The 72,089-nt window shown below is 37.5% G+C and overlaps 1 protein-coding gene across 1 annotated transcript; it reads right to left on the bottom strand.

Annotated features, from left to right (window-relative positions):
* Positions 1-6,709: 6,709 nt before the first annotated feature.
* Positions 6,710-25,163, bottom strand: rflna (refilin A). Its single transcript, XM_048209566.1, has 4 exons — positions 24,899-25,163; positions 23,725-24,060; positions 11,579-11,688; positions 6,710-10,112 (listed from the first exon to the last, which is right to left on the bottom strand). The coding sequence occupies exons 2-4, from the start codon at positions 23,938-23,940 to the stop codon at positions 9,770-9,772; spliced, it is 669 nt and encodes a 222-aa protein (XP_048065523.1). The 5' UTR covers positions 23,941-24,060; positions 24,899-25,163; the 3' UTR covers positions 6,710-9,769.
* Between the last annotated feature and the right edge of the window lie 46,926 nt (positions 25,164-72,089).

Here is a 72,089-nt window from a genome sequence, read left to right on the forward strand (position 1 = left end):
CACCCTTGCGCTGTCAACGTCTGCTGATGCACCTGATGCGGTTCAACATTAAAACGATAGCTACATGTCCCAGGCAAGTCACTAGTTGTGGCCGGTACACTGTCGCATAACCCCATAACAGGGCCAGTGGTTTCAGATACTGAAGAGGATGCGCAAGCTTATGTGGAAGCTGTGATTCAGACTCGGCCAATGTCAGAGCCCAAGTTAAACGTCATTCGTGATTCCAGATCCAATGACCCCATAATGAAAGTAATGTGCTTCATAAAAGAAGGCTGGCCACACCATGTGCCATCGGAGCTTACAGCTTACCATGCCGAACGATCTTCATTGTCCAGGGCTGATGGACCCCTTTTACATGGTAACCGGATTGTAGTTCCCACCGCACAATGAAGAGAGATCCTTGACCGATTGCATAAGGGTCACCAAGGACTAAACAAATGTAGAGAACGAGCCAAAATGTCAGTCTGGCTGATTTTCATGCAAAAGTATCTCAATGAGAAAAGAGCCCCTAGTGACCATTCCACTTGGGTGATTCCACGAAAACTACACTCAGATAATAGTACCCAGTTCAGCAGCATAGACTTTGTAGACTTTTGTAAGAACTGGGGCATCCAACACATTACAAGCAGTCCCCACTACCCACAGTCAAATGGGGCTGTTGAGCGGGCTGTTAAGACAGCAAGCATATCCTGCACCAGCCCGACCCTCAATTGGCTCTCGAGTAACAGAGCACTTGCTGCTACTGGAGCAAGCCCTGCTCAGCTAATGCTGGGATCTCAAATCTGCACTATACTGTCCGTCCTAGAAAAGAATCAGCTTTGAGCAAGTGGATGAAAAGGACAAATGAGCTAAAGCAGCTTACAAGCACTTCTTTGACAAAAGACATTAAGTCCGTATGCTTCCCCCACTTAAACCCAGGAGATTAGGTTCTCTTGGATGGGATAGAAATCTTGGTGCACATCAGGTACAGTGGTGAGGCACACAAGGGATCCATGATCCTATCTGGTTCAGACACAGAGTGGAGCTGTTCTCAGACGTAACAGGCATCACCTACAGAGGGTGGGGACCACAGGAACTGATTCTGTAAAGACTGACATTGACAGTTTCGCACAAATACCACTAACACTGAACACATAGGAGCATTTCACACCTGTCAGGAATGCTGAGCAAGTTTCACCAGACTCTGTTCCTGGTTCTAAAATGACCTCTAGTGGCAGGGTAATAAAACTGCCAGTTCATTACAGAGACTATGTAGGAGAGAGGACCAATAAAGGATATGTTCCACTACTAAAGACAGAATACAAGTCAAAGTTATAAGTAAAGAGTTGTTTATGGCATAATCTGGAGTATATCATTGTTTAGGAAACAGTATTCCTATTAATGTTTGTGCATTTCAGATTGTACTTATATTGTTGTGCCAAATTTTTGAAGTTGAACTAGCTTAAATGTCATTCTAATTTGATTTTCATGAGTTTAATGAGTTCCACTTCTCTGTTGCAATGGTTATGTTGATTAATGATTTATGTGGGGTTAAACTTGTTAAACAATAAACAGTCTTGTTTTCTGTCCCCTAATGCTGTTAAAAGAGAATCGCTTTGGGGGGAGATGTATCGGGATGTGTTTCATACTTTATTAAGGATTTGGGGGTGTATTATGTAATGAATGTGACTTGAGTATACGGGGAAGTTTAGACATATACAAGATGGTATTGCAGATGAGTGTTGAATGAGCTGTTTCTCTCAATAAATCCTCTAAAGAACACACACAACTGTTATTTTTACTTAGCACTATTGAAAACTGTTTGCGTTAAATACAGTTAAACAAATGTAAATTAATCGCAACAATTTAATAAAATCAACTTTTTACAGCCCTTGTTTTTATCTAAAAAGATAATTGATGCAAACAGAGAACAGGGTGTAAATGTAAAATATGTGGTGACAATATTGATGGGAGTGAGCTGATGTAGGTAAGTGAAAATATGCACTGGACTGAGAAAATAGTATTTATGGAGATAAATTGTAGACTGTCTCTCACAGGGCAAATGTGTGAATGTTTACGGGATATATTATGCAAACAACTTTCTAATCATGGTTATTCCTGTAGTTGTAAGCTTTCATTTGAGTAGTCTGTTCTCAGGGAAGCACAAAACACATTTTTCTGTTCCAGGTAGGCTACAGGTTTCCAGTGTATATGTATAGTCATTTTAAGATATTATAATACCTATTTCAGTTACAATGTTGCACAACAAGTGCATGTAAAAAGAATATTTTTGAGAAATAAAATATTTATTGATGGATGTGGATGATGGGTCTATAATGTTTTACCTTATTTTTACACAAACTGTTTTGCTGTATTTTAATTTTAAATGTAGTTATATTTACATATTTGTATATTTACAGTAGGCAGAATTGGTCGGAGAATAAGACATTGCATATGAGTATATTAGCGAGAGAAGGGCATTAAATATTGGCTTTAAACGCAGACCTAGAAAGCTACAGGAAGGTGAGTTTCGAGGGTTGGAACTAAACTCTGTAGGACAGTGCCCTCCAGGTCCCAATTTTAATGTATGTAGAAATTATTGTCACAGAGAAAAAAAAAAAAAAAAGAAAAAAAACCTGTCATTTTGATAATAAAATTATTGACTGCAGGGGAACTTTAAAGTAATGGAAATTTCTATAATGAATACAAATATTTTTCAAAAACAGGTTAGTTCACCCAAAAATGTTATTAATTACTCACCCTCATGTCCTTCCAAACCCATAAGACGTTTGTTAATTTTTAGAACACAAATGAAGATCTTTTTGATTAAATCTGAGAGCTTTCTGTCCTTCCATAGACAGACAACGCAATTCAAACTTTGATGCTTCAAAAAGTTCATAAAGAGATCATAGAAAAAAATCCATATGAATTGAGTGATTTAGTCTAAATTTTCTGAAGACTCGATCGCTTTTTATGATGAACAGATTTAATTTAGACTTTTACTCATGTGTAAACATAAGCAGAAGCTCAACCAAACCTGAATGACGCGCGAGAACAAACCTCTTACAAAACTTGTGCGTTACGCAGCACGTTTGAGCTTCCGGAAGTCCTACTGACCCAAAGGCCCTTTCGCACGGGACACAGAAGTCGTGACTCGTGAGTGTCTAGTTAATTTTCAATAGGAGACATGAGGAAAGATGCAAAGCGCAGGCGGTTTCGCGGGTGGCGCACTAGCGGTGCTCATGTATGGGGCTAAATTCCCGCCAACAGTATTACGGTCACGGAACAAAAAATAATAAGCATGAATCGAAAAATTAAAAGAGCATTTAAAAAAAACTAACAAGCATGAATCATAACTTTAAACACATTAAAAATTATATTTGCCAAATCTTAAACTTGTGTTTGTGTTCTTAAAAGTTGTTTTCCTTGCTTTTATTACTCTGTTCTTCCTGCTCTCTTACATTTTCTGCTCATATTTTACTCTTTTGTACGCTTGTGCTGTTTTTCCTCTTTGCTCTTCTTTCCACTTTCTGCTCTTGCTTTTTCAAATGTTGCAGTTTGTGTTTCATGTAAATTAGGGCGGGCTTAAGCGTCACCATTACTAGTTCTAGATTGACAGCTCCTCCTCTAGCCAATCAATCAAAGAGAGGGAGATGACATCACTTCAGTGCAACTCATGGCTACTGATGCTCACACTCATACCCATCACAGCTGGCAATTTCCAAGCTGGGGTAAAATTGTTATGTGGCAGGACACCATTATACTGTATATTTACCTGCAACCTGACCTGTCACCGGTATATACATCTACCTGGACAGTCTTTTATTGTTAAATTCACCATCCTAATGACAACCTGTCACAGCTGTGCCTGTCTGACGAGCCATCACTGTTATATTCAGCATTAATGCACATACCACTGGACCTGGCACCGCGAAACGCAACTTGAAAGTCCTTGTAAAGTTTCAAATTAAACGGTTATCTTCTCCTGTATGAGTGTGAGCATCAGTAGTCATGAGTCGCATTGAAGTGATGTCATCTCCCTCTCTTCGATTGATTGGCTGTCCATCTAGACATGCAGCCAGGAAGTGATGTCTAGCACTCATTGAAGTATAAGCGCGAGACATCATTGCCACTGTCAGAGCACGATCAGACCTCACTAAGTGAGTGCTGAACGCAGTTGGACATAGTGGTGTATTAGAGGTAAAAAATTATATAAATACTGTTCGGTTTCTTGCACAAACCGATCGTTTCGTGTCTTAGGACATCAATGTGCCGTCATGAGCCGTGGGGTTTAATTTGGGTGAACTATCCCTTTAAGTCACCAGTAAATTGTATGGCTCCTACAGTAAATGTTGTATTGCCTTATGTTTTTTTGACCACTTGTGGAATCCAACCATTCAACCATCTGAGGTTAGATTCATCTTACCAATTAAAATTTAGTCTGTGCATATTTATTTTAATTTTTAATTTTGTGATTTTAATTTCTGCTCTTCTAATAACCATAAATGTACTACAGCTGCCAAACAAAACCAGAGAGAAATGTATTCATATATTTTAAAACAATGTAATTAAATCTTGGGCACAAAACATTTAGCCAGTAAGAAAAGAAAACCTGTAGGTTACACACACACACACACACACACACACACACACACACACACACACACACACACACACATATATATATATATATATATATATATATATATATATATATATATAGGCCTATATATATATATATAGTAACAGCATGAGTTGTCAGAGTAACTGAGTTTGAACCAATTTATTCTGAAACAGAATTCGCTGACATTAAGTCTGACTAACTATTAATATTATAAAGCGACGAGAATATTTTTGGTGCAACAAAATAACGACTTATATAGTGATGACCGATTTCAAAACACTGCTTCAGGAAGCTTCGGAGCATAATGAATCAGCGTGTGGAATCAGCGATTCGGAGCGCCAAAGTCACGTGATTTCAGCAGTTTGGCGGTTTGACACGTAATCCGAATCATGATTCGACACGTTGATTCATAACGCTCCAAAGCTCCATGAAGCAATGTTTTGAAATCGGCCATGACTTTATAAAGTCGTTATTTTGTTGCACCAAAAATATTCTCGTCTCTTTATAATATTAATATTGAACCACTGTACTCACATGAACTGATTTAAATATGATTTTAGTACATTAATGGATCTTGAGAGAGGTAATGTCATTGCTGGCTATGCAAGCCACACTGAGCCATCGAATTTCAACTAAAATATCTTAATTTGTGTTCCGAAGATTAACGAAGCTCTTACGGGTGCGGAACGGCATGAGGGTGAGTAATAAATGACATTATTTTCATTTTTGGGTGAACTAACCCTTTAAATCTAATTACTATAGTAATCTAAATTCATTCAAAGCATGTGTGCTTGGCATACTAACTCGAGTAAAATGATTTTTAAAAAATGATTCAATCCATTGACCAATCATCCATAAGGTGAAAGATCATGGAAATTCATTGGTGAAAAAGTATGCTGTAATTCTGTCCACGTTTTAACCTGCTAGAAGCACCAGTATACCCAACATACAAACGTTTGGGCAATAAAAAAAGTTTTCTTTGCAATCTAATAATCACTCATATTTTGTATCCAGCAGGACAAGTGTTGACCACGAGGGGGCGCCGCTCACCAGTGTCATATGACCACAGGTTACAGTTTTTTGCTGCAGCTCTTAATTTATGACAAAGGACATTCAACACACAAGTAAAGATTTTTATGCTGCTGAAAGAATGAAAAGCAGCTAAAGAGGAATTATTGTCAACATTCCTCAGTGTAGGACAGCCACATCCCGGACACACTGTTAAACATCACATAGTAAAGCCTCATATTTGTTTAACTTTGGTTAAAGTTTCCTTGCATTATGATGAAGTTCAATGAAAAATAAGCAATAAAAGTAATTAAATTAATTGTGGCCCAGTGTACAAATGCATAAATTGTACTGCATTGGAAGGGAAATTAGCTGTAAGCCTTGTAAACACATCACATTTTGATTAGTTGACTGGAGCCTACTAGGAAGGTTGTGTGTTTATCTAACTTAGTTTAAGAACAGTCTGTACAGCAAATTCAAAGAATTGTTATCCAAACCCGACGCAATGCACTGTAATTGCTCTCCAAATCAAATAATTCTTGACATCTTTATAATGAATTTTTGTTTGAGATGAGTAAAACGTTTATAGATCACTAGAATGGAGAACTTTGTAAGGTTAGGAAAATAAAGCAGGCCACATAATCTTATGTTAAAGCAGACAGAAAAACATACAGGAGCAGAAACTGACACTAAATATAACTAATACACTTAGAAACAAGAATATATCACCACAGCTTTTGTGGCTATGTAAAATAATCTACATTTACTGTAAACTTGTTCAGTGTAAGGTACGTAGCTGTATCATGCACTTACCTTATATTTATGGCTGCTTTAATATGTTTTAGTTTCTATCGATCTAGCTTAAAGCAAATTTGAATGTATGGATTACAATGATGTACGCTCCAAAAAGACTCCATGCCTCTCTCACGGCTGGCAGTTTTATGGGAGAATCGTGGAAGGGTTTTTCATCTTAAGATGGAAAGTATTTGACCTTGTTGGAAACTGCTGTGTAAGTGATAATGGACATGGAAAACAGAGGCTCATTCTTACATACAGAGTTTATTGTGGTATCAAAAGAAGACAAACATACAGCTGCTGTAGGGTTTGGGTCTTTTATTTATTCAGTTTGGATATACATTTTTTTTTTTCTTAAATTATTTTCTCATCTGTTTGTCCAAAAGAAGACCATTAACTTGGGAATTTATACAAAAATATAAAGAGAATTATCGAGTGCCGTATGCCACATATACAACAGGAAAGTATTTTACAGAAACACAAATCATCGTGTTAGGAAATCAAAAGAAAATCCATCCTTTAGCGGAGATCATTTGAAACAAATGTAATCTTAAAAAATTTCATACATGTGAAAATATAAAACGTCTCCCTCGAATCTGCTTTCAACACATTGTTAAAATTCCTCTATTATCAACTTATCAAATATCCGTCTTGTGTGAACCACTCCAACACACAGGAAGTGATTTATCAGACATGTCTGCCTTCCTGTAATTTCATCTCTTATCAACCCCTGATGAGTTTTTTTTTGTTGTTGTTGGTTTGATTTGTATCTTCAAACTCAATGTCATGGAATATATGTGCACTAGTTTACACTTTGTTGAACTAAACTTTGTTCTTTTGGTTTGTACTGCCAAGCATTTCCTCTCAAAACACACCCATGTGTCATTACAGACCAAAACATACTTAGTCATTGTTTTTCGTTTTTTAAAATACAATATTTTCAGTCACCAGAGGATACCTGTTATATAAAATCTGATTAAAAAAAAAAAAAAAAAAAATGAACGAGGCAAAAGATCTAAAATTTACAACATCCGTTTCAGCTTGTACAGAATTGAAACTGGATAGTCCAAACATAAGACAGACATAAAGTATGAACGAGGTGCTCAGTTAAAATCTCCCTCTCATTGTATTGCTGCATTATATTTCATTTCACATCCAAAAGAACAACAGCCAAATGTTCTCTCTCTGCTCCAAGTGAAATGCATTCAATGGAGGTGACAGGAGCCCACTTTGATAATCTAGATTTTGGCTGAGACTAACTGGCACCAACAATGTCAGAAAATACTTGTTACCTTTGAAACCAAAAGTTATCTTACCATACAATCCGAAAGGCAGAAACTGTACAGTCTTCAGACCATGGTAATGTCAGGAGGTCAGTGAACTTTATATCTATTCAAAGTCTCACAAATCCAACATTTGGCATTTCAAATCAAAACATGCCGTACTCTCTCATCTAACACATGCTCAGTCCAGTTATTTCAAATACAACATTCCATTTACGCTCTTCTGTTTCCTGCCATTCTGGGTGCAGCCCTTTTTATTGCCACTGAATTATTAGCACATCAACCGGCTTCTTAAACTTTTGTGCAAGAAATTATTCCATGTTTTCTGAGGTACGAACAAATAAAAAAAACTGAATTTTACAGAATTTTTGGTCCAACCTTTCAAGTGCTCCTACTCGTTGATTTGCCCTTAGTCATACCAACACATTTACAGCCAACAAAAAAAAGAAAAAGAAAAAACTACTTTCCATAAGTGCAACTTAAATACAGTTTATATCTTCTCTGCCAGTTCTCTGATAGTCTACAGCTGAATGCTAGTTAACTTTCCGCTGACTTTCTCATACATATAGGCTATAATGTGCTTATAGTCTTTGCATTTAGCTTTAATTGTAGTCACACACGTGGTGAACTGTTTCCTGTTTGAGCATTTGTAAGAATCAGCAATACTGAGTAAGACGATAAACACTAACTCTGCGTGTTCTTTACATTTTTAGGGGAATATCTGCATCATTTTGGCCCAGTTTCACAGACAGGGCTTAGACTAAGCCAGGATTAGGCCTCAGTTCAGTTAGTAAATTTATAAACATGTCTTAGAAAAAAACATTACTGGTGTGCATCTTGAGACAAAACAATTACACTGACACATTGTAAGATATATCAGTTCAAGTTGCTTTCAGTTAAAACAGCTCAAACATGCATTGTAGTCTAGGACTAGCTTAAGCCTTGTCTGTGAAACAAGTAATTAAAATGGTAAAATAGAGAAAAGTCTTGCAGTTTTCTTGGTTCAATAAGGTTCTATATAGACCCTTGGGCTCTTGACTCAATTTTAAAGAACGATTTATGCCAAAAAGGTTCTATAGGCCTATAAGGAAAAGTGTCTTAAATAATTGCATAATACTTTCAAGTTTAATTTTTTTTAGCGATAAAGTATATTTACAAGCTTTTTAATTAAAACTTCCATAAAATCTATATATGAAGCGCTTGCAAGCGCTTACTGGCTGGCAGGCCATTAGATGGCGATGAAACACTTATAGACTGAACATGTAATGCGCATGTGCATGACGTCATGGTTTTCACAGATTCACGTTTTTGTTGTTTACATAGAGAGCGTTTTCAAAACACTTGCACTTTGAAACCCGTTTTCAAAAGTTTGTGTTTTCAGACCACCAAAACGCTGTTGTCGTGTAAATGAACGGCCAAAACGCATAAAAAGTTTTCCGTTTTTTGTTGAAAACGGCCCTAAGATTCAATATAGAACCTTTTCTTCTAAGAGTATAGCTTACAACCTTATCAAATTACTATAGCCGAAAATATAAAAATGTTAGTGAGGCATTAAAATGTAACCAAGCGAAATTCTAGTACCAGACAGATAATGACAGATAAAAGAGATTGTGATTTCATTTTTAACATTTTTAAATAACATTCTTTTGTGTTCCGTGTAAACCTGCTGATTTTTCAGTGGAATTCTGTGGGCACAGATTCCATGTGAGCTAATGAATCAGCGAACAACAGAAACTGTTTTGCCCCAAATGCTTTTCCCTCCACCTGACAGGTACAATTGGATATCGATCAGTTAATAATGATGTACATAAATACATCACTGACATGCGACACATGTAAAGACTGCACACACACAACTCAACCTCATCCCCACTATCAAGTACCAATGTCACCAGAAGCAAAACAACAAAATGGCCCTCACTGACTTCTCATTTCCTTTCTTTAGTCTCTTGCCATCCGTTTTGAATCAGGATTTTAGTAACCGAGTCCACGTACTTTCACTGTAGCTCTCTAACCAAAGGGATCGTTTTTTTTTTTTTTTTTTAATTTTGGGAACGATAATAAACCTCTCGTGTGTCTCTCAGAGGTCTTCTGTGTAAATGATGCATGGACTGGCATCCTCGGTGGACTCCAGCCTGACTGTGGACACAAACCACCGTCGCCCGGCTGCATTTCTGTTGCTGTTGTAGTTGAGCGTGGTGCGGTATGTATTCCGAGCGTGCTTGGGGAAAACGATGGCGGTGCTTTGGAAGTGTAGTGGCCTGTGCCTTGGCTCGAAGTGAACCTCTGATTTGTAGCTGCGCCACGTGCAGTTCTGGACGGCCACCACTGTCTCGCTGAAGGATGTGGCGGTCTGGACCTGGGCGCAGTACACCTGGTCACGAAAGTGTCTGTCTGAGGCGTACTTCACTGCAGAGTTGAACCTGACGAAGATCAACAGATATGAATTCAACAGTCAAACATTACTCAACTAAGATTCAGGACAATATGGGAGGGATTGCTCAAAGTCTGAGACCAGCTTAAAAATCATGGAGTACTGAGTAAGAAAATGATGAAATATTTCAGATTCTGCACTATTTCTAGTAGTCTGGCTATCACCAGACCAAGCTCAATTTAAAATTGAACATTGGTCTGGAGAGTCTGTATGGATTTTCTGCTGCACAAGAGGCGTGATCAACGAGCATTAGTCACGCAATTGGATAGTCCTTCAACCAATCAGATCAACGATCCAGGTGACGTACTTTGCAGAGCGATGCGAAAACTCCAGACAGGTTTACCAAGTCTCAATCAGCTCCCTAGTTCAGTAGTCAGGGCACTGATCAGGGAATCAGCCACATTCACTTGCATGATATACTGATTCACGACCTAGGGAACTAGGGAGCGGATTGAGACGCAGGGTTAGTTTGTAGCATTGATCCGCGGTTTGCAGAAGCAGCAATGGCATCGAGCGATTTTTGCAGGTTGTACAAAAAAAACATGAAAGTGAGTGATATTTACACCCAGTCGAGCGATTTGTTTGCTAACTAAAGAAGTCATTCAGCATCGTCGAGAGGTTAAAAGGCGACTCTGATACTGTTCTGGTTCAGTGTAAATGAACGCGGAATATAGCCGCCCTAAACTACGTCACTGTCATGACAACCAAAAAGAATTCCAGTCAGCTCAGGCGGCGCAAGATTCAAGAAGCAGGAGACGAAACATATAGAGCAAATAATAAAAAATGTTGTCTACCATCAAGGGGCATTGAAGTAAAAGAGTCCTGTACTCACATCGTGAAGCAAAAAAACAAAATAACAGCAGAGAATCATCGTGTGTCATTAATCGCTGTTTGTAATCTTCCTATGAAGAGACTGTCGGATCAACGCTCTGCTACATTTCTCTCAGATAAGGTAAATGCTTAACACAATCGGCGTCACTGTGATTGTGCATTGTTATTTTGGAGAGACGGGTAGATCAGATAGAATTTGAAAACTGCTTGCCGTCGCTTCTCTATCGTCATCGTGTTATACCCGCCAATAGTGAGCAAGGTGGATAAGCCAGTCTGTGATTGGTTCCGGCAAAAGTGTAACGGAAGCAATAGAAATGAATGCACGGGTTTCCAGACTGAGTTGCCGAGCGAAATCAAATCGCCGGCAGATCAGGCTGGGTTTACCCAGACTATATTTCTAGGTCACTAGTAAGTAAATTTTGTGACGTTGATCATGTGACTCTGTACAGTTGCTCAGATGTTCTTCTGTTGAAGCTGAAAAGCTCTTTCTCAAAAACCTGCTGCAGAACATGATCAGATTTGACACAAACCTGTGGAGTTTGTGCAGCTCAAGCGATGCTGTTAAAGCAACAGTGATACAAACTAAATAACTGGTAGGTAATGGTGGTATTTAACATCACTCACTTGATCTCTTTTTCTGGTTTGGGGTTGACCTCAATGCTCTCTCCATAGACCACAGGGTACATGCGTGACCTCGCATCTGGACCTTGAGAGTTCAGGAGCAAGTATGGCAGCTACACAGGAAAAAAACAAAACAACAGAAATTAACCATCTAGCTACCCCCCATTACAACCCATTACCCAAAATTCTGGTAAAATATTTGCACATTTTGCATTGAAATGCTTGATTCTGTTTGATCAATTTCAGCATGGACTGTATGATGACAGCTAAACTGTATAATTGACCGTTGGCCATGGCAACTGATTTCTTGAATATCTGTAGTAGTTTCATGTATATGGTACCATTCTTAGATAATTTTAATCTCAAATCAATTTATTCATTTGCATGGATGCGTCAGGATATTTATTAATATATCTCCGATTGTATTCATCAGAAAGAAGAAAGTCATATACACCTAGGATGGCTTAAGGGTGAGTGAAGTTTGGGGTAATTTTCATTTGAAAGTGATCCTTTAAGGCAGGGGTGGGGAACGTTGATCCTGGAGGGCCATTGTCCTGCAGAGTTTAGCTCCAACACTGAAAAAAACACTCACCTGCCTGTAACTTTAGTAATCCTGAAGACCTTGATTAGCTTCAGGTGTGTTTAATTAGGGTTGGAGCTAAACTCTGCAGGACAATGGCCCTCCAGGATCAACATTCCCCACCCCTGCGTTAAGGCTATTGAAGACACTCTACCATCAAATAGGCTGTATCAGAAATCGCATACTTCCCTGCTATATAGTAGGCAAAAAACAGTACGTGACCAAATAAGTTTCCAAATTCACAGTACTCACGGTATGTATGTGTGTGCATATGATGGACACTTTACTATCCCATGAGGCCACAGAAGAGGATTTGTGAATGGAGATGACGCGACACAACTGAGTAGGTCACATGATAATGACAACATGGCGAATGTAGTACATCCTGATTACATTCATACTACACACAACATACTTTTTTAATGGTCATGAAGTAATTACTTATTCAAAATAAGTACCTACTCAAGAGAGTCTGCCATAGTTTGTCCTCTGAATCAAAACACTGTTTAGCATTTAGAAATATCAGCTGTGCAACAATCCTAGAATACGTATTGTACTTTGCCTATTGTTGTTTTGGTGTGTTTGAATATGAATTGTTTGAGCAGTCAACACAGTTTGGTGAGGCTAGTTTGGTTCTGTCACAGATCTGTATGGCTTTCCAACATGCATGACTCCAGTAAACAATACAAATAGACTTTAATGAACAAGGAGAAAGAATACTCAGGAGAATCGTAGGAGAATAACATTATACATACACACTATAACCAAAGACAACCGACAAACACAACTGAAAGCACAGGGCTATATACAAGATTAGAAGAACAAAGGAAACCAAACTAGAAACAGGTACAACCAAAACGTATTATAGAAACAAACGAGGACATAATCAATAACCAAGGAAACAGAAACTAAACAGAGCAGGGAAACAGGAACTAAAGGAAACAAAACAGAATATCAAAATAAGAGACCAAAGAACAGAACATAAACCTGACAGGGGCTGCTTCTGAAATTGCATACTTTTAGCTCCAACCCTGAAAAAATATATATATATATATATATATATATATATATATATATATATATATATAACCTGCCTGTAGCCTTAGTAATCCTGAAGACATTGATTAGCTTGTTCAGGTGTGTTTGATTAGGGTTGGAGCTAAAGTCTGCAGGACAGCAGCACTCCAGGACTGACTTTTCCTATCCCTGTTCTATATGGTATGAATGTGTGTAGTATGAATGTAATCAGGACGTACCACACTCGCCATGCTGTCATTATCATGTGACCTACCAGCATCAGTTGCGTCACTTCACCACCATTCACAAATACTCTCCCGTGTCCTTGTGGGATTGTAAAGTGTCCATTGTATGCACGCTTCAGAATCTCGCCAGAAGTAGTAGGTCATCCAGGTACTTTTTGCCTAATCTTTTATGAGTACTGTGTCACATACTGTTTTTTGCCTACTATATAGTAGGGAAGTATATGATTTCAGATGCAGTCTGGGACCTTTCAGACAGTGTGTATTTTTTTGTTTTTAAATTTAATAGTCCAGCCACTTTATATTGTATATATTGTATAATATTTATTATGGGTGTAATGGTACACGTATTCGTACCAAACTGTTCATGGGGCAAGTTCCAAATGGAAGTGATCATCCCTATCAACTATGTGATCATCCCTGTTTAGAATGCACTTGGCAAAGGGAGCGGCGTAATTTCCTCATTATCTTCAGCTGGGATGTTCCCGTGACAATGCAGCGCCGGCATAAATAAATATACAATTTATATATTTTTAAAAAAAATGTATATATATATATATATATATATATATATATATATATATATATATATATATATATATATATATATTTTTATATGTTATATAGCATATTTTACAAAAAAATGTACAACTTTTTAAAATATAAAATGTATGTTTTTTATTTGCAACAGGCTAAAAAAAAAAAAAAAGAATTATGCCGTTAAAACAGCGACATCTGCTGATGGACACTGTGCTGCGTTGTCACGGGAACATCCCAGCTGAAGATAATGAGGAAATTACACCACTGCCTTTGCCAAATGCATTCCAAATGGCTACATACGGCACGCACGTGCCCTGCTCACATAGGGATGATCACTTCCATTTGGAATTTGCCTCGTGAACCGTTCGGTATGAATATGCGTACCGTTACACCCCCTAATATTGATTATATTTATTTATTTTATATTGAAAATTAAATTATACTTTTACAGAGTCTGAAGCATTTGAAGCAGTGCTATTTTAGTATTTTTAAAACTTTATATTACTTTTTTTTTTTTTAGTAATTTTGTTGTTTTTGTCATTTTAATTATTTTTTTTTATATTTCTGTTTATATTTTTTCATTTTTAGTTCAGTTTTAGTAATTTTATTAGGCCTACACTTCTAATAATGAAAATGTTTTGAAAAGTTTTAGTTTGTGTCGTGTGTGCATGTGTTTGTCTGCGTGCTGATATATATTTGGTGGTCAGACAAACGGCGACAATGCAGCAGTGTGTGTGGAGCCGTAGCGGCCTGTGCCTCCACCTGCTGCAGCCATCAATACACACACACACACACCAAGGTGCACGCTCAGCACCTTCCTCGGCAATCAGCACGTACGCGCTCTCCTTCTCACTCTCTGTCTCTGACACCTCATAAAACTGAATTCCTCAGCAGCGTATCATCAGCTGAACTATCATCTGACGTGACATGGGAAGCGTGGACTGAGCTCAAGCGGATCATTTTTTAACTTGCATGTCCAGTAAATCAAGGAAATGTTAACTTTTAAAGCATCACATATAAAAGATGACAATCTGATTTTGACTAGATGACAATCTGATAGATGACAATCTGAATTTGCCTCAACAGTGGATGTGATTGGATTACCGGACTAACCAGTAGACCAATTCCATTACACAGCATCTCAAATTTTGGTTTGATCATTCTGAAATGCCGGAGCCACAGACTGTCATAAAAATGATTTGGTTTTCCCTCCCAGAAGCGTCTCACATTATTGCATTCTCAAACACAATGCATCCGAATAACACAACAATGTTTATTGTGTTTCGTCTACGCGCTCTGGGACGCAAGTTATTTATACAGTATGATGTAGGAAAAAATAGCCACAGTGGTTTCCCCGATTGCAGCAACTTCCATTTTTATTACATATATTTTGTGCCAATTTCCCAAGATTTTGTTCTCTTTTGATGGAAAGAGCGCTTTATTGGCAAAAGTTTTATGTGGATTCCAATTCTGTGCATAAGTTAAATTTGCAACTACGGAAACAAAGCTAACGTGGCCAGAGACGCTTCTATGAAGCCATACCGGAAAAAAAAGTGAAGCATGTTCTTGATCTCATTCAGTCACAGTCTATTTATGATATTGTGATCCATTGCATTTTTAAATCTAAATTTGACAGAGGGTGGTCTGGTCAGTTTAAGCCAATAAAGTGAACACATAATGAGCACTAAAATTAAAAACTATCCTTTTTCTAGCATGCTGTTTATGAGAGGTTTCTGGCGTCATGCTGTTGTCTCATGGATGCAGGCCAGTGAGAGAGGGATTGCGCCCTTGAGTACATACGAGTACAAGAGAGAGCGTGTGTTAAATCCAGGACGGATACAGTGTCCACTGTGGCGTTACACAATGTGCCGCCACCCTACACACAGTCACATGAGAGACAGATCTCAGCAGGGACAGAGCAGTTAAAGGTCTGGTGGCGGGTGCAGTGGACGGCTCAACTATACAGTATCAGATCACTTCTCAAGGCTGAAGAGAGTTTGTCATTACAGTGGCATCAATGTTTAGACTGATTGCGTCAGGTGGTCTGACAATTTATCCAAGGTCATCTATAATACCTGTAGAAAGCCAAGGATTATACCTATTATATCATATCAAACCCTTTTATAAAGAACTAAAACTGTGACAATTTGTAAGTCAATTTGACGCTGTACAGAGCCCTCCAAAACAGAAAGTGGCAAAATATCTACTATAATATAATAAAAAACAATTGTAATTGATAGGTTGCTTGCAAAAAATGGCTACACAGCTCTGGCTATCAATGGAGAAAATATGCTTTTTTCCATAGATGTTGCAGTTACAGCATCTACCAGCAGGGGTGAACGGGACCATACCAACTAGTCAAAGCTTCACTTCACTTCACTCTCCTGTAGTTTGAGGGGCACAGGCTGGACACAGACACAGGGCTGTATTTAAATGTGCACTCATCCCTGTTGTTTTGTACTCTATAATGACATCAAGTGACGTGAACGAATTGAATGTTTATATTCACTGTTGCCACCTCACGCTGGAGCTGACTGATCGATCTCTTGCTTTGATTGCTTTCATTTGTTTTTAATTGTAAGTAGCGTTTTGGTTGCCTATGTCATGGCTCTATTTGTTTCGGTGATCCATACCCTGGATTTTGCTACTGATGTGTATTGTGTTGTATAAGTATATTGTTTTGTTTAGACACATTTATATTTTTGTAGTGCTAACTGAAAGCACTATTAACTGTATTTATCTTATTAGTAGTAATATCAGTAGTAGTAGTGGTAGTAACTCTCTATGAATAAAAAAGAGAACCATTAAATGGCCAATATTAAAATTCTGTACTATTTTGTATAATTAAATTAAAAATAAAGCAATACAAACTAAACACAGACATTTCAGATGCTACAAGTGTACTGTAGTAGGCATCAAAATAATGTACTGTAAGAAAAATAGATAATTTTGAGGTTTGCTAAATATTATATTTAACAGTGTTATTAAAGGTATTAGGGTTCACCCAAAAATGAAAATTACCCCATGATTTACTTGGGCTCAAGCCATCCAAGGTGTATATGACTTTCTTCTTTCAGACTAATACAATCAGACATATATTTAAAAATATCCTGGCTCTTGCAAGCTTTATAATGATAATGAATGGCGGCCTGATTTTGAAGGCAAAAAAGTGCATCCATCATTCGTAAATGTGCTCCACATGGCTCCAGGGGGTTAATAAAGGCCTTCTGAAGCGAAGCGATCGGTTTTTGTAAGAAAAATGCCATATTTAAAACGTTATAATCTAAAATAACTAGAGATGCATGGATACTGAATAAATGCCGATACCCGATTATTTAGAATGATATCAGCCGATACTGATAGTTTGGTTTTTCTTAAGGAAAAAAAAAATCTCTCACAAATAATGTTGCAAACAATACAGGGAACCCCTGAACTGGGGCATTACAGCAATCTGACACATCACATTTTGTTGTTTGAATTTCATGATAAAATGGACAGAATTTGAAAACTGAAACTTTAATTCTTATCAGAAGTAATAAAGCACAAATCATTTTGCGATTATTGGATGGGAGGCGCTACAAATAATATATAAAGAGCCTGCTTTATTGTCACTATTTCTAAACTCTTAATGCGTTAAAATTCAACACGAGTGATTTTCTTCACACACAGTATGTATGAGTTGCAGTCTGAACACTTTGTTCCGCACCCTTTTGATTGACAGGATATAATCGGGCCTGATGATCATTTTTAAACAAGTGATAATAATAGCTTTTATTGGCTGATACATCGGTGCATCTCTAAAAATAACTAGCTTCCGGTAGACGACCGTACACATACTGTGCAAGTTGACTTGCGCCACAAGAGTATGACGTGATGTATGGTGTATGCACTTTTGTGGATATACTTTGTTTTGCTTCAAAATCAGGCCCCCCATTCACTGCCATTATAAAGCTTGGAAGAGCCGTATATTTTTAAATATATCTCAGATTGTGTTTGTCTGAAAGAAAATAGTCATATACACCTAGGATGGCTTCAGGCAAGTAAATCATGGGATAATTTTCATTTTTGGGTGAACTATCCCTTTGTGTTAGATGATGGCAAGGGTAATCTAAATGTAAAAATAGAGGAAATGAGCATGTACAATTAAATTTATAGATATTAATAAATGAAAAAAATATCTAATATCATCAGATAATGGATGTTACTCATATCAGGCATCCCTACTGTGCTCTTTTAAAGCATTAGGCTGTTGCAGAGGTGCCACTGCACCCTTCACTTTAAAGGTGCCGTAGAACGTCTTTTTAAAAGATGTTATATCAGTCTAAGGTGTCCCCTGAATGTGTCTGTGAAGTTTCAGCTCAAAATACCCCATAGATTTTTTTTATTCATTTTTTAATTGCCTATTTTGGGACATCATAAATATGCGCAGATTCAGGCTGCGCGGCCCCTTTAAATCTCGTGCTCCCCTCCCCCGGAGCTCGCGCTTGCCTTAACCAGCATAAACAAAGTTCACACAGCTAATATAACCCTCAAAATGGATCTTTACAAAGTGTTCGTCATGCAGCATGTCTAATCGCGTAAGTATGGTATTTATTTGGATGTTTACATTTGATTCTGAATGAGTTTGATGGTGCTTCGTGGCTTAAGCTAACATTACACACTGTTGGAGAGATTTATAAAGAATGAAGTTGTGTTTATGAATTATACAGACTGCAAGTGTTTAAAAAATGAAAATAACGACAGTCTTTTTTCCGTAAATATAGTAATAAATGATGGTAACTTTAACCACATTTAACAGTACATTAGCAACATGCTAATTTACAAATATCACTAAAAATATCATGATATCATGGATCATGTCAGTTATTATTGCTCCATCTGCCATTTTTCACTGTTGTTCTTGCTTGCTTACCTAGTCTGATGATTCTGCTGTGCCTTAAACATGGGCTGGCGTATACAAATATTGGGGGCGTACATATTAATGATCCCGACTGTTACGTAACAGTCGGTGTTATGTTGAGATTCGCCTGTTCTTCGGAGGTCTTTTAAATAAATGAGATTTATATAAGAAGGAGGAAACAATGGAGTTTGAGACTAACTGTATGTCATTTCCATGTAATGAACTCTTGTCATTTAACTATGCCAAGATAAATTCAATTTTTAATTCTAGGGCACCTTTAAGCAAATAGAGGTCATCAGTTTCTTATGCAACTGACTGCAACATCTCCACTGTTAGGCCTGCCACACTAAAATAGATTGGAGAGTTTTTTTTAACATGTCATAAAAACACAACTCTTAAAATAGACCCACAACCACAAAATGAGAGGAAAAAAGGCCAATCCTCTGCATATAGCATACTGTATATACATGCTAGGATAGACACCCCCACAAGGCAAGGTTGCCATGAATGGAAAATGCAAAGTGCAGCAAACAATGATGGCTTTGTATGCCTTCGTTTTCTTTTCTACTCTGCGAGAGCATTTGGTCCTCATATAATGCATGTTGCCTGCAGGCTTGACCACATTTGTATACATTTAAGTAATAGGATTTTGGAAATGGCATATTCAGAAGAACTGCTACATGAGTGCTTTCCAAAGAGTCGAAGGCATACTGCAAAAAAGTATAAAAAATTCATGTTGCACAAAGTCATGCTGCTCTTTTCTATTTTACTGAGCAAGATGTTTTATTGGAGCGGTCTTCCAACAAGTGCAAGCACGTTTCTCGAAGAGGAGTGTCTGAGTGATCATTTATACTCTCCCAAATGCCTTTAGATGGTTGCTCTTAGCGGCGTGCCGGGGCAAAGCATTTATGCCGCACGACAGAGACAAATGCAGCTCAATCACATTAACAGTCATGAGGAGCATCAGTTCAGGCCTCTTGTGCTAGTATCTGTTTAATAAAAATTGTTGTTTTGTTAGTGCTTCAACACACAGTTGGCTTGTGATGAACTGAGCTGCATTTCCTCAGGGAAACCTTAATTTCCTGCCCTAGAAGACACATGCAGTATGAAGTGTTGGAAGAGGTTTTCTTTCTACGCTAATCTGAATCTTCTAGTTGTGTGTGGTTACTCTGAAATACTCAGATACTACCAGGAGGTTTTCATTAGGGTAAAGTAGCCTTAGTTCAGTATGAAAGGGCACTTACATTTGAATGGATGGTTGTGTCAAATGCGGACATTGTTAGTTTAGCGTGCTATGTAACCTTTCAGAGACAGAAATAAGACTCTGGGTTATACTGTAACATGAACATGTGCTGTCAAGTAATACTGTACCAGTATGATATATATATATATATATATATATATATATATATATATATATATATATATATATATATATATATATATATATATATATATATATATATATATATATATATATGTGTGTGTGTGTGTGTGTGTGTGTGTGTGTGTGTGTGTATGTGTGTGTTTATATGTATGTCTCGGAACTGCTTGTTTGTTTGCACATGTGTATGTGGTGTAAAAGGGTTGCTATGAGGAAGGAGGGACAGATAGAGTTCGGTTACATTCACCAAACACAAGGTCAACTTGTTTACAGAAACTCTCTCTCTCTCTCTCTCTCTCTCTGGCCGCTCCTTGTCATCCTCACTTCATTAGAGTGTCTCCAGAGGCATGAGCACCTGAACCCCTTTCTATTTCAGGATTCTGCTCTATTACTTCTCATTATTTGGACTTGGCCTCCACACTGTCAACCGCATCTGTTTGTGTTTATGACAAACTGCATGTGGTTTTTTCTATATTCTAACATGCTGTTTTAGATTGAATTCATTTAACCACTGGTTTCTCACATTCAAATTGTCCTGTGCATAAAGAATCAGCTTGAATACTGTCAGTATGAATGAGTAACTGAAGTTAAACCCCTTTACAGTTTGTAAATATCATCTGTATCCATAGTGACAATGACTATAGCAAATATCAAAAATGGCAACTTCCATAACAACAGAAAGTCACAACCGACATGACAATATTTAAAGTTGGCATGAAATGAAAATTCACCCCATCTAATTTCTAAATGTATGTTATTGATCTTATTTTGAATGATTAACCCATGCATACAGTATGTTAATTTAGTAACGCTTTACAATAAGGTTCCATTTGTTAACATTAGTTAACTACATCAGTTTACATGAACTAACAATGAGCAAAACATCTCAGTTAATGTTAATCTCAACATTTATTAATATATGATAACATCAAAAGTTGTACCTTAACATTAGTTAATGAACGTGAACTATCATGAACTAACAATGAACACTTGTATTTTTATTAATTAATGTTAAAAAAAGATTAATAAGTACTCTAATGGATGTATTGCTCATTGTTAGTTAATATTAGTTAATGCATTAACTAAACTTAAAGGATTAGTTCACTTTGGAATTAAAATTTCCTGATAATTTACTCACCCCCACATCATCCAAGATGTTCATGTCTTTCTTTCTTCAGTTGAAAAGAAATTAAGGTTTTTGAGAAAAACATTCCAGGATTTTTCTCCATATAATGGACTTCAACAGTTACCAACTGTTGAAGGTCCAAACTGCAGTTTCAATGCAGCTTCAAAGGGCTCTACGTGATCCCAGACGAGGAATAAGGGTCTTAACTAGCCAAACAATCGGTCATTTTCTAAAAAAATAAAAATTATATACTTTTCAACCACAAATGCTTGTCTTGCACTGCTACGTGATGCGTCACGCATTATGGAAATGTCACACATGACGCAGAAGTACCGCGGTAGGGCGAAAAACTTTTTCTCCTGTAACTTCAAAATTGTCCAACATCGTTGTTTTAACTTTTTTTGTAAAGGCCGTTTGACTTCGTCTTTGCACGTTTGCTTTGTAAACACTTGCTCGGTACTTCCACCTACATCACATGTGACCTTTCCAACATGATTACGTAATGTGTGGCGCATTGCAGAGCTAGTGCAAGATGAGCATTTGTGGTTAAAAAGTATATAATTTTTATTTTTTTTAGAAAATGACTGATTGTATGGCTAGATAAGACCCTTATTCCTCGGCTGGGATCATGTAGAGCCCTTTGAAGCTGCACTGAAACAGCAATTTGGACCTTCAACCCGCTGGTAGCTGTTGAGGTCCACTATATGGAGAAAAATCCTGGAATGTTTTCCTCAAAAACCTTAATTTCTTTTTGACTGAAGAAAGAAAGACATAAACATCTTGGATGACATGAGGGTGGGTAAATTATTGGGTAATTTGAATTCTGATGTGAACTAATCCTTTAACTAATGGAACCTTATTGTAAAGTGTTAACATTTAAGAGACTTCTCTGGTGACGTATGCCAGACTTCTTCAATCATTTAGTCCGCTTAAACCCTGCCGCTTTCTTAAAATCAACCTTAAGCTTGCATTTCAGATCTAACTCCATCCAATCAACAACCGATGCATAGAGCCAAGTCATTTTCTCTATTTCAATAAACTTTTTCACTTGGATGTACGTCACGATACGAAAGAAAATAACTGTCGCTACTTCCTTAACATTATGAGTGTGTCTGAAGTGCAAGTTCATCCATCAAAGCAGAAGAAAGTAGCTGGATCTAAAACTTTGGATGACACATGGCTCAAATCTCCAGAATCACAAATGAAAGCTATAAAGGTAAGATTGACTTTAAAGTCTGTTCAGTTAGTGCAGAAGTCACTTACGATTATAACTGAAGTGTGTGTGAACGTAAGTAACCATACTCAACAATGCACTCAATATTCTGCTGTGGTATAAATATAAATCAATGAAAAGTTCTTGCAACAGAAACATGGCCGATTATATGGCTTTTCACACTGCGCTTAACCCTGGGTTATCGTCATTGTAAATCTCACTTTTACCCCGGGTAAAGGAACGTTTCACACTTGTAATTTTAAAGCAGGGTTAGGACAGCTTTTGCGGTATTAACCCCGCATTGCTGTGCCAAACTTGTGCAGAGTGAAATGATGTGGCGTTAAATGTTACAGATAGATGCTTAGCAACAGACAGCCAATTATGTGCCACATATTCACATGCTTTGGGCAGTCACGGAAACACAGTGTTTTGTATGAGCAGTTGTTTCAGCTTTTGATGGAAAACGCATGAGACCATATCATTCTTACTGTTGGCTCGGTCCGGAGGGGGGGCAAAGGGATGTCCATGGGGCGCCCAGGGTTAACATTTCAAGTGTGAAAAGCCCTTATGTGTTTATCTATTTCATTACTTTATCCCCTTTTAAATCTGATCTGTCTGTGTGAAACTTGCATCCAACTCAACAATCCTCATGCATGTGTCTGATTACTGCACAACATGATTTACCCAAGTAGGGCATGTTCTTTCATCAACATGCTTTTCCTGGAAAACAAGTGCCCTATCCATACCCCGAAAATCAATAAACTGATTGGTTGATAGGGAAATTGTTCCACTGCCAGCAAAAGATGTTGGGTCTCCTAAAGGGATAGTTCACCCAAAAATAAAAATTCTGTCTTCATTTACTCGCCCTCAAATTGTTCCAAACCTGGATGAATTTCTTTCTTCTGCTGAACACAAAAGATATTTGGAAGAATGCCGGCACCCAAACAGTTGAAGGGCCCATTGACTTTTATAGTATTGTCAATGTTTGGTTACCATTATTCTTAAAAATATCTTGTTTTGAGTTCAGCAGAAGCAAGAAATTCATACAGGTTTGGAACAACTTGAGGATGAGTAAATGATGACAGAATTTTCATTTTTGGGTGAACTATATCTTTAAGCTCCAAGGCTTTATTATATGAATGCATACCAGTTTGCCTTCCCGGTTCTCCTTTCTGCAGTATCCCTGCAGCTCAGTCGGGGTTGAACAGCTGCCGGTGCGCGACTCAAGGATCCCTGGCGACAAAGAGTAGAAGGGCGGACTGGGGCTTGGAGGGAGTCCTGAATCCGGACTATCCAGCAGTCCCTCCCGGTTCTTTCCTTTCAAACTCTCATCCATAGCTTGCAAATGTAAATGCCCCACCATTTCTGGAAGAGCGCAATTTTTTAAACCAGCCGAATTCACTCCAGGAAAGACGGTACGAGAGGTTTAACCTAAAGTCCCATATCAGAACCACAGAGGGAGTCGTGGTGTTCCAATAGATGCCTAAAACAAAAGCATTACAATAAGCATTAATGAGAGAATGGGGCTAGTTGTCACAATTTTTAGTCCAGTGAATATTTCTCAGGGTATAAGGTTACACATACCTTAAATCCTTTGCATATACTGTATATGTGTGTGTGTGTAATATATATATATATATATATTAGCAGATTTTGTGATTAAACAATTTATTATAAGCTAAATTTAAACAGTAAATACAAAATGAAATACAAAATTCATTAAACAGAAAAAAATTAACTGTTTTGGCCCCAAAATGCTATTATTATATAAATAATATGTTTTATTATTTTATAATATTAATATAATCTATTTATCCCAATATAATGTGACAACTTGCCCCAAGATTTAATAATAATAATAAAAAAACACACAAAACTTGTTTAGTGAGATATAGCCCGTGTGTCAATGTCAACTTATCCCTGTGACAACTAGACCCGGTCTACCTGTTCTACAAAGTATTGCAGAAATTCGTTACAAAATAATAACTAACGTTATAAACAATGAATGTTTTTAAACCTAGCGTGCAACCCACCTACAAAGCATTTTTGGGCATAATAGGCGCCTTCAAACACTAATCTCGTCTAGAACGTTCAAACGCGAACATGATGCCCAAATACCGCCTAGGTAGGCAGCTGACTAGGTTTCGAAACGCTGGCGAAAATGTTTCCAAACCTGCGCGTTACAGGATAACACATGGACCAGTTACATATATTTTTTATTTAATTAATTAAAAAAGACCAACAAAATTAACTCTTAATGTACTCTATTATAGATTTAGACTATATGAAGGAGAAAATATGCCTTAAAAAGTTTTTGTTACCTTTGAAGAAATCCCGCCGGTTAAAAAAACTCCGTGAATTAAGTGTTCAGCGCATAACACTTTAGTTCGTGATCATAAATAGTAAAATCCACAACACACGCGATGACTTCCTCGCAAAAAGTGTTAGAATAATACCACAAATCTCTAAAGTCTCACAATAGTCCCCAGCTCATTAGTGCCGGTGTCTTCTATCCGTCTCTTGCACTTCTGAATCTGAGAGAGCAGAAGTATAACTGGCAGCTGCAGCGGTGCGCCTGTCTGTGAACGAGCAGGGCGCGTACACCGATGGCCAGCCTTTACGCGCCTGGAGCCAATCCAGAGCCGCCGAGGCATTGATGTCATTACCAGCGCCGGCCAGTAGAGGGAGCAACGCTGAGCGCCACTACTGCATTTGACAGTTCTGACTTACATTATAGCAAAAAGTTTAACATTTGTGCAAATACATTTAAATATTTCAAAAAAAAAAAAAAAAAATTTAAATTGATTTCTGCTGCTAAAACAAAGAGTGAAATGCACCTCTGTATTTCTGAAGAACATTTGTGTGCTTAATTGGCCTTGGCTCTTGAGAAAGTCTATTGGGTTACTGTGGGATTAGTGTGTCACACTTTTGAAAATTAGGGTGACCAGGTTTTTGGCAGGGACACAGCTTTCCTTCTCTGTAATGTAATTCTGTTGAGAACCACGAGCTGTTAGCAAGAAAGACATTGAGGATTCTTCATTTTAAGTCAGTTAGCCTATAACAGCTGCAGGGACACACCTCATGAAACAGGGAGTGTCCCGGGAAAGCCGCAACTTCAGCAGAGGATGCCTGCCATTTCTTTATACCACATATGCCATTTGATAATTGATAATTAGCGATTGACCATAACTTCTGCACAGTGCATGTCTGCTATGTCTGTTTGTGTATAAAATAAGTCACTGCTTGACTGAATTAAGTGCTAATGCATTTTGGCACATTACTCAAATGTTTTTTGTAGTAAAAGTAATTAAATTTCAATTTCTGAAGCGTCTCACACACATTGATTAGCTTGTACCTAGGCAAAATATAACACTTGAGAATTGTGACTGTTCATAAACACTTTAAGATGAACATTCAGTTTACATACAACTTTTAATTGCTTTGAATTTTAGGCATTAACATGTTTAAAAGTGTTTTGTATTTTTATAAACAGCAATAAAGGGCTGTCGTCCGTGTAACGTAGCAGTCAATGGGGCTGTCACACAACGCACTGCTTTCTTACAGTAAATAGTGTAAGATTTTGTGTTGTTTGGGATCATTGGCAATATAATGTCTGGGCACCCTAATGAAAATATACATGTTATAAGCTGTATAAGTCTAGTCTGATCCATTTTGCATGTCTCAAAGCTCTGGCCAGTGTGTAGCTGTATTTTAGCCCTGGGTGGAGTAAGGGTGGGCACTTCCACTCTTCTGCAAGGCATCAGTACTACCAAACTTTCAAAAACACATACATGTCTGACAGAGAAACAAAGAAAAAAAAAGATAACAGTGCTGGCAGTAAGACCGTCTGGAATCAAGGAGAGAATTTGGCAGTCATTTGCGGACATGCTGTTTGTATGAACCCGAAGAAGAGTTATTCACAGACCTCTGTTGATTCTGAGGAGAGATATAACTGGTTTAAGCACAAAAACACGTGCGTACATGTACACAATCATGAAACATATCCAGAGAACTGATTGAGGCTTTGATGGTTCAGCAGTTTTCTGACTTTAACTCGGCAAATTGCCAGGAATCACAGCAAAGCATTTATTGTTTGAATGGGATTTTTCCAAACAAAGGTGCCTTCATGGCACATAAGTGTTGAGTGTTAGAATACATTCCCCAGAGCCCTAGAACTCTTTCTGTCATTCTCACACACGCCTGCATGAATGTAAATTTCATATGTAGCCGGAAACGACATTTATCAGGGTCCAAGCAAATTGGAAAAATCTGGCACAACAGAATACAAATGTCATATAATGCTGGTGAATTTCAACATTCTTAAGTTTTGAGGATGTTAATTACATCAACCCTGAAAGGGTTAGTTCACCCAAAAATGAAAATTCTGTCATTAATTACTCACCCTCATGTCGTTCCTAACCTGTAAGATCTTCGTTCATCTTCGGAACACAAATTAAGATGTTTTTGATGAAATCTGAGAGGTACATGCCACCACTTTTAATTTCCAGAAAGGTACTAAAGACATCATTAAAACAGTCATGTGACTGCAGTGGTTCAACTTTAATGTTATGAATTGACAAGAACACTTTTCGTGTGCAAAAACAAAACAAAAATAACGACTTTATTCAACAATATCTTCTCTTCTGTGTCATTCTCATACGTTGTTTACGTCCAGCGCTTCCAGTTTCTACATCAGAACGCGGGCTCAGTATTGGCCGGCTCCTGCATCAGCATCACACGCATGCATCTTGCTGCTCACATGACCAGCTTAGGCCAATAATGAGCCGGCGTTCGGGCGTAAACACAGAAGCCTTCACTTTGCTTACTGCATCACCTGCGTATGGATAAGAGAAGAGATTGTTGAATAAAGTTGTTATTTTTGTTTTGTTTTTGCGCACAAAAAATATTCTCGTCGCTTCATAACATTAAAGGTGCTATAGAGCAGTGTTTCTCAACCCTGGTCCTGGAGGACCCCCAACACTGCACATTTTGAAAGTCTCCTCTGTCTGACACACTCATTTCAGGTAGTGGAGTTTCTTCTAATGAGCTGATGAGTTGAATCAGGTGTGTTTAATTAGGGAGAAAGACAAAACCTGCAGTGTTGGGGGTCCTTCAGGACCAGGGTTGAGAAACACTGCTATAGAGGATGTTTTCGACGACTGAGAAACCAAAGACTGTTAGTGAGTTTTTGAAATGAGCGCATGGGTAAGAACAACCCCCCTCCTTCACAGCTCATTTCGAGGGAACACCTCCCAAAACTCGTGCACGAGTATTGGAAAACGAGTGTTTACCACCGGCATTCGCTGTGTCGTGTTCGTGGATTCATTATGTCGGACTCACCGCAGGTAACTCATAATCTGCAGTTGTTATTCCTAACAAAAACATTGCATGCAGCGCCTGTGGAAAGTTACTGGAGCGCACATGTCTCTCACAAGGAACGTCATGGCAGTGATTGACAAGCCAGAGGGCCAATCGTTTACGCGATGATTGGCTGATGTTTTTAAGGCCCTACCTCGTGCACAGATGATGTATATTGATATTATTCCTTTCAGTGCACCTAATAAATAGTCTTTTATCAGTTAGTTAAGACAGTTTCAAGTAATATTGCAAAAATGTATAAAACAAAACATCCTCTATAGCACCTTTAAGGTTGAACCACTGCAGTCACGTTGACTATTTTAACAATGTCTTTAGTGCCTTTCTGGACCTTGAAAGTGTTGATTATACTGCTGTCTATGGACGAATCAGACAGCTCTTGAATTTCATCAACAAAAAATATCTTAATATGTGTTCCAAAGATGATTGAAGGTCTTATGGGTGTGGAACAACATGAGGGTGAGTAATAAATGACAGAATTTTCATTTATGGGTGAACTAACCTTTTAAATTTGGTGTGTGTCTTCAAAATGTCAAAAAGATTCATGAAGACTTTGTGGTTAGAAAATATAGGTCACACTCAGAAATAGACTGAGTTATATCAGCCACACAATTTGATGAATCAATTTCGATTTTGTCAGACGGGAGTCTATTATACAAATAAAATTGCACAACAATAGAATCAACGTCTGAGACAAATTTGTTTAGACTAATCAAAATGGCGGAAAATGTGTTTAAATAGGAAAGAAAACCACATTAAGACCTTTACATTTGTGTAATCATTAAAGGAAAGTTTTGATTCAAATCAAGACAGATCTGAAATTATTGGAAAAAATGTAAATTTTCTTATTATAGTGCAACCTAGAGTTGGATGGGTGTATGTGTGCTTGCCTGAGTTTTGATTTGAGATGATTATAAAAAATATGGTACCTCGGCGCTTTACTGTTTCTGATGTCCAGATACTTTTAGGGAAGAAATATCATAATAATCAATCTGAATAAACATAATGCTTGGATCCATAAATATGTTTTAATTATTATTTTGATGCATTAATATTAATAATTAATACATTAATATTTTGATACATAAATATAAGTATAAAAATCCCAGGATATTATTATTATAAGGATTTAACTGCAAATGATAAAGGATAAGAATGTGTCCAGAATTAAGGTGTGGACTGTTTTATGCACTACATACCATGTACACACCGTACAGCTGACTGTGTTTGCACAGAGGATCCTCACTCACTTTGACTTTGTTTTTCTCTAGTACACAAAGACTCCACTGTATGAGAAGGATCTCTCACTCTCTCTCTCTCTTCCTTCAAACACACGCAAACTTATGCATTTGTACTGACTCACTGTAGTGATTCATATTCCCTGTCTGAAATGGTGTGTTTGTAAATAGTTTTAAGTGATTAACCTTTCAGACATTGTGTGGTTTTACATCCTCCCTCTCAAAACCAGACAGACACTCAATGTTTAGTGTGTGCATGTGCCGGAAAGAAAGAAAAAATGTTTACTGTATTAGACTTTGAGTGGAATGGGACTTTTTGAGCATATGCACGCACACACACACCTGGACTTGGACGGTCCTCTTCACAGCTGGTTTGGCAGTGTGCATGTGTGTGAGTGTGTGTGTGTGTGTGTGTGTGTGTGTGTGTGTGTGTGTGTGAACGCATTAAGTTGCCAGGTTTCACTGCAGTATTATCAGTGCCAACAGGTGTGAAGACTGGAGAAGGATGTGTGTGATTGAGCTTTGAGCTTTGTACTCCGACTCGTGTGTGTGTGTGTGTTCAGGTATACCTAATGTTATGGGGAAAAATGTCCCCACAAAGACATTTTTGGTCCCCATGAGGAAAACAGCTTATAAATCATATGAAGTGATGTTTTGTGAAAATGTAAAAATGCCGAAAGTTTTCTGTGATGGGTAAGGTTAGGGGTTGGTTTAGGGTTAGAGGATAGAATATACAGTATAAAAATCATTATGTCTATGGAATGTCCCCATAAAACATGAAAACCCAACATATGTGTGTGTGCATGTGTGTATAGGTTTCAGTGGCTTTGAGGGAGCTTGTGCATGTACACTGCATCTTTCTAAACTTCATGTTTGGTTTATATTCTCAGAGGAAAAACCACTCACCTGAGCTTCACCTTCAGTCAATCATACACACAAATAAACCTCAGTTTTCTGGAATAGCTCCCTACATAAACAAGTCTTAATTAGGCCAGGGTTTCTTGCTCAGAGAAAAAGACTATTTTTAACACACACACACATACACTGTGAGGCAACAACTCTCCCATTCTAGTGCACTGCAACCAAACAACCTCAGTTGCAATGAGCACATGTTCTTTTAAGTGACTGTTTTTGTCATAAATGATGTTTTTACAGCTTCAATGATAGTAATAATGGTTGATTATAATTGAATGATCATAATTAACACCAGACTTCATCTATTTATTTATTTTTTTGGCCCTTATTTATTTTTTTGGTGGTATATTTTATTTCATTGTAGGGGAAAGGTAAAATGAGCCACAGGATAAGACGATCCATCCGTGTTTATAGGTAAGCATTTACAAAAATTAAAGTGACAGCAGTTAAATATGGTAAATAGTACAGGCTACTTTTTTTTTCTTTTTTTTTTTACAGTAGCTAATGTATAATCGGGTAAAGAAAAAAATGTGATGACTAACTTATAATAGTCTAAGCACTAGTTCTGGGGCCAGTTGCATAAACAGTCGCTTAGATAAGACTGTGTCTTAAAGGGTTAGTTCACCCAAAAATGAAAATTGTCATTTATTAATTGTCATTCCACACCTGTAAGACCTTTGTTCATCTTCAGAACACAAATTAAGATATTTTTGATGAAATCCAATGGAGGCCTCTATTGCCAGCAAGATAATTAATACTTTCAATGCCCAGAAAGCTACTAAAGACATATTTAAAACAGTTCATGTGACTACGGTGGTTCAATCTTAATATTATGAAGCGATTTTTAGTTTTGTGCGCCAGAAAAACAAAATAACGACTTTTCAACAATATCTAGTGATGGGCGATTTCAAAACACTGCTTCATGAAGCTTCAAAGCTTTACGAATGTTTTGTTTCGAATCAGTGGTTCGGAGCCAAAGTCACGTGATTTCACGAAATGAGGCTTCATTACGTCATAAGTGTTTCGAAATTTCAAAAGTTCACGTGACTTTGGCAGTTTGATACCTGCTCCGAACCAAAAGATTCGTAAAGCTTTGAAGCTTCATGAAGCAATGTTTTGAAATCGCCCATCACTAGATATTGTTGAAAAGTCGTTATTTTGTTTTTTTGGGGCACAAAAAGTATTCTCATCACTTTATAATATTAAAGTTGAACCACTGTAGTCACATGAACTGTTTTAAATATGTCTTTAGTAGCTTTCTGGGCATCTGAAAGTGTTAAATATCTTGCTGTCAATGCAGGCCTCACTGAGCCATCGGATTTCATCAAAAATATCATAATTTGCGTTCTGAAGATGAACAAAGGTCTTACGGGTGTAGAACGACATGAGGGTGAGTAATTGATCACTGAATTTTTATTTTTGGGTGAACTAACCACCTAATAATTTGTTTGGGCTAGTCGTACTTTTCGGATTCAAATGAGACCAATCTACCTTTTTATGTAACTGAATAAAAAAAAAGCTATGACCAGTCTTGAAGAAAAAAAAAATAGACGACTAACTTGTAAGACTAATCAGCAGTTTATGCAACCGGCCACAGGAGTAAATTGTGCCAAAATCATCAAAATGATCAAAAGTGAAAGCAAAGACTTTTACACTGTTGTAAAAAATTCTTTCAAATAAATGCTGTTATATTCATCAAAGAACAGATATTTTTTAAATTGTAGTAAAATTTCACAATATTACTGTTATCACTGTATTTTTGATCAAATAAATGCAGCGTTGGTGAGCATAAAACACTTTTTTCAAAAACTAACAACAACAAAAAAAATCTTACCAACACCAAACTTTTGAACGGTAGAGTAAGTCATTTAAAAAAGTGTTGATTACCAACAAAACCTTAACATTTTAGCTGCACTTTACAAAATTATTTTCATGATTTGTTATCACTAAATTTTTTCTTTTGTCAAATCAATTAATGTGGTTCAGATTGTTTCTGTTGTAGTTTCTGTTGATTAAACCAATTGCGTTCATTGTATTAACTCAAATTTTTAATTTCAGTGAACTCAAGATTTTAAGGCAACCAGGTAACTTACTTTTTAAAGTTAAACCAACAATTCGTTTTATGGTATGAAAACATGCAAAATCCTATGAGTGGCTCAACTTGCCTCTGTCACCCCTAACACTTTATGTCATTACCACAAAGGAAAACCATCACTGTGTGCTTCACGATGGAGTTTATTATGCCATATACTTGTACATTATCTCTTGGTTCTATTGTATAGTGCATGAACATATTGTTGTTATATCATGAAGAGCTTATTTTGTTCAGATTTAAATTACAGAAGTGTAATTTGCTTAAAGCTGATCTTTTAGGTGTTTGTTTTTCACATAAAGGCTATTTCAAGCAGACAGTGCGGTCCAGAGCTCGTCCCAGACAGGGGGAGTTTTCTCAGCTCACTGTGACTGTGTGTGGTAGAGAGAACGAAACAGACAGAGATAGACAGAAAGAGAAGAAGAGAAAGAGGGGAAAGTTGGAGCAGGCCCCAATGTAAGGTTACATCAAGAGCTTAATCTGAAGCTGTCTGTTTGATGGATGGGGTTTGGAGTTTCTAAATATATCGCCGGCGACCCCTTTGAGTGCGCACACATTCAGGCTCATGACTGCATCTGGTTTCAATGTCTGTAGACCCTCTGCAGTGATATGGGGTCTCCACCGCTACTCTCACATCAAAACACACACTCTCTTGATCTTGATCTGTTTTTCTCCTTTTCCTACTTTCCCTGAAAGGGTTATTAGTTAAATAAAACTAAAACTGAAATAAAAAAAGAAAAATAGCCAAGATCGTCGTATCACAAAATTACAATTCAGTCACAATTCTTTATCGATTAACTTGCGGTTAGTGAAGGCGGGATAGGCGGAATCGCGCTGAATGACACAACAGAAGCGCTCGCGTGCGCGCTTTCTCTGTCGCGCGCGATCAATTCTCCTTGCGCCTGAATACACGCACACACAAATGTCAGAATGCATCGTGTGGAGTATCTCGCGTGAATACAGTCGGCTATGGCTTACGGCTAAGTGGGTAAAAACTGGATATGTGTCAGTATATGACGTCCATGCATTCAGCAGCCCCCAAATAAATACCTGTCTGTCATTAATGTTAATCAAACATCAAAAAATGTTAAATAAATGTATACATGTATGCTAAATAAACATATGTATCTGAAAAAATATATATATTTTTTAAATTACTATTTGTAATTTGCTTCTTTGTTCTTTTTATATAGCCTAATAAAAATAACTATAGCCTACATACCTGATATATACAATGTAGGCTATAGTCTTGATTTGGGTGGTCAATCTGCATTTGTAAGTTTGAAAGGGTTTTAAATCTTGTAAATCAAGTAAAATGACTCAAAATCAAGTAATTTAAGCATGCCAGAGTCAACTTTAATCAAATAAAATGTAATTTCCCAACAGCAAAATTGTGGCCAGTGAAAATGCTGAGTGGCTAGTAACTTTGGAAAACCACTAGCCACATTGGCTGGTGAGCAAAAGAGTTAATGTCAAGCCCTGTATATATATATATATATATATATATATATATATATATATATATATATATATATATATATACATATATTAAAAATGACTAAAATGACAAAAAGTGCTAAAACTTAACTGAATTTAAAATGAAAACAGAACATATAAAAAATAAAAATATTAATAAATACTATAACAGTATCTCAGTGATACAAAAATAACACTGTTCCCTCTTTTTGGTCTTTTTGGTTTTTGCTCATTTTTGCTCATTTTCAACATCTTTGACATAAACTTGACAAAAACTAAAACAACTTAATTTAAAAAATATTACTTAAAACATGTTATATACAAATATGTAAAACAACTTTAATATAATATAATATAATATAATATAATATAATATAATATAATATAATATAATATATATATTTTTAAAACATATGTTAAATTTATACAGACAGTATTTTATAAAAACATAAGGAGAGATTACTGATTTTAAATGTATAAAATGACGCATGATTTATTGTATTTAATGTTTTATAAATACAGTTATGTCTCCAATGCCAAAAAATTACACAAGAAAGCAAAGTTTTTTGCTATATTTTATCATTATTTATTATATATCCACAATGTACATTAACATGTTATTACATTTATTTAGTGTGTTAAATTTATTAAGCATTACAATACTACTCTGCTCTACATTTTAAGGTGGGATTTGTACTCAGTGAACATAGCCTTAGGTGACACAGCTATGTGTGTGTGTGTGCGTGTGCGCATGAGAGTGAAGATTGCATGCTACCAAGTCATCTACACAGATCTGTAATCAGATTGCTCAGCTGTTGTGCTCTTCTACCAATTACTACTTCTTGTGGCATTCACACAACGTGCAAGCCATAGTTGGGTTATCCAGGGCCCTGGTGCAGGTTACAACGTAAAATACCCATCTCTCCTTAAATATGATTTTGCTAACTAAGCCAAGTATTTTTTTTTTAGTAAGTTTAAAGGAGAGAGAAAGGAACAGGTTGGTATTATTGATAAGGTGGGAAGTGCGTCAGTGGCCTGAGTGACGTTTAAACATAGGAGGATGGCTTGGGTAAAGGAACAAATAAACTGTGGGAGTGTAGGCGAAGAGAGAGGCAAAAGCCTTTCGTGTACAGGCGTAGCGAGAGGGAGATAAGAGCAGCCTGGCTTGTTTGAGTTTCCCTCTTCAAACCCCTTTTCACTCACATCAATTCACTTACTCCCTCACACACATACCTATCATAAAACAATAAGGATGGGGCCGTTGTAAAGGTTGTGTGAGGAGTCTTATCTGTTGTGTTTGAAACGTGCTGATGTTCCAGATCCACATCCTGATATCTACCATTCAAAATAACTATTTGCATGTGAACAGTTAAAATGCTGAGGGTCATTCATATTATGAAATGCCCTTTCATGTCTCCATCATAAATATATCTTAATATATTAGATAAAATATTAAACAATCTTCAATATGATCAATATAATCTTGATTTACCAATATTAACTGGTTTCTTTGATCATAATAACACAATTAAGTGGACATATTTTAAAGGGGCTATATGTAAAAAACCATGTTATTAGCGACACCAGTGGCCATTAAGTGAACTGCAGCCAGCAACTTATTGCTTGTGCTCACACTCGTGCACATGTAGCAAGACTGAAAGCAATTCAATGCCCCAATCTACTCACAGCAAAGTTCTTTTTCGTTCTTTGGTTAGAAGTAAAAAGAATTTGGAAATACCTTTGCAGCATCCAGACACCATCCACTCTGCTGAGAGTGACAGTTAGATGAATATGTAAATATGTCCTGTGTGCTTTCTTCTCAATACCAAAATAAACATACAACAAAAATAACATTGGTGAGAAAACAACAGCTAAGAAAGCATCTCATCATAGCGATGTGGATATGTCTGCACAAGCTCTGCAATTCACCGGCATCATGTCGACAGATGAGGTCATTCAAATTACACTGTTACTCAGGCCCTGTTTACACCTGGTATTAAGATGCGTTTTGGTCGATCGGATCCGGGAGGAAGAGGGAGACACATACCTGTTTACACCTGATATTTTATTCCATCTCTTTTGTCCACTTTCAACCACTTCTGTCCTGATTTTTTGAGGGGAGGGTCTATGTCTATATTGTATGTATGCTTTCGATGTAATGGACAAAATAAGCTTGCGCAATTTACATATGCCCATGACAATGGAAAAACATATGTTTCTGCTCTGACAGCCACAAGACTGGCCAAATGTTGTGAGCGCGTGTTAGAAATCAGGAATGGTGAGAGAACATTGTGCTTGGCATGTTTTTTGTCTTCAAACCAAACTTGGCTCTTCAGCCGACAAAGTTTAAATCCTATCTGGCTCGTGCATTTCCCGTAATGTTTAGGCATTTGGTCTGTAGGCAGTCTTTAGACTTTACTTCGAACACATTCAACCACATGAGCGTTTCCACTATGAAAGCAATCTGGTCCAATGCGTTATTGACAACCTCTGGACGTGGCCGAAAGTGGATGTTATGGGTTGCTTGTGTAGGAATACGCACAAGTTTACACAACACAACACTAACAACATATGAGAATGGACACAGAGGTGAGGAAGGTGACTGCTTATGAAGCGAGTTCTGATGAGTGATAATCACGGTGAAGGTCTTCAGGTGCGGGTGATGATGACTGCATGCAGGTGCTGAACAGAAGGGATGCTGGGAAACGTAGTGCTGGTGCTGGTGACTGTGACAGTGGACAAGCTCAAAATGTTTTAGACCCTGTTTACATCTGTATTTAGTGTTGTCCACGTATGATCCAATTGACCAAAATGCATTTTAATACCAGGTGGAAACAGGGCCTTTATTATCAAGTATGTTGGAGACTATAGTTTAAATTCATCCCTTTTCTTTGCATGACACATTGACATTACAGTACAGAATAGCTCTTTCGGCATTATCCTGAACATTGTAAACAGTCATTACATGTGTGAATTGAAGAGAGGCTCTCAAGAGCGTGCACAAAATCAGTCTACAGGCTCTCAACCTAGGAAGTTGGGGAAGGTCTCATTTTAAAGTTTCATTCACACACTGGCAATAAAAAAAGAGAATAATACATGAAAATACTTACATATATCCCCTTTAAACAAATCTACACTGAAAAAATAAAGGGTCCAAAGGTTTTTTTTTCTTTCCCCAGTGATGCCATATAACCATTTTTGGGTTCCCCAAAGAACCTTTCACTGAACAGCTCTTAAAAGAGTCTTTTTTTTTTTTTTTTTTTTTTTTTTTGGTGTGAGGAACACTTTAAAGGGTTAGTTTACCCAAAAATTCTGTCATTAATTACTCACCCTCATGTCGTTCCAAACCAGACCTTTGTTTATCTTAGGAACACAAATTAAGATATTTTCAGTGAGGCCTGCATTGAGAGCAAGTTAACTTAGGCTTTCAAACACCCAGAAAGGTACTAAAAACATATTTAAAATAGTTAATGTGACTACAGTGGCTCAACAGTAAAGTAACGACGTGACAAGAATACTTTTTGTGCGCCAAAAAAAAAGTGGGTGAGGGTGAGTAATTAATGACAGAATTTTCAATTTTGGGTGAACTAACCCTTTAATCATCTAAAGAATATTCCCTGCATTCTCAATATCAATTCCTGAAAAAAAAGAAAAAAAAAGAAAAAAAAAAAGAAAGATTATTAGAACTTAAAAAAGAGGTACAACGTGTTGGAACAGTCATGTAGCAGTTAGTCCATTGTTTCTGACACATTTCCCATTATAACTAATGCAGACATTGCAAGTTTGAATCTGACATAATTGACATTGACACTTTGCATCATCACAAAATAAATTAAATTGGATAATTAATTAATTAATTAATTAATTAATTAATTGATATTTAATAATTTAATGTAATTTAATTTAATTCGAAATATACATTTATGGAAATGCATTTAAAAAAGTGTAATGGAAAAAAAGTTTATGTCCATGTTGTTTCTGTGTCTGGTGGATCTTCTGTGTGAATGTGCTTGTGTGTCTGGATTCAGTGCTGATGGATGTGTTTCTCCTTCATTTAGTGCCTCTTTTCTTTCTAAATTAATGTAATAGCCTGAAGGAACAGAGTGACAAGTGCAGGCCACCCATGTTTACAGTGGACTCTGCTTTATCTCCATCCATGGGAGGAATTCCCCTGTGTGTGTATGTGAGTGAGTGTGTGTGTGTGTTTGTGGAGTGGGGGTGAGGTGAAGGTCAGGTGAAGCACATTCCTCTAAGAGAGTAAAGGAGGAAGAAGACGACGACAGGAGGGAAGTACACACAGAACATTTGAGAGACAGGACTGTTTATGTGCAGAGAGAAAAAGCAGAAGCTCGCTCGTTCTCTCCCATTTCAACCCTTAACCTGCAACATGGTGATATAGCAATGTGTGCAGTGTGTTAATAACAGGATGTCATTGCGGCATTGTCATCTTGCAACCTGAAACACGCAACCTGATGTTCTTCCTTTTTTCTAAAACAAAAGATGGCAAGAGCTGTAAAATGTGTAGTATTTGCAGTGTTTAACTTTTTAGTGTGTTTGCATTTAGATAAGGCTTGTAAACAGTTCATGAATTCCCCTTGCAGTGGACTTTGTGTGGCAGTGATCTGCAGGATCATTTTTGAAGAGGTTGCTCCTCTGATGGAGTTTCTCTAGAAAATTTTGCCATGTTCTAACATGAAGCAACAGCGCATTCCCCACATATTCTCCCATCTTTCAGAGGATGAATGTTACACCAGGCTGTTCACATTCACTGAACACTTTCTTTGGGTTCATCTCTATTAATATTTCAACTTCCATTTCGGCATTTGGAGGACAGGACACCCTCTCGGTCCTTGTCGACTGGATGCCGCAACCCCTCATGGCATTTAGAGTCAATTATACGATGGTTAAATTTGCCTATCTAGAGTAATTACTACACTACACATGTAGCTATAGATCCAGTGTACTTACACAGACTGTAATTTTGCTGTTTGTAAAGCAGTGTTAATGTATTTACACTCGCAATCGTGCATTACATGCTGAAAACAAGAAATTGTTTGTCACAAATAAAACATTTTCTGGCCCATTCAGAGGTTTGGAGTAGGTAAGATTTTTAGGCCCGGTTTCACACACAGGGCTTAGCCAAAGCCAGGATTAGTTCAATTAAGATATTTAAGTAGCTTTTATAAACGTACACTGGAAAAAAACATTAGTGGTGTGCATCTTGAGACAAAACAATGGCAGTGACATTTTAAGATATGTCAGTACAAGTTGCTTTCAGTTAAATCAGCTCAAACATGCATTTTAGTCTAGGTTAATGTCTTAGAAGGATTCTTATGCTCACCAAGACTGCAATTATTTGATAAAAAAAAAAAAAAAAAACAGTAATATTGTGAAATATTATTATAATTTAAAGCTGCAGTCCGTAACTTTTTTTTGGTTAAAAATGATCCAAATTAAATTTTTGAGCAAGTACGTTACCAGCCAGTGTTCAAAACTATCTTCTTACTTTAGCCCAATTCACAACGGTAAGCTTGTAATAATGTTTTCCAATAAAATCGGTACTGGTGGGTTTTCACTGGAAATTCGAGCATGCAGCCCGTAGTCTTTGCGTCATTACGTCACGTCTGTAAACAGAAAGAAGGAGTACCAGCTTGTAGGCTATATGGCATGTGGAGGATGCTGCAGGCGGCGGATTATTTATAGCATTTTCTCACAGCAGCTGCAATAATTAAACTTATCATTTTGATGGCGGATTGTAATCCAGAAAGGTCCAAATGACAATCATCAGTTACAACTGGAGATTCACCTGTAGTCAAAAGCAAAAGACGTCGGACTGCGGAGTGGCTACAGAAATTGAAATCTACAGGTAACGCTAATACACACTAAATAGTCACGCAATGCTGATGTTGTTAACATTAACAATTTGAGAACAAAGTGTGACACTCAGCCTTACTGGCAGAGGAAACACAATTAAAAGGAGAATTGTTTAAAATACTTGTACGTTGGGTTTAAAATGAAGACAAGAAAACAGCGGATATAAAAGAAACATATGCATTTACACCAATAGAAATGACACTGAACTAAAACAACACTAGATATATAAAGAGTCCTTAGACTGGTAAAAGCATAGAGTCCATCAGTTCCATACCCTAAAACAGTCCATAGGAAGCTCTGTGTGTTGATAGTCCAATGTGTACACCCGTGTATATACAATCCAATGTGCAATAATCCAAAGTGCAAGTGTAAGAATGAAGTCCTGGAATAGCGAGTGTTCACAAAAAGGTACTCCACAAACCAGGCAACGTTTTGACCCAAGTGTTTTCAGGCCTCCATCTTAGGCCTTACTGCTCCTTTTATAGTGAGAGGCTACTTCCTACTACCTGTCAGGTGATTGGTCACATGAATTTTCTTAAAGACAAACACACACATTTAAGAGGAGTAAAATGGACAATGAAACATGTAAAACCTAGTAAAACTCTGATACACAAATATACAGTTATATACAGAGTGGTTAAAACATGTTCCTTATGTGGCAGTGTCACATAGACCCTCCCCCCAGCCCCCCCCTGCATGAGGGAAAGAAGTCCATACCCGTCCAGAATTTTCCACATTTGTATTCCATATTGTGGGGTTACCCCTCCCCATGTGCATAAAATTGTCTTTGAAATAAATTACATAAAACCAGGCCTTCCCACCTAGGCACATGGTAAACGGAGGAGGCAGAGGAGACACTAAAGAGAGGAGGGACTCTAAGCCAGACTGGGTAACCCGGGACAGGTAGTGCTGATCCTCCCTGGTACACATTAGACTCAGTTGCCCTGGCGTTGTGGTCCCTCCTGGCACCTCCTTGCTCCTACCTTTTTTGAGAGAGTAGGAAGTGTGTTGGTTGTTGAAGAGTGATGATAATGATATGGCGGTTGTGATGTCTGTTGCTGCGCTTTTCCTTCTTCCAGCAGCGATCACAGTCACCAACGAACTGCCAGACATCCCTCCGGATGTCTCTATAACCCTCAGGAGAGTCTATACCCTTCCGTGATGTTTTTCGGAGGTGTGAGGATGGAAGCGCTGTACGAGCTGGGGCACCAATGCTCCAGGTATGACAGGTCGCATTCGAAGGCATTTCTTTCCTTTCTGGACCCGCCGATACAGTATGCCCTGGTGTAATTGCAGTCCGTGGTGTTGGGGGGTCAGGGAAATGCAGGAAGCCTTTAGTTGAAGAAGGGCGGTGTCATCAGCCTGGGCCTCCAGAAGTTCTTCTTTGGAAAATGGTAAACTGGAGTAGATGGTTCAGGTGTCAGGTTCTTTAGATAGTGGGTTACCATTGTCATTACCGGATGAAGTGGAGTTTGGCTGTGCTGTAGACAGGTTGAGGGCAGGAGTGGTAGGAGCACAATGGAGGGCCTCTGGGCTGGTGATGGGTGCAGGATGATGATGTTCTTTCTTTGACACCATCTGATCCAGCAGCAAGTGCTCTTCTGGCTTTAAGCCCAAGAGAGCAGGAGATGGCTGATGAAGAGGAAGAAGGTGAGCCTTCTGAAACTTCAAAGCCTCCCTGTCCCGCGTATGCAGAGCTGTTCGAAGTTATGGAGCGCGCTTCTGGCAGGCGGCAGCTGCCATGAGAGTGCGTTAAGAAAGGGACCGCACGCGGAAGGCTCAACGTATGATTTCTTTCCGACCATAATCGGGCAGCCCCTGTGAGCCTTCCATTTCTTCCTGATCTACATGTGGAGATCGAGAAGGCATGGAAGAACCTGTACTCGGCTCATATTCATCCTTCTATGATGTTAAGTCTCCATTCTTCGAGCTGCCGGGAGTAAGCTTGGTCTATATTTAAATATATAAGTATATTGACCTTAGTTTTCCTGTATAGTTTTTTTCCTGGGTGTGTAAAAAGAAATAGAAGGGGAAGATTAGGGCCCTGAAGTTCCCATTAGGTTGGTTATCTTTGTGTTGGCTATATGGCCACCTTTACAACCACTGGTAGAGTAGCTATTCTCCTCTGGTCATATCTAGGGTTTGTATTAAAGATTGGCACTCTTTACTTCAGATAGATCTATGTTAAGCGTCGGCCTTCGGGGGCGCCTGACATTGTTTGGCTTGGGTTGAGCATCGTTCCTCTGACCTCTTGTTTTATAGAGTTTATTTCAGAGTTGCTTCATCTCTATTGACAGTTTTAGAGGCTGAGTTTAAGCCCCAGGCAGATCTATGCTTATGTGTGGCCCTATAGGCCTACAGCTATGTTAGAACTAGGGTTTAGGTGATATACTGAAGCATTTCACCCTTTTATTACTACCCCTGTCAGGAGAGTGTAGTTTTTCCTAGTTCTGGCCTCCTCTTATCAGAGTTGTGAGGCCAAGGCCCATTACCCTTTTGGTGTAGGTGCAAGATAGATAGCAGCTAAGGTAGCAGACTATTGCTAAGTCTCCCTGGTGTCTCAGGTGGTAGGCCCCTTATTACTATGTGAATAAGAAAATGCTAGTGTTGCTGTGGCCCCACTTTTCTAGAGCTTTTCATTCTATACTTTGTTTAGTCTTTTCCCCTGAACCCCTTGAATTAAGATTCAAGCCTGAGTGAAACAGTGTTAGCTTTCTTTAAGATGCTGTTCCTTAGGGTACAGTACAGATGTCTAATCTGTCTTTGGTGAAAAGCACCCATCCATGGAATTCACAATTTCAGGGTAGTATGAATGAAAAGTAAAGCATTCCCCTGTTTTTCAGGGCTGTTAATGATCTAGTTCTATTTTGCCCTACACAATGTGAGCCCAATAACTCAATCAATTGCTGCTACAGGTTAGCACCTGTTTTCTGTAGTAGTAGGCTTTGTTCTAGCCTCCTTCAGAGCATGGTGAGTAAGTTTGTACTCCTCTTGCTAATAAGGGTAAAAAGTGTTTTTTACTGAGTATATGGCCTGTTGGAATGCATAGCTCAGGTTGAGTTTGTTTAGTGAACCTCACTATTCAGTTTGGTTCTTATGTAGCTCCCTTTTAGAGTTGGAACACTGCCACAAGATGTTGATTGTGTTGTTTGGAGTAGAAGGCTTTGTTTTTGGGCCTCCTTCAGAGCACAGTAGCTTGTTGTATCACAAGTTTTGTTGCTAGATGTTTAGTCAGAGTTTTGCTCACTTAGAACTAGCACTGCCACAGGTTTATGCCCATGTTTATTTGAAGTAGTCCTTCAGAGCATGGCAGCATATATTCTTTGTACTAAAAAGGGTAAAAAGTGTTTTTACTGAGTACATTGCCTGTTGGAATGTGTAGATTTTAAGCTCAGGTTGAGTTAAGCTAGGTAACCTCACTTGATAGTTTGGTTCTCAGATTAGGCTCCCTTAGAGCTTAGACACTGCCACTGGCTGATGCCCGTGTCATTCTGAAGTTGCAGGTCCTGTTTGGGCCTCCTTCAGAGCATGTTGGCGTAAGTTTGTACTCCTCTTGCTCAAAGAGTAAAAAGTGTTTTTACTGAGTACACTGCTTGTTGGAATGTATTGAGGTAGATTGTTATGTGGGCACTCGGTTTTAATCAGAATGAGTTCCCATGTTTGTGGGCTCTTGCTTTATCAGCAATTGAGCTGCTTTAGGTGTGTGGCCTTCACAGGCCGCCCTGTAAGCAATTCCCCCCACATCTGGGTGTCTTTAAGCAGATTAAGCATGTAGTTTTCACATGTTTGGCCTTTTGCAAGGCTGCTGTGATATATTCTACACAATGTAAAATTACTTCATGTTGCAGGCCCTTCCTGGGCCTCCATGATTTTGTGCCTACAGTATGGTTTATCTGTTAGATTGAACCCAGTACTCCCCTCGTTTAGAGGGTTGTTCTGCATAGTACTTAGCTCCCTAAGTCTTGTCAGTGCTTGAAGGCCTCTCTGAGGCCTTCTGTTGAAGATCAGCCCCTAGGATGGCTGTACTTCCCTTGTTTGGGTCCCTTTAGAGTGCACAGCCTTCTCAGAGCAAATAATTAAGCGCTGAGTAGATCCTTGGATTGAGCAGATTTTTATCAACTCACTGGTAAGGGTAAAAAGTGCTAAGCTGAGTCCTGCTCTCCAGGATGCCCATCTCTACTTTCTGGTCTGAGTTGGTTACTACCTCTTTGCAGTCCCTCTTACTGGATATCTTCTCTGAAGAATGTGAATTGAGACTCTGTGATCAGACAGGTTGTTGGCCAAGACTAGGTTACTTTAATAGACCAGGTCGGCCTCGCTGGTGGCATTCAGGGTTGACTTTGTTCCCCTGATAAGTGACTGGCTAAGGTTTGTTCGGACCCCCTGGCTACATTCCCTTAGAGGTTTGGTCCCAGAAGCCTTTGATTGGCCTTGGTAGGCCTTCTGTGGAAGCCCTCTTTGAGGCTTATAGCTTGGGCTGTTGGCCATAGGGAATGCTGTCACTGACAGCCTATGTATGACCCGCAGGGGGAGTGGTTCTGGCATTTCAGTTGAAACTGCTAGTTCTGACGTTTGTCTAGCCATTTTTTGGCATGCACTCCACTCAAGCATGGCGGCGTGGGTATATCGTTCCGCAGTGTTGATTTCCCTTTCGAAAGGAAATTTTTAGCATCATTACTCCAGTTTAAGTGTCACATGATCCTTCACAAATATTCTATTATGCTGATTTGGTGATCAAATACATTTCTTTTTATTATCAAAGTTGAAAACAGTTGTGCTGCTTAATATTTTTGTGGAAAATGAGATACTATTTTCAGGACTATTTGATGAGTATAAAGTTCAGATGAACAGTATTTATTAGAAATAGAAATCTTTTGTAACATTTTAAATGTCTTTGCTGCCACTTTGCATATATTTATTGCATTCTTGCTGAATACAAGTATTAATTTCAAACTTTTGAATAGTATGTATGATCAGAAAAAGAAGCCATTGTAAACAATTTATGGGGTTTTGAATAAAAAATGATTCAACAGAAATTTGCATACATGCATTCTAGGTGCATTTATATTTTATGAATTAGCTTTATCAAGAAAACCTGCAGATAAGATAATATACTAATACACTCAAATATTACTAATGTGGTCTAAAGCACTGACGAATTGAGGCGGTATAAGCAACAATGGTGATGCATCAAATATGACATAAACAAGTACAGTAAATGAGAAGCAATTAATGCATCAACTACAAATGAACCAACACCTTCTTGTGAGAGTAAAACGTTGTTAATGTTGTTCATATTTAAAGAAACATCCTATTACACTTATTCCTTAAACCCTCAAATATGTTTATATTCTTAATTCTCTGTCAGTCTGCAGTGTCTGATGAGTAGATTTTTCATAATATAGTTGATGAAGTGTTGATGAAGTTCAAGATGAAGTTACTGTTATCTAAGAGGTGAGCTGGCTTTCTGTTTGCTGTGGTTAAGGTTGTTCTTTAACTGGAAAGGCTAGTCCATGATACTCTCTTTTCCCATCAGGTCTAGTGATTTGGGAAGTGTTTATGTCAGTCTTCACCCACAGGCCAAGGAAAAGACAGAGACAGAGACAGAGAGAAGCAAAAAATAAAACCCAAAAAAACCCCAAAAAACAAACCCTTGTAAATGTGCAGACGTGCTATTGCTCAACACCATGCTCAACATTCACACAAACACAAACAGACTGGTTATATGGTGCTTCACGCTGCAGGCGGATGCAGACTTGCACAAACCTGCAATAGGATCCATTCTGTTAACACACACATTCACAAAGAAGGAAATTAACACTTGAGGATACACACCCACAGGAAACGTTCTCATAATGTTCTGGTAACGTTCTCTCAAAGTTATAAACAAACATTATTCCAGTAACTTTAACAGGACGTTCATTCAATATTATCTCTTTAATATGTTCACAAAACGTTAGCAAAACACATGGAACTTTTTTTTGAAGCATTTTAAGCTGGATGTTTATCTAACATTCTTTAAATGTTACTACTTAATTGTTTCAGAATGTTTAAAAAAACATTCAAAAGTAACATTCCCATAATGTTTGCAAAATGGAATGTTCCCTTAACATTCATATAATCAAGAAAACATTTTAAAAACTTGACATTTTGAACTTTCTGAGAACATTTAGAAATAAAGTTTTAATGGGAACATTAGCAAAACATTTTTTGGAATATATTTTTGTTAGCTGGACACATTGACATACTCTTCATCTTATCATTTGAACAGCGTGTGTTTCTGATCAAAAGTGTGGAGTTGCAGTTTCACTGAGCCGTTGTTAATTAAAGGCTGTGTAACTAAATCAAGTGTGTGCTGCTTACCCAAGGACAGACTGTAGGGGACTTTCAGACAACTCCATAAACAATGTGTGCTTGCTGAGAGATCTCGCTCCTAATTTTAGCATGGAGCGGTTCAGTGGTGTTTTGTTTGTGTCGGGTGAGTCAGACGAGACTTTAATGCTTCAGTAAGTCAGCACAGTTAGCCTCACACTGTTTTTCTATCCTCACTTTCATGTGAAGCCGGTCACTAGATTAGGATGTGAAAAAAAAAAAAAAAAAAAAAAAAACTGCAGTTGGCCAATCTTAAATCCTCCAATACTTATTCAAAAAAGACACATTTTTTCTTTATGTTTCAGTAAACATACCTAAACTTCCCTTTAAAAATAAATGAAATTAATTGAGAAGCAAAATATAAGATAAGACTTGTTTTGAATCTTCTTACCCCAATGGTTACTTCTTTTAAAGTAAAGTACAGTAGATATGCTCAGTGTAACATCCAAATTTGGATTATTAGTTTCTTAAATTGTGGGTTATAGTTAAATAACCACCCTAAAATGCATTTAGCACTCCCAATTTCCAGCATGCACAGTTTGCAATTGGCACTGCCCATTCAATGAGAGGTGAGATGATAAAGATGCACAGACCCATTTTTACTTTTGTGAAGGTGATTAGTTTGTGCACTTAAAGAATTAGTTCAGTTTCAAATGAAAATTAGCCCAAGCTTTACTCACCCTCAAGCCATCCTAGGTGTATATGACTTTCTTCTTTCTGATGAACACAATTGGAGGTATATTAATAAATATCCTGACGCATCCAAGCTTTATAATGGCAGTGAGCGGGACCAACGAGTATGAGCTGAAGATCCACATCCACATCCATCCCTCATAAACATACTCCACACAGCTCTGGGGGGTTAATAAAGGCCTTTCAAATTTGGAAGAAAGTGTAAAACTCTCGCAGTTCAAAATGCTTACACTACGTCCTATGCCTTCCCTATTCAACTTACGGAAAAAGCTTAACTGACTCAACGCCATTTCAGTTTTTTTCGTAACATTTCGTAAGCTTGGATGTACTTTCTTCAGCTCATTTGTTGGTCCCGCTCACTGCCATTATAAAGCTTGGAATGCGTCAGGATATTTATTAATATACCTCCAATTGTGTTCATCAGAAAGAAGAAAGTCGTATACACCTGATGGCTTGAAGGTGAGTAAAGCTTGGGGTAATTTTCATTTTAAAGTTTGGTCTTTTTGTGCTTTTTAAAAACGATTCATATATATGTATGTTTTGTGTGCTGATTGATTAACCAGAATAATGGATTAACTCTTATCTACTGGATGAATGCATCCAAGAGTTAATCCATTATTCTGGTAGCTGGTCTTCTACTGGAGGTTTCTTTCATATTTTTGATGAAAGAAAGCTTCCTGTGCATTTTACCAGTCAATGGTGTTATGTTTCTGGACACTGGTGTGTGTAGAATTGCTGTGGTAAGTTCTTGCCACAAGTGAACCACACTGTCCGACACTGAGGGACTCGAGGAAGAGCCAATAGCCACTTTTTTGAGCTGAGAGTATATACAACGTCAACCAATAGGGGGTAACAGCAACTTGTTGTGTAGCGGAGCAGTTCTTGATTTTATCTGTCAGGAACGGATTGGATTTTGAAAAGAAGTTGTATTTAATTTTTTATTTTTGGGAATAATGTGCACCAATAAATCTAAGTATTTGGGAACGTTTATCAAAAATGACAAACATTTAAATCTCTTGCAAAACTGCAATGACACTGAAAATGATTTCCTGAATGTGTTTTCCTAAATGCCAGAATACTTGTCTGCGGTTACTGGAATGTTCAAACAGATGGAGAAGACTTCGGAGAAGATTTTTGAGGTCTCTTTCCCCGTTTGACCAGCTCAGATCATTCTGCACTTCTGTGATAATATTTTTTTACACAATTACAAATATACGGGCCTCCGGGTAACCAGTCGAGGAAGAGCATAATAGCAGCACGACATATGCTAGCAATAAAGTTTGCCAGCATATATAGCAATGTGTATGGTCTCTTTGCCTTTGAACTTCTGCCCTGTTTGAGTTGGAGAGTAGTTTTTAATTTATTTTCCTATTCTTTTACCCTCTGTTCTCTGCCAGTCACTCCATTTTCAAGATTCATTTTCATAGCTATTTATTATCCCTCAAAAAAAGAAAGAAAGAAAGAAAGGGAGGGTGGAAAGAGAAGAAAAGAGAGTTGAAATGCCATCAGAAAAAGAAGGAGGGGAGGAGATTTTGTACCGCTTCCCAAGTTTTATGTTCAACAGAATTAAAGTTGACTGTTTAAATGCAGCTAGCCGCGAGCGTCTCCTCTCTAAGACTTTGTGTTAATGAATTTAGCATGCTAGTTTTGGCAGAACACTGCAGTATATACTGTATGAGCTTTTGGTTCTTTTTTGGCTGATAAAGGGCTGAGACTTGGATTTTAACAGTCATCTCTTTAATCTATCTCTCCTTCACGCTCTCGCCCAACAAGACTTGTTTTCACTGGAAAACCAATTAATACAAAAAAAACCTCCACATTTGTTACAAGTGAATGAGTTACCAAACAAGATGAATATTTCCCTGGATCATTTGAATTTTCCTTGAATTGGTCTAATAATTACCTCAAACCTTTGAAATTCAATCTTTGAATTTGATCTTGGCCAAAAATTCAATATTTGATATCTTAATCTGACAGATGCCCATGTAAACACTCTAAAACAGACCAATAAAACAGTGTGTGTGAGAGAGAGGTGGTGAAAGAGAAACCAGACTGATGTGAAAATGTCATCTGTTCTCAAACAGTCATGTGCGTCATTAAACTTATGATCAATATTTATGACGCATCTGTATCTCTCATCCAAAGTCACTTTTCCGCTGTTGTGACATCAATCGGAACTTACGCACACTGTTAGTCACAGCACTTTGTGTGTGTATTGAAATGGTTTGGGTGACAGATTTACACTCTGCAGTGTCAGCAGTCTATGTTAACCATTAATTATCAAGAGAACATTATAATTATCTTTGCCCTGCTTATGGAGTTCAGCGTTAACCAATAGTCTTTCTCTAATACAAAGCCCCCTGTATTGTACCCTGTCTCAAACAATTGCTAAACCACATGCCGATAATTTTCATTATACATGTCAGAGATAATGTATTGTGTTTGATTGAGGTCTCAGTTTTGCCCCAAGAACATGGGATTCATCTAAGGTGCAACGTCTGCTTTTCTCACTGACTGTCAAGCATTAATTATGATAGCTAAGCTGTTAATTATCTGTTTAGCAGAGACATTATTTACACAGCCATTGATTTATCCTATGCACCCAGAGAAACTTTTTATTGCTCTGAGGTTGCTCTTTCATAACTCACGAGACTTAATTGAGCCCTCGGTTATGTTTTAAATGGTTTGTCCCAGATGTTTTTTCTTAAGGGACATAAAAATAGACCCAAACGAGATAATTGTTGACATACAGTAAGAGTATAGAGTTATAAAATGAATAGTAATGTAGCTCAGATAATTTGGTTTCTGCCAATTTGGATGAGACATGTTTGAGCATATATTGAGATCTATGTCTTTTGTTTGCAGTCTGAGTTTGGGACATTGCTGAGATCTCTCATTAAACTCTGGATTCTCTTGTGAAAAATGTTAAACATTTTAAAAAATAATGTAATTATTATGGAAATTATATACTTAAAAAAAGAACTGCAAATTAAATGTTACATTTTCGGACACTTAATTGCATGCTATCTGCAATTAAATGATATTGTATTATAGTTTAAATTTATCTTAAATCCTGGAGTTAAACTTAAGAATGTTTTTTGACATACTTAAGTACATTTTATATGTAATTTCATAATTACATCCATTGTCTTTAGAAAAAAATAATAATTTCATAATATATTTGTAATTAGACATTTGTGATGATAAAATTGCAATTTAGTATATTTAAAATATATTAATTTTAAATGTAATATCGAATAACAATATGGTTAAAATTAAAATCAAGTACTTTACATGTGCTTTAGTATGTTAATCAACACATCAAAATAAGTGTACTTCTTTAAGGCATGACAACATATTATTTAAATGTACTTAAAAGTAAAAATGTAAAAAAAAAATTAAAACATACTTAAAAGTAAAAATATTACTTTGATATTATCACAAAGTGCAATTTTTAAAATTGTAAGTGTGTTTAGAAACATAACCATGAAGTTGCACACTCTTTAAATACACTTAAAGTGTAACTTTGCTGATTTTCAACCCACTTTATATTGTAAATTATATGTAAATGAACAATGTTTACTCGTTCTCCATGTTACCTGCATTGAGAAATTCATGTTTATTTGTCAGCAAAAGTTTTTTTGACAGCTCCAGGGCTTTTTTGAAAACTATAGATTATACTTCAGCATTTTTGTATCCCCGCCCAGTCAGATCGGAAGAGGGTTATTAACAGAACAGTTATTGTAAGCTTGTTTATCACTGAAAATTGTATCGTACTATGTCTACTCTTTAAACAGCATTTTGGTAAAAATGGAACACTATGGCAGCAGCTTTCTTACCTGTAAGCAATGGCATTTTGCTTCGGGGAGTTGGGCTTGTTCATCCAGTTTGAAATGTTGACTACAAACACAGAGGTTTTTCAGATTTTCCGTTGTGGCATTCTTTCTGTATTTATGAATCTTTGCAGCCTTTAGCTATTGCCTACAATGCGGAAACCGAAAGTAACTCACTCCAGCTAAACGTGTACTCTTTGCATTCTTGCACCCAGGAACCATACAAGTCGCCATTATGACTAAAAGTTTGCTAAGAAGTATTTGCTACTAAAGCAAAACTCTATGTGACTCTGATTAAGTGTATCCATAGCAGACTGATGGGAGTGGCCTTTGACGACAACATGAAATGCATTATGGGTGGTTTCTCTGTTCAGGTAGCACTAATTTTAAAAATGTTTTTGCCTTTTTACTGTATAGGCAGCCAAGTTTTATTGAAACCCCATTTGTTAGCAGTGATCCAAGTACTGCTTTAAATTGCCTTTTATTTAATTAATATTATATTATTTGCAAGTATTTTTTTTTTAAATATACTTTTAAGACCTGAAGTAGGGTGACAAGTGCACAATACAAACAAGTTCACTTCTTTTTCACAGTTGTCATGCATGGGGAGAAAAATCAGGAGAAGCAGGAGATATGTGAAATATGTGAATCTTCTTTCTAATAGGAAAGGTTGATTTTTCAACCCATAGCAATCCTTAAATGATTGACTTTTAAAGACAGCACAAACAGATTTGATAGAGATCTCATGTCTTTACCTTCAATCACCTCAGTGCTTGTATTCACATTCTGATGTTTGATAGCAGAGTTTCATTGCCTAAGACAACACATTTGCACTGGATTTCAGTATTTATGAAAGACACACATGCTGGGTGGGTATTTGTGAGGCCCTCCTTAAAGGTGGCCTCTGCTGTTCTCTTAATGTAGGATCAACTTTGTCTGCGCTGGAGATGTTTTCTCTTGAAGCCTGAGACCGTCTGCTTTTCTCCTTTAGGCATTCTCTACTCTGTCATCTGGATCCAGAGCAGGCATTTTTGTGGACGGTGGCATGAGATCCGTTGGTTTTACCCAAAGAGCTCCAAACTCTGAGTGGTAACATTTATCTCCTGAGGTGGTCCGGCTCTGGTGCGCTCCAGAGTTTTGTGGCCTTCTTAACCACGATCGAGGTGTTTTATTGAAACTTTCATGAACGTGCATGAAATCGAAAAGCGGGTCAAAAGTTGTTTTTTTTCCTGTGCTTCTCCATGAAATGTGTATTAAGCAAACAACAGTCGTATGTTTCTCGCTCTGTATATTTCCAGCCTGAATGTGCATATGTGGGTGTGTTTGTGTGTGTTGACTTGGGTTAATTTCACTAGGTGGATCAGTTGAAATTACCACCATACAAGCTCAGACATGGTGAAGCGTGAGAACGATAACTCCAAAATTGGAAAATGCCTCAGAAATGAAAATACAAGCGAAATACTTTCCAGTCTCAGTTGAGGCTGTTTATTATGTGAAATTGTTAGATCCATGTGTTGTGTTTCAGAGTTTGCTGACGGATATATCCGCAGCCATTGAGATCCTCCTGGTCGGGTCTTTCTGGATGAGCAGTCTCCCTGATTTACACAAAACTAAATCACCACTTGATAACTGATAGATATCACAACAGAATGTGAGAAAGATACACTTTGAAAAGGAAAACCAGAGGCTGTGTGTGTTTTCTGTTCCTTTTACAACGTTATATCAGCAAGGACCTTTCAGGAGGTCTTTATCTGATTGGATACACTACAGAACATCTTCAAAATAACCTCAGGCTGAGGTGTGCATATCTCAAGTTTTATTTATAGGGGAAGCGCAAAGTTGCATATCTTTGACTACATGCATGTCACAAACTGGTGATTTACTGATCTAACTACTGTAGACTACAACAGCATAATATTACAATACATATCATGCTCCATTGCAAGTATCTGAACTTTATTTCACGCTCCTGATCAAATACAAAACCTGAATGGTTGGTTTCAATTGCCCAATGGTGCTTTAACCCAATATACGATCTCATTCACCATGACCAGCCTGGTTTTTTCGGTGTATTATGTTTTAAACAAATCACATTCTGTCTAAGGCAGATCATAATTCAAAGTAAGCCAACGTTTCCTCTGGCCACCGTCTGTTCATCTATATGTACAGAGTTGTGAGCGCTCATAAATCCTCACTCCGCAGTCAATAAGTCAAAGTTTGGAAAAATGGACATTTAGCCGACTAAGTCCAAATAAAGCAATCTGAAATTAAACTAATCTTTTCAATCCCTCAAAGAAAAACAGTACGCAGGCTGTATGTTAGTGTACACTATGTGTTTGGTGGATGGGTAGAGACTGGGCTGCTCGCCTAAGAAAATCTCTTGTCGGGGAAGATTGAACTGTGGCTCATGTGTGTGGAACGCAAAGCGTTAGTTTAAGGTTGGGGTGTCGACGTGAGGCCAAGTACTACTCGGGACATTAGACAGAGACATATGTCATGCTTCTATACATGATCTCTAGATGCTTGGATTTCAGTAACTTACGATATAGCAAAAAATTGCTCCACTGAATTTGTTACCTGTGATCATTTAAATCGCTCATTTGGCATATTCATTGGGGATTGTATTGCTCTGTTATCTGGTCAACGCTGTATTTTTGCCATTTCTCATTTCATTAAAGGCGTTATATGATGCTATTTTATTAACACCCTATAGATGTATAGAATGGTTAACATGCTTTAATGTTAAAAAACATATTATTTTTCACATAGTGCACATTATTGCAGCACCTCTCTTCCTAGTCTGTCTGAAACGCTCTGACTGAGTTTTGGTTTCTACAAAGCCCCTCCTTCTGAAAAGCTCAGAGTGATCTGATTGGCCAGCTGACTCAGTGAGTGGCCAAACACCTCAACATGTGTCGAAAAAGCAACGACCCTTACCATAATAGCTTCCAAGGCTTCTAAAACAATTGACCCTTCACCGGGAGTTTGATTGACAAGCGATTTAACCAATCATAACGCCGAATCAAACATTTTGTCAGAAAAAGCAGTCAGGACTCAGGAGTTAGAAGATTAACCTCGGTGGAGTTGAACTTGAAAAATGGTGTGTACTGATGTCTTTCCACGTTTGAAACAACATGTTCATTCATGTTTATTTGATGCAATAAATGAACTTATAGGAAGAGATGATCAGTTCACAAGGCGCTTGAGCTGAGGCACTACAGCAATCTGTCATGACACATTAAAGAGCTACAAAAAGGTTTTTATTGTTTGAATTTATTAAAAAAATTACACAGTTTGAAAGCTGGGACTTTGTTTAATATCATAAGTAACCTGCTCTGTCTTGTCTGTCGACATGATGTCAGTGTCCTCTTTGCTCCGCGATATATTTTTCACTCTATGTTGCGTGACAGCGCCATGGCTTGTCGGACAAAGCAACAATAACTAAGGGGGGCAGGTCTTTGCAAAGGGTCAACTGTAAACACATAGTTAATAATGCAGGTGGTTTAAACATAGTAGTTCAAACCAACTTGACAAGCATGAACTGTATATAGCTGACATTACTCTTGCAGGTCCAGGAAGCTGTCCTCCGTAAAATGCAATGTATACAAGCTAACTTTTGGGTTGTACAGCTCAGGAACAGCGTTATAAATAAATTATTCCTACTTTCATCCATTTTCGGAAGACTAAACAAAGGGCAAAGGGGTTTTGCTATCACACTGAAACACACAGCTTGTCCACGACAGGGCGACACCGTGACAATACAAATCACTGAAGCCTCAATGCCTTTTTGTATGGCTTTGGACAGGCATTATGCTAATATGTGAATATCTGGACTTTAATTGAGGCGTTTTAGGCAGGTCTGAAGCAGTGTTCCCTTTTTGTGGGCGACTATGAGCTTTGTAACTTTGCAGATATTATACATGCACAAACAGATACATTACACACCAAAGGAGAACATTAAAAAGCATCATATGACCCCTTTAAAGCAATAAGCTACATGTAAAACTTGTAATACAAAACAATCAAGTAGGGAAGTATGGAAATATCTATTAGTTAATATTCTTACCCTATTCAGCTGGGGGTGTTTAGCCTTAACCCAGATAGCAAGGTGGCATTGATACAATGTTGAGTTTTGATCCAATTTTGGTTGAGACTGACATTGTTTCAGCTTTGAAATTTTGATGAAAGTTGACGGCACACATGGGAAGAGACAGTGACATTGAACCATCAGTGATTTGTAGTTGATGACCACAAGATCATGCAGGTATGAATCTCTGCAGAACACTAGTAGTGGGTGTTTCCCAATCTGTGGGGCGTTTTCAAACCGCAATGGGCATTTTCACCCAATTTTTGGGCATTTTTACCCAATTTGTTCTAATCCACTGGGGTCTTGGTTTAGGGGTGGGCCTTCATGATTTTAGCAAATCTGTTGAAAATGGTTGAAAATCATCCATTGCAGTCTGAAAATGGCCACTGATTGGTAAACATCCATTCATCCATCCAGAGAAAACACAGGTGCATCCTATACAGAAGTCTTGTTTGTTGAACCAAGACTTGTTTGTTGTTTGTGTTTGATTTGTGTTGTTACCGACTGCAATGAGATGCATTAAATAAAAGTTTTTAGAGTGTTTGAATAAAGCATCCATTTTTCTACATTCTTAATAAATGCATCTTGCTTTAGTAATGATTATTAGGAATTTCCTGATTAAAGTTTGAACAACAACATTTAACGGATTTCTTGAAGTGCAAGTGACATAACCGTGAGCAAATTAATTTAATGAATTAATTAATTTAATGAATGAATTCAAAGTTATGCCTATAATTATGCCTGTTACTTGCCAAATCAAGTTTATATAGGAACACTCTCTGTAAAATGTCAGAGTTTAAAGTGTGTTTATAAACAAGACAAGATTTGCAAGAAACACATTTTTGAATAATCAAAAAAAAAGAAAAAAAAAGGCACCAATTAGTCTCATGTGAGTGTCCATCAGTTTAAAGTACAAACCCGATTCCAAAAAAGTTGGGACACTGTACAAATTGTGAATAAAAACAGAATGCAATGATGTGGAAGTTTCAAATTTCAATATTTTATTCAGAATACAACATAGATGACATATCAAATGTTTAAACTGAGAAAATGTATCATTTTAAGGGAAAAAGTTGATTTTAAATTTCATGGCATCAACACATCTCAAAAAAGTTGGGACAAGGCCATGTTTACCACTGTGTGGCATCCCCTCTTCTTTTTATAACAGTCTGCAAACGTCTGGGGACTGAGGAGACAAGTTGCTCAAGTTTAGGAATAGGAATGTTGTCCCATTCTTGTCTAATACAGGCTTCTAGTTGCTCAACTGTCTTAGGTCTTCTTTGTCGCATCTTCCTCTTTATGATGTGCCAAATGTTTTCTATGGGTGAAAGATCTGGACTGCAGGCTGGCCATTTCAGTACCCGGATCCTTCTTCTACGCAGCCATGATGTTGTAATTAATGCAGTATGTGGACTGGCATTGTCATTTTGGAAAATGCAAGGTCTTCCCTGAAAGAGACGACGTCTGGATGGGAGCATATGTTGTTCTAGAACTTGGATATACCTTTCAGCATTGATGGTGCCTTTCCAGATGTGTAAGCTGCCCATGCCACACGCACTCATGCAACCCCATACCATCAGAGATGCAGGCTTCTGAACTGAGCGCAGATAACAACTTGGGTTGTCCTTGTCCTCTTTAGTCCGGATGACATGGTGTCCCAGTTTTCCAAAAAGAACTTCAAATTTTGATTCATCTGACCACAGAACAGTTTTCCACTTTTGCCACAGTCCATTTTAAATGAGCCTTGGCCAAGAGAAAATGCCTGTGCTTCTGGATGATGTTTAGATATGGCTTCTTTTTTGACCTATAGAGTTCTAGTCTGCAACGGCGAATGGCACGGTGGATTGTGTTCACCGACAATGTTGGGTATTGGTGATCCTCTGCCCATCTTGACTTCTGAGAGACACTGCCACTCTGAGAGGCTCTTTCTATACCCAATCATGTTGCCAATTGACCTAATAAGTTGCAAATTGGTCCTCCAGCTGTTCCTTATATGCACATTTAACTTTTACGGCATCTTATTGCTACCTGTCCCAACTTTTTTGGAATGTGTAGCTCTAATGAAATCCAAAATAAGCCAATATTTGGCATATTTCAAAATGTCTCACTTTCAACATTTGATATGTTATCTATATTCTATTGTGAATAAAATATAAGTTTATGAGATTTGTAAATGATTGCATTTCTTTTTTATTCACAATTTGTACAGTGTCCCAACTTTTTTGGAATCTGGTTTGTATTTATCAAAGATACTTTCCGCCCTTTTAGTAGCTGGTTGTATTCCTTGGATTTCCTGTCTGTTTCCTTCAGCTTCCATCAGGCCTGTTCTTTTGTGTGTGTGTGTGTGTGTCTGTGTGCAGAGGTTATGAGAGAGCATTGTTGTTGACATTTTAAAGAATGTGTTTTGGAAAACTGGCTGAAATGATCCTGGCAACTATTGTTGACTTCCACTTAATCTTTGTCATAATGGACATGTAGGTGTACAACAAGTCAGCACAGGTATGCAGTGTGTGTGTTTGTGTATGAGGGTGTGCATTCACATATTTGGGTGTGAATATGTGTGTGTTGGCAGTACAGTCTGCGTTAATGGTTTTATTGAGGGAGACATACAGCCGTATGGGTGGGGAAGGTGCCTGTACAGAATAAGTTTATTAATGACTAATGACTTTAATGTGCGTCTTTGCTATGTCGCCATACCTTAATTCTACCAGACGTTCTTTCTCATATGTGTCATGCACTCAATGCAGATCAATCACTCACTCTGTGACTCATTCAAGTTATGAACAAATTATTCATTATATGTTTGTCTTTAAACACAGACATTGGAAAGTCTGTTATTTGATGTTAACATACTACCTGAAACTTTGAGCATGCTCACACAAGCCGTCATGATTTTGAGGTTTCTAAATCCGCTTGCCAGACTAATCCTGTTCAGAATGCTCAAGGAGACCTTTGACAATCCAATTTCCTGTTTATCAGGGTCTGTGAACTGATCTCATAATCCTATAAGTGTACACTGCATGCAAACACGATGTAAAGGCATGACTCATCTGATTTTGAGTCTGTGAAATGGATTATGATAAATAATCTGTACAGACTAACATCAAATATCATTACAAAACACTTTGCATTTTTTTCGGTAAATTCGGTAAACCAAAAATTACCCTCAAATACCCATGAGAAACTAACAAACCAACAAACAAAAAATCACAGCTAACAATTGTTTATTTATTTATTTTCCGCCATTTATTTATTGTAGGTCACTTATTGTTTATTTATTATGTGGTGTTTATTTATTTATTTTAAGTTATTGTCTGACATTTATTTATTTATTTATTGTAGGTTGCTTATATTTTATATATTTATTTTATTTTATTTTTTATCGTTTTTGTCAGTTGCTGTATTTTTTTTTCTTCCTTGTTCGTTTATTTGTTTCAGCTCTTCTCTTTACTAAACCTCTTGATTGAGGGCTTTTGCATGGTTTAATTATTTGAAAATTTCTAAACATGCAAAGCTACCACAGTAAATGTTAGTCTTATTAGTTGCTCTAACACATCTCACACAGAAACACATTCATGCGGTCATAAAGGCTGAGGTCTCAGTTTCACAAACACAAATAGCACTCTATTCATAACACTAATGATGTAGCTGTGACCAAGCTGTTAGCCGCCATGACCAAAGTACATCAACTCTTCTCGTCTCCTTTCTTCTCATCTCTTCTCTTCTATCACCAAAACTCTGTAATATCAAACTTATGTGATTCAAAAGAACTAACCTGCAGGAACTTAAAACAGGCTTAATTCATCTATCAGCATTATCTGTGTTTTTTCTTTTTAACTTTTTTCTGCATCGAGTTGGTGAAAAGTTGTGCTTTGAAACCGCTGTTCTTTGAAGTGCTGGAAGGGGTAATGAACCTTTGGGGCAGCGCTGAAAGCCTGCGAGAGGGTAGAAAAGGTTTTCAGAGAGGCAGATGACGGCGCTTTGATGTGGTGAACTGACGATAGCCTGTTTAATGTGACCTGTCCAAACTTTAGGATGAACTTTTCCTTACATGTCTAAAATGAGCCGAGGGGCACTTCTGTGAAGAGCCCACAGAGCACCGGCAAACAAACCTGTCCTAGCCTGGTCTAGCTTGAGCAGCTCTGACTTTCCATTGAGTATTAAATGGCTTTGCTGTGTATCTCCTCAGCTAAGAAAAATGTATTCTAAGAACGTTTTGCTAACGTTCCCATTAAGTTATGAATACATTATTTCTTAATGTTCTCTGAATGTTCAAAACGCCCAGATTTTAAAACTTTTTCAAAATGTGTTTTGTTCTTTTTTTCTTGGTTAAATGAATGTTAAGGGTATATTCCATTTGATAATTTTGCAAACATTATTGAAATGTTACTTTTGAGTGTTTTCTGTGTCATGGTCATGTTTTGTTTAGCTTAATTTAGATCCTGTTGTGTCTGCATTCATTCTCGTTAGTTTCCATGGCTACACATTAGTTTTCATTTAGCTAGTTCCTTTTGTTAATGTGTGTGTATATACTTCCAGTTTTGTTTGCTCATTGAGTGTTCCTTTGAATTAAAGACTTTTTATTATCCTGTGCCATGTGCTTACATACAGCATTCCCTGACAGATCCTAAAAAGATTTTAAAAAATGGATTCACCAGCGTGGCGCCTTCTCCTCCTCCCAGAACACCGGAATGTGCTGGAAAATTTGGAATGGATGCTCCATCTCAGCTCATCCCAGAACCAGAGCCGACTACCACCAAAGCCCCAAAGCGGACCTCTGCCTAATCAATCTGTGGTCCGTGGATCCATTTCCCTCCCGGGTCCCCACCCTTGAGACTTTGCCAATTTCCGCTGTCCCGTCTGGCTATCTGGATGCTCTGGTCCTGTCCAGAAATCTTCCTCCTCCAGTGTTCCTGCTTGACTTCGTGGACCCATCCCCACTGGTTCTGTCCAGTCCCCTGGATCCGCCAGTTCCACAGGTGTTGTTCAGCTCCTCGGTTCTGCCCTCGCCGCTAGCTCTGTGCGGCTCTTCAGCCCTATCTCTGGCTTCCCCTCCACCAGCTCAGCATGAGGCTGAGTTCCTGGCTGCACCTCGGGCCTCCAGGCCCATATCTCCTCCTTGGTGTGTCAGCCCCTCGTCTCCACCGGGGGCCATTTGCCCTGGGACTCCTCCGGGCTTCCTCGTTCCTCCGGAACGGTCATCTCTCAGCTTCTGCTACAGACTACTTTGTTTTCTGCTGAACCTCAACCCTCCACCCCTTCAGCTCCACCAGGCTCCCTGTCCTCGCTCACTTCATTGTCACCCCGGTCAGCCGAATCCACGTCTCCACTTCGGTCCTGTGAGCCAACAGCTAGAACTTGGGCTTCCGGGCCGTAGATGTTGCTCTGGTCCGTCAGCCTCTGTGCTTCGCCAGGTACTCCATTCACCCTGGCACTGCCTCTGTCAGTCCCCGGGTTCCGCCAAGACCTTCAGCCAAAGCTCGCCCCTGGCTCCTCCCACCATCGGCTTCTCCATGGTGTATGTCTCCACCAACTCCTCCTGGTCCTTGTCCGTCACCAGCTCCACACCCACCTTTAATGCCCCCTCCCTCGTGCCACAGTTGGATGTTCAATTACGGCCCAAGGACGCGCCTTCTAGGAGGGGGATGACTGTCATGGTTGGTCATGTTCTGTTTAGTTTATTTCCTGCCAAGCCTGCTCTTGTTAACATTAGTTAACATTAACTAACAATGGAAAATATTTATAAAGCATTAATGTTAATCTCAACATTTACTTATGCATAATTAAAATCAAAAGTTGTCTCTGTTAACATTAATGAACCTGAACTAACATGAACTAACAATGAACAGTTGTATTTTTATTAATTAATGTTAACAAAGATTAATCAGTACTGTAATTAATGTATTGCTCATTGTTAGTTAATATTAGTTAATACATTATCTAACCTTAACTAATGGAACCATATTGTACAATGTTACCATTACAGCTGTAATTCATTTTCTACAATGCACTATTGAGCCTTCCCTTACACCTTAACCCACCCTTAAACCTACCCATTAGGGGTTTGACGAGATCTCGTGGCACGTATCGCGAGACTAATATGTGACGAGATTTCTCGTCGAGGCGAAAAGTAGTCTCGTGATGTTGTTGCCATGACAGAGTGTTAGGATGATTAGGAAAGAATATGCCACCGCTTCGTTTACATTACGCCTCCACTGTCGTTTTGTATTTAAATAAAAAAACATTTAATTCAGTTGGATAACAGTTGCCACCGCTCCATATTTACAGAGTTACGCGCGATCGCTAAAAGTGAAAGTAAATGCGAGCGCGCATTCAAACGCGATTTCAATACCCCGCATTTTGAAAGCGGCTCACTGATGAATGCAAATATCTCTCAATATGAAAGCTATCTTAGGCTGGGCAGCGTAGTTGTAACCATCTCTTAGCTCTGTATCAAAGAAAAATTTGGTCTTATTTGCACTTTGGTTGCACTTATTGTAAACTACCATAAAAAATGAATAACAGTTTTCTCTTAATCTTATTAAGCACAAACAATAAGGTTTCATTTGTTAACATTAGTTAATGCACTGTGAACTATCATGAACTAACAATGAATGACTTTTAACTAACATAAACAAAGATTAATATATACTGTAGCAAATACATTGCTCATTGTTAGTTGATGTTGGTTAAATAATGTTAATAAATGAGACCTTATTGTAAAGTGTTACCTTTTTTATTTATACTGTTTTTTATGATCAGTTTGAGGAAAGGAGTTCAGTTAGGAGGTCAAAAGTTGTAGAAGCTCATAAATCATGTACAGTAAGATCTGAAGAGACTGAAATCATACAGAAGATAGAAGCCAGTCAGTTGAGTTAGTGGCAAAACCTTTTACAGTACTTGAGTATTGTTGTCTTTTACTGCATATGATAATTTATACTCAGTAGAACTGAAATTACATTCATTACAAGATGATTAGTTAAAACATTTTAAAGACACCTGCAGAATATTTTTTCTAGTCATGTATTTCGCCATTGAGGATTTCTTAAAAATAGTGTGTAAAAATCTTGTCTTGTCTCGTCTCGTGAACTCAATCTCGAGTCTCGTCTCGTCTCGTGAGATACCTGTCTCGTCACACCCCTACTACCCATACAACCAAACCTGTCCCTAACCTTACCTGTATCCCACCTCAATAGCAGCAAAAGTGTTTGCAATACAATATGAACAAAATAAGTACATTGAACTTATTTTTTTGATGTAAGGATGCCTAATGTCAAATGTGACCAAAAAAGTTCCATGAACGATGTACTGTATAAATAATGTTTTTTTGTGCTAACATTTTGAAAACATTAATACAGACCAGATAACTTTGAACTATTAATGTTACTGGAAGAATGTTTGTTCATAACTTTGAGAGAACTTTGAGAGAACCTTGCCAGAACATTCTGAAAATGTTCCCATGCAAGACCAAAATATGAACCCTCACCAATTTGTGAGTTTACAAACTGTCAAAATAAACACTTTAGATTTCATCCAGCTGCAATTTATTTCTTTTGCTAGAGTTACAGGACTCCATTCCCATTTCCGTGAGATATTTTCAGGTGCTGGTGTTTAAATCCCAGCTGCAGCTTACATAAGTTGCTCCCGCTGGTTTAGAGGGGCTAAATAAAACCCAGTGCCTCCATCAATACAGGAAACAAGTGTGGTGGCATTCTTCTACAAGACAGCTGAGGAATGAGTGAAAGATAAAACCAAACACTGAGATGGCAAGGTAATGAATTCAGGATCTTGTTAAGGGTCCCAAACAGAGTTTCTCCCGGTCAGCTGCAGGCTGTGGTCTTATCTCTCCGATTTCTGCAAACTTGACTGAGAGACGCCTGTAATAACTGCCACATTGTTTGGCTACACTGACTGAGAGGGATATACAAAAGAAAAAGTGGTGAAAAACTGAAGGAAACAAACTCAAGCACAAGCAGATCTGGAGATCTTGTCTGTTGCTGTTTCTCTGTGTTGCACAAAGCCATATTGTAAACTGAGCCAGGAACTGTAGCGTACAGTGAGCAGAGACTGAATGCCGGGTGTTAAAGTATAAAAGTCCTTTTATAGAAAACATTTGATGACTAATGAAGCATTTGATGACTAAATCAACATGAATTAGGCCTTATTTGCTTTCTTAATGCATGTTCAATGGTTTTATTGGGAACTTGCATTTTATTCCAAAGGGGGGGAAAAAACTGTAAAGCTGTTTGTCTTTGTAATCTTTCAGCATAATGTAAATAACTTGCTCTTCCTCTGTAACAGCTGTGCAGACTATTGCATAATGCTGTAAGATCCAAATAGCCGTTTTAGCAAACCTACACACTCCATTCTGGTATGTAACGTACACTTTTTATAACCCAAACAATGGATGAATGTCCTGCCCCATTTTTTGTTGTTCAATATTCTGTTTTACTCAGAAATGTCACATTATGAAAGTTAAATGGGTTGCCTTGGCATTTCATGTAGACTTTAAAGTGCCTCAGATAATGCAAGCAGAAAACACAATATATATAATAGCATTCCAAGCAAATAATCTTTTATACATGTAAAATCAGAATAAGGAATTAATGTACATTGGCAAAATATAAAATAGAGACAAACTGAAACATTAAGGTTCACAAATAAAAATGTCTCATGGAGTTTTAAAGGGCTCTCATTCTTGACACACATTTTTCAGTCTTATTTATGACCACACACTCTGACTGTTGAACAATGTTTGGATTGTAGCTCTTCACTTCTCCCTGCCCTCAGGACGTGGCATTTGAAGCTCACTAACAGATTTGTTTGAACATTTCTTTTGTATTTATTTATATCATCTTTTTTGCATTTTTTTTCCGCACAGGGTGTTTATTTTGTGGTTGGAAAATCTAATTTTGTCCCTGGAAAGCTGTAACTATTGTGATGCAAATTTTTGCCTTAAACCCTGAGGCATGTCAGAAAGCCATTGCCATTGTCTCTGCATATTATAAGCATTTTAACATTGAAAAATGGCACACTGCACCTTTAACTATAAAGAGAGATGATATGAATTATATGAACCTATTATCAAACAAAACATGTTAAATGTTGGAATGAGAACTAGAATGGGAACTCATGAATCAAGCAAGTATTGTTGTATGATACGCTTTAAATACGTGGACAGTTAGCCGGTATATTTTGGCTGGCAGGACTAGCAAATAGTCCCTTCATGTCTTATCTGTCTCTCTAATAGCTCTTGTTCATTGTAAGGCTGGAAGGATTTGGCACAAGAGTCTTTTTAACACCTTCACACTCTCGGTCATGTCCCAGATGCACCTCTGGCTTCATGAGATGCTCTCACTCAAAAAAATAAACTCTTAGAAAAAAAGGTTCATAGGGGTTCTATATAGAACCTCAATTTTAAAGAATGCCTTTTATGCCAAAAAGGTTCTACATAAATAAAAATGTCTTAAATACTTTCATGTATTGTATTAAGTATGTTTACCAGCAGTATAATTTTTAAAATTTAAAAATTAGTTGAAGTTGTGAACTTCAACAAACGGCATGCACCCCTCCCTTTCGGAGAAGCTATGGTGGCCGACTGCAAGCTGCCTCTAAAAACACTAACGATTTAGAAGATGAACAACATAGTGACTAAACTCGCTCTGTAGAGTGCTTGTCCGTTTAGGGCTGCTGTAGAAACATGCCGCATAATGTAGATAGAAATGGCTCATTCTAATATAATAAAAACATATCGGTTCATTATGTAAGGTCTTTATGCACCACTGAAAACCAAGTTATGTATATTATATTGCATTTCTGTCAATAGATCCTCCCAAATTTTATACATTGCACCTTTAATCCAAAAGAAAATGAATTAAAAGACAATGAATTAATTAAAACTAAATCCATAAAATTATCCCATGATAGGAACCCCAAAGGTTCTATATACAGTGGGTACAGAAAGTATTCAGACCCCCTTAAATTTTTCACTCTTTGTTATATTGCAGCCATTTGCTAAAATCATTTAAGTTCATTTTTTTCCTCATTAATGTACACACAGCACCCCATATTGACAGAAAAACACAGAATTGTTGACATTTTTGCAGATTTATTAAAAAAGAAAAACTGAAATATCACATGGTCCTAAGTATTCAGACCCTTTGCTGTGACACTCATATATTTAATTCAGGTGCTGTCCATTTCTTCTGATCATCCTTGAGATGGTTCTACACCTTCATTTGAGTCCAGCTGTGTTTGATTATACTGATTGGACTTGATTAGGAAAGCCACACACCTGTCTATATAAGACCTTACAGCTCACAGTGCATGTCAGAGCAAATGAGAATCATGAGGTCAAAGGAACTGCCTGAAGAGCTCAGAGACAGAATTGTGGCAAGGCACAGATCTGGCCAAGGGTACAAAAAAATCGAAAGAGTGAAAGAGTGAAAGAGTGAAAGAGTGAAAAATTTAAGGGAGTCTGAATACTTTCCGTACCCACTGTATGTCAAGTCAAGTAACCTTTATTTACATAGCGCTTTTTACAATGCAGATTGTGTCAAAGCAGCTTTACATTGATAACAGGTACATACATTTTGGCTGCACAGCAGCTCTTAAAGAATAGTGTCAATGCAGGCAGATCAGAAGCACTGTTGAATAAATGTCAAGAATACTGTTGAATATCAAATGTCAAGTCAAATGTATGCATGAAATGCCTGACAGAACCCTTTCTATATAGAACCTTTTATAAGAGTGTACACACGTTCCTTCAAAAGAGAAGAAAAAGTTTTCGATTCTTTACACAATTACATTTTGACTTGGCGTCTTCAAGCTCTAGAAGTTCCTTGGTTATTTTGGGGGTCTGCCAGTTATTATTTGATCTCAGTCTTAAAATAAAAATATGCATAAAACAAAAATACAATATATTATATACTGTAAATTCAACCAAAACTAAAATTAAGAAACTAAACACAAATAAAATTTAAGACACTGTACAACAATAATGATTATTTATTGGCATTTCCCGTACTGCCCAGGATCAAGTGAAAAAATAATCGTCGCTCTCCTCACAGTATGAAACCTCTTGTTCTTCTAGAACACGGGTCTCCAAACTCGGTCCTGGAGGGCCACTGTCCTGCAGAGTTTAGACACCTGAACCAGCTAATCAAGGTCTAATTAGGCATACTAGAAACTTCCAGGCAGGTGTACTGAGGCAAATTGGAGCTAAACTCTGCAGGACAGTGGCCCTACATGACAGAGTTTGGACACCCCTGTTCTAAAACATCCAACTATTCATTGGCAGCACATTCAGGAAGTGTTAGTCTTTTTAAAATGTAGAGCTTTAGCAAAGTACAAGAAAAAGTTACAAATGTCACGGCAGGTTAGTCAGTCATAGATTCTGAAAACAAAAATAGGTCCCCAGTGAACAGAAAAGCCAAAGGTTGCCAAAAAATGTCATGATCAGTGGTGGGTGGGAACCTCTTGCTGTGTTCATAACTCATTCTGAATCTGCTTTCCATGGTCATGAGTTGTTCTGCTATAATGTGTTACTGGTGTGGATGGACAACAGTGAAGACTTTTTGGAGTGGAAAGAGAGTTCATTGTAGTTGCCATTACACAGAGATTGCAATGTAATGCGGGACTTGATTTTGTCCATTGAGAACTGATTGAATCATTGCCATTTGTTAATTGATCTCATGTGAGTGACAGGTTGCCGGTGGGGAGGAATTATTCTCTCGCCTGCATGCTGGTAAACACGTCAACAGAGAAATGTTGTTGTGAGGGGATGTTAATATTTTTGATTAAAGATTAAGAATTTTTTCCCCCTTTCATTAATACCTTTTTTTTCTGCAAGGACTCATTTGTCACGGTCACCAATCACCCACACCTGATCGTCATCACTTATTTCTATTAAAATGGTGTTCACTTGAACTTTCTATTTATCAATGAATCCTGTGAAATAATGTTTCCACAAAAATGTTAAGCAGTACAACTGTTTTTTCAATGTTTATAAGAAGAAATCATTTTGAGCACCAAATCAGAATATTAAAATGATTTCTGAAGAATCATGTGACACTGAAGATTGGAATAATGATGCTGAAAATTCGGCTTTGACATCACAGGAAAAAATTATATTTTAAAAGTGCCCTAGATTCAAAAATTGAATTTATCTCGGCATAGTTAAATAACAAGAGTTCAGTACATGGAAAAGACATACAGTGAGTCTCAAACTCCAATGTTTCCTCCTTCTTATATAAATCTCATTTGTTTAAAAGACCTCCGAAGAACAGGCGAATCTCAACATAACACCGACTGTTACGTATATTTGCATATGCCAGCCCATGTTCCCAACATTATGAAAGGCATTAGACAAGGGCAGAACGTCTGGATCTGTGCAGAGCTGAATCAACAGACTAGGTAAGCAAGCAAGGACAATAGCAAAAAATGGCAGATGGAGCAATAATAACTGACATGATTCATGATAACATGATATTTTTAGTGATATTTGTAAATTGTCTTTCTAAATGTTTCGTTAGCATGTTGCTAATGTACTGTTAAATGTGGTTACAGTTACCATCGTTTCTTACTGTATTCACAGAGACAAGAGACGTCGCTATTTTCATTTTTAAACACTTGCAGTCTTTATAATTCATAAACACAACTTCATTCTTTATAAATCTCTCCAACAGTGTAGCATTAGCAGTTAGCCACGGAGAATAGCCTCAAACTCATTCAGAATCAATGTAAACTTCAAAATAAACACTGTACTTACGCGATTAGACATGCTGCATGACAAACACTTTGTAAAGATCCATTTTGAGGGTTATATTAGCTGTTTGAACTATTTTTTTATGTTGTTTAAGGCAAGCGCGAGCTCTTGGGGCGTGGAGCACCAGATTTAAAGGGCCACACACCCTGAATCGGCTCATTTCTAATTATGCCCCAAAATAGGCAGTTAAAAAAATGAATTAAAAAAATCTATGGGGTATTTTGAGCTGAAACTTCACAGACACATTCAGGAGACACCTTAGACTTATATTACATCTTTTAAAAAAAAGTTCTAGGGCACCTTTAAAAGTGAGAAAAAGAGCATTGTTGAGCATAAGAGACTTCTTTCAAAGAAGACCAGAAACTGTCACAATATATATATTTTTATTCATTTTGAACAAGTTGCTGCTTCGTTTAAAGCCCTTACAAACTTATTTTAGTGAAATGTGTGCTTAACACAGGTGAAAAAAGTACACTTCTATAATGTACTTAAAGTGCTCTATTTTCACGTACTAATTTTGTACTTAATATACTAAAAATTCTTCTTTAGTACTACTTAAGATCTATGGGTTCAAACGTACTATAAGTGGTATCTAAATACATTTTTTAAATACAGAGATAGTATATTAAAAGCACATTTTAGTTCATATTTCATGGTGTCTCAAAATAACACAGTTGAGTACACTTAGATGTTCTTAAGATGATCTTAAGTAGTACTAAAGAAGAATTTTTAGTATATTAAGTACGAAATTAGTATAGAGTACTTTAAGTATATTATAGAAATTTACTTTTTTTTCACCTGGGAAATCAGTTTGATAGTTACTTTTTTTTTTTTTTTAAGTGTGGATGAAGTGTCCTACTTTTTGTTTAGGTGTGTGGTGAGGCTTCATGTGTGGTCTGAGTGTGTCCAGGTTGTGTGTGTGTGTGTGTATAGTCAGGTTCGCTGCTGTCTTCTGCATGGTCAGCAAACCTTGTATGGAACGAACACTTGGCAACTCTGGAAGAGAGAATCTTTTTTCTCCCTCCTTATTTTCTCTCTCTATTATGTTAGCAACCTTATTATCAGATCATTTACATGTATTTCATGCAGGTGTGTTAATTTAAAGCTGAAGTCTGCTCATTTTTTTTTTTTCAATTTTGTCAGTGGCCCTGTCCCAAATAACACACTTCACATGCACTTATGATCTCATGGACTTCTCGTACGTGGCAGCCATTGTAATTCCACAAGATCCTAAGTGCATATGAAGTAATCATAGGGTGTTCCATTTGTCATTTCAGGTTTCAGAATGGTACATGTGAGCACCTCCTTTGCAGTTGATATGCTCCCTCGGTCTGCACTTTTGCCGAGCCTGCACTGGTGTGAGCTCCACAGTATACTTCAACCCGACAGCTAAAGCAGCATAACCTTGCGAAAGTGCAGACTCCTAGCCTGCGCGTGTTTAGGGTGCCATTTGGGATAGGGCCAATGTTGGTGTGTCAGGCAGTATTTTGTTTGCACAGCAGTATAATGACAGTGTTTTGGGGGAATTGACCTTGACTTTTAGCTGTCTCTGCATGGTAAGCTGGGATAGGAGAAAGTATTTTACCATCCAAAAAGGTCACACTTCAACTTTAAGGTCTACTTTGATACCCACAGGTGTGGTTTTCACAGCATACTCGCCTAACAGGGAACATTCTCAGAACTTCCCTTATGTTCTGGCAAGGTTTTCTCAAAGTTATGAACAAACAGTCATATTAGTTTATAATAACAAACTTCCAGTAATGGAACATTAATTCAATATTATCTTGTCTTTAATATTCTTAAAACAAAAGTTTTTAAAACATTTAAAAAAAAAAAAGGACATTTTGAACGTTCAGAGAACTTTCAGAAATAACGTTACTTGATGGCAATGTTAGCAAAACGTTCTTAGAACATATTTATTTGTTAGCTGTGTATGCATCATATTGTAATTCTCATACTTTTTACCTACTACTCACTCTGTCCTTGATTTTCACTTCCTTACACAAACCTGTTTCCTTTCTTCCTTTTCTTCTTCTTTCACATTTCCTCTCTCTCTCTCTTTACTTCTGTCTCCACCTCATGGATCTCCGGGAATGGAAACCTCAGAACTGGAGAGTGCTGACAGGAGCAACCAGGGGCCTCATTTTTAAAATGTGCATATGCAAGGATTTGAACTTAGAGTGTGTGTACGCTAAAATCCATGCGACGTTCATATTTATAAAAACTTAATATGACGTAAAAAAGTACTTAGTGCCACGTCAGGTTCTAAGCAGACGTATGCACCTTTTCTTGTGGCAGAGAGTCTGAGTACTGCAGGTATTTGGAAATCTAAGTAATTGTTGCCACTCGCCGTTCTCAAGTAAAGGGTTTGGATGTTGACTGGTGACTGGTTAATTAATATGACATTAATTAGGCAGCTTTTACAAGGCGGAGATCTGAAACCATTCAACTGTGCACAATTTCAAGATAATTTGCGATTTATAGATTTCACAATGAGAAGAGAGCCATACGCACATTTTTTGTCCATATGTTCATTCTCTGAATTACATGTACACACATTGGGGAAATGATTGTCAGATCAAATGTAGAATAGTTTGGACTGTGTGTGTGTAACTGTGTATGCAGCATAGCAAGGCGTGTATCACGTTCCACCAATGGCCACCCAATACCGTCTTTGATCTAGGTGGGTTTATATGGTGGTGTAGGTAAACGACTAGACAACTAGATATATATTCAGAAAGTATGCTTGAAAACACACACAGAAGGGAAGTCTTGTCATTGAGGCCTTGACAGGGACTGACAGGACTGTGATTGTGTGCTGTGTTGAATTTCAGCTCATGAGATCCACATGCATGTCCATGTATTTACTGCCAGCTGCCACCATAACACACATTCCAGCTGCCTGTTCTCAAATACTGAAGCCTGAGGAACACTAGAGGTGGACAAATAAAAAACTGATAAATTTTTTACTCACTGGTATTTACCATTTTAGCTTCTTTTTTAATACATACATAAAATAATCTTGTCAATTTTGTTAAAGATCTCTTCACGTTTATACTCTTTTCAGAAGAATTAATGAAATAAGAGAAATCATAAAAAAATACATCTTCAGAACTTCAAATAATGCATGTCAGTAAGCCACAAAGAGTTCAAAGTATGAAGAGTGTCAGTTACCTAAATTTTCCAAACATTACATAGTTGCCCATAACTTTAACAAGTTTTAATTTTGGCCCTTGGTTAACCTCAATCACTCAATCTGCAGTTATGAGAAATAGGAGTAAAACATTTACAATTACTAAATGTCTGCATATTGTTTGTGTGGAAAGTGAGACGTGAGAAATTAAGAGAAAGATGTGTTTTTAAGATAAGAGCATAAAGTCTTTTAAATATAAAGTGTCTTTTTTGTATTGTAAAAAAGTAGAGATTTTGACTATGTGGAAAGGCATATTTGTGTGTGTAAAAGAGTAAGAGTTTACAAACCCCAGACCTTATCAAGGCAAGTATCATACCTGACACTGATATTAAAATGCACTGTAAACCCTAAGGCTCAAGATACTTAAATGGTTTGAGTAGGACAAACTTAAATTGAACAATTAATTCAGTTAAATTAACTGTTATGAGTATTTAGAACTTTCATTTTCTTTCAAGCTCACAGCACTGACATATTTCAAGTAAACTCAACTGTTTTATTGTTTTGAGTTGTATGAACTCATTTCTTTTAATTTAGACTAACTTAAGTTTAACTGAAACTGGGCTGGGATTTCTATTTCCCAGCATGCTTTGCCCATGGCACTCGTGGCACTTTTTTTGTGCAAGATTAATGTTAAGTGGAAGATTTAGTAGTGATTAATGTTTTGTTATGCTAATTTAGAAGAGTTTCTGTTAATGTGGGTTTTTGGAGAGCTACCAGTGACAATTGGCGCATACTGCCAGAGCAGGTAAGTTACATGTTTTAAGCTGCTGTACTCATTCAGTAAGTGCTATACCATCCTATTGTTAATATGTTAGCAAATTAGCAAGTTGGCATTTTCTGAATTTTCTTATTAGGGTTTACAAGTGAAGTAAATAACTCATTTGATTTGCAAGAACTCAAAATAAAAAAGTTAATTAACTAAATATTTTATGTTAATTGCTATCAAAATGTATGAGTTAGCTAACTCAGTACTTAATGTTAGGAGCAATTAACATGCATGAGTACTACAAACTCAAAACATGATAGTTCTGCTTACTTAAAATTTTTTGAGTTAGCCCAACCTATTTGGGTTTACAGCAGTCTTCGCAGTTTCTGCGATTTGATTCTATTTATTAATTTTATAATTTTATTTTTTAGTTGGATACCATCTATTTTGAAATGAAATGAAAGCATGCCAAAGATGAGCAAATGGTAGCTCAGGTAGGTCAAAAACACATGAGGAAAACAGACATTCGCATTCGGACGGGATCAGATTTCTCAAAGGACCATTGAGTTTGCCAAAAAAAGTAGGTCATTTGCCCTGAAATTTTTATTGAGGTTGTGTGAGAAAAACACAGACAAAGCAGATTCGGACGGGATTAAAATCGTCTGTGAAGCATGAATTTCTCTGTAACATCCAGCTATGAAAACTTGTCCTGTCCAAATAGGGCTAAAGAATTCTGAAAAATGTATCACGGTTTCCACAAAAAATATTTAGCACCACAACTGAAAAAAATAAATGTTTCTTGAGCAGCAAATCAGCATATTAAATTGATTTTGATGATCATGTTACACTGAAGACTGGAATGATGCTGAAAATTCAGCTTTGCTGACAGAA

The sequence above is a fragment of the Megalobrama amblycephala genome, linkage group LG12, assembly GCF_018812025.1.
Source record: "Megalobrama amblycephala isolate DHTTF-2021 linkage group LG12, ASM1881202v1, whole genome shotgun sequence".
In the NCBI taxonomy this organism is placed as follows: domain Eukaryota; kingdom Metazoa; phylum Chordata; class Actinopteri; order Cypriniformes; family Xenocyprididae; genus Megalobrama; species Megalobrama amblycephala.

Excerpts from the sequence above, each read along its gene's own strand:
- rflna (XM_048209566.1), bottom strand. The coding sequence starts at position 23,940 with ATGGTGGGGCATTTACATTTGCAAGCTATGGATGAGAGTTTGAAAGGA. Across the intron at positions 11,689-23,724 it reads AGAACCGGGAAGGCAAACTG|CTGCCATACTTGCTCCTGAA; the intron begins GTATGCATTCAT and ends TTTCCTGTGTAG. Across the intron at positions 10,113-11,578 it reads AAACCAGAAAAAGAGATCAA|GTTCAACTCTGCAGTGAAGT; the intron begins GTGAGTGATGTT and ends GATCTTCGTCAG.